This window comes from Tasmannia lanceolata, unplaced genomic scaffold (genome assembly GCF_043159265.1).
Source record: "Tasmannia lanceolata isolate RefF3 unplaced genomic scaffold, GAP_Taslan_0.1 ptg000006l, whole genome shotgun sequence".
Lineage (NCBI taxonomy): Eukaryota > Viridiplantae > Streptophyta > Magnoliopsida > Canellales > Winteraceae > Tasmannia > Tasmannia lanceolata.
Window position 1 is genome coordinate 45,793,317 of NW_027518683.1, and position 72,089 is coordinate 45,865,405.

General features: G+C 39.3%; 1 protein-coding gene, 1 long non-coding RNA gene and 1 pseudogene across 3 annotated transcripts; 1 reads left to right on the top strand and 2 right to left on the bottom strand.

Moving 5' to 3' along the window:
• The first annotated feature begins 276 nt into the window (after positions 1–276).
• On the top strand, positions 277–18,858 carry LOC143879090 (protein trichome birefringence-like 3; annotated as a pseudogene).
• Positions 18,859–20,907: 2,049 nt separating this feature from the next.
• LOC143880369 (asparagine synthetase [glutamine-hydrolyzing]-like) lies at positions 20,908–26,801 on the bottom strand. 2 transcript variants are annotated; one of them, XM_077383299.1, is made up of 14 exons: positions 26,567–26,801; positions 24,929–25,067; positions 24,630–24,725; positions 24,224–24,365; positions 23,933–24,028; positions 23,753–23,847; positions 23,250–23,411; positions 23,078–23,158; positions 22,750–22,971; positions 22,150–22,284; positions 21,878–21,958; positions 21,617–21,703; positions 21,420–21,527; positions 20,908–21,333 (listed from the first exon to the last, which is right to left on the bottom strand). In XM_077383299.1, the coding sequence occupies exons 1-14, from the start codon at positions 26,644–26,646 to the stop codon at positions 21,088–21,090; spliced, it is 1,770 nt and encodes a 589-aa protein (XP_077239414.1). In that variant the 5' UTR covers positions 26,647–26,801; the 3' UTR covers positions 20,908–21,087. The 2 variants fall into 2 exon arrangements, with proteins under 2 accessions (XP_077239414.1, XP_077239415.1); XM_077383300.1 differs by lacking the exon at positions 26,567–26,801 and adding an exon at positions 25,159–25,266.
• Positions 26,802–37,094: 10,293 nt separating this feature from the next.
• On the bottom strand, positions 37,095–41,418 carry LOC143878641 (uncharacterized). Its single transcript, XR_013251058.1, has 2 exons — positions 41,026–41,418; positions 37,095–37,674 (listed from the first exon to the last, which is right to left on the bottom strand). It is a non-coding gene; the product is annotated as an uncharacterized LOC143878641 (long non-coding RNA).
• Positions 41,419–72,089: the final 30,671 nt, after the last annotated feature.

Sequence of the window (72,089 nt, forward strand, 5' to 3'; positions counted from 1 at the left end):
TCCTTATGTTGCTTCCCCTAATTTCTATATAATGTAGATGTCGTATGGCTATTGAGCAAGGAATAATCAAATTAAGTGCAGTTTGCATATTGGAGGTCGAGTTTCCTCGAATTAACTCATTGGAGGCCTGAGTTTTCTCGAATTAACTCAATCTTTATCTTTTCCCTATCATCTTCTTCCCTAGTTTCTTTTCTGATAGAACGGTGTTCTATCAAAGGCTAAGTTTCTTGAGTTCCTATGTGAAAATCAATGAGGGTTGGAACGTTTAGAGGACCTATGGCCTATGAGGAGGAATCCAGCGAGGATGGTGAATATGACGAACGAGTTTTTGCGAGACCGGACACCGTTAGAGGTTATCGTGCGGTGGAGATCGAGATTCTTGGGATTTTTGTATGAAGATTGACCTTCCCACTTCCAACGGTCATCTTCATATTGAATATTTCCTAGATTGGTTGGCAGAGGTCGAGCAATTGTTTTTACTATATGGGGATTCCCGATGAGAAGAGGGTTAAGCTTGCAGCATGGTGGAGCATCGGCATGGTGGGATCACTTACAACTTTCCCGAACACGACAAAGAAAGGCACCCGTGACAATGTGGACGAATGCAACAAAATAAGGCGGCCTAGTGTACGAGGCTCCCACCATTATGGGGTCTGGGGAGGGCTAGATGAACTTGACCACTAGGTCACATTGGATCAACCTTACCGTTGCGCCAATGGATGAACACGACAAAATTAATTTTAATTTTGTGTTCTCCCAAAGCTTGCCATAGGACTTCACATGGGTATGAAAACTTGTCTCTAAATAATGAGAAGGTAACAAGACCCAAAATTTACAGCCTTTTCTTCCAATACATTTCTCTTTCCCAGCATTGTGGGACTAGAAGTTTCGATGCTTTTCATACCAAATCTTTCTTTACTTAATATTGTTATCCTTTGAAAGTAAAATAACACTAATAACTGAGTCATTCGTCTTAGATGTTGAAAATCAAACCTAAGCAGTTCAAAAACCTAGACTTGAATTCATATAAATAGGTGTTTAGCTTTATTTTGGGACAATTTTGCATCTACATTTTTAACCAAGAACATTACACAAATTAATTATCTAAAAATGAAATGAGGGAATTTTTCACAAAATAGATATTTTTATCTTTTTTTTTACCCAACAGCTCCCATTGGTAGAAACAATGGGAACCAACTACTAACTACATAGGCCATTGACCACGGTTGTAAAATATCACTATTTTAATATCGGTATTTTAAACTATCTTGATATATCAGAGCTTTAAATATCACAATCTATAGTCCTAGATACTATATATGTATCATGAAATTTTAAATATCACTCGTATATGTAGGTAAATCTGACATTCGCCCCCTTTTATTCCTGGACCACCTCTTTTGGGATAAAAAGAGTAGTTATAAACATGGTTTTAAATTTCAGTTTTGGTACCGGTTTCGGCAACGAAATCGAAATTTTGCTCGAAATCCGACGGACTAATAAAAAGAATATTTTATTCGTTATTGAAATCCCTGAAATTTCGGGATAAAAAATCGGAAAAAATGGTCGAAATCCCTAAAATTTCGAATGAAATTTCGGAAATAACGAAATTTCGACCAAAATTTCGAAATCTCGTACAAAATAATGACACGTTTCGGTTATGTGCCATTTCGGATTTCGGTCGAAATTTAAAACCATGGTTATAAATACTTGAGGGTGGCTTGGAGAGGAAAGGGGGAGAATATGTATGGCTTCGTATTATTAGAGCCTCCATGAAATGATGTGGGGTTCAATTGTTGGACACGTGCGGGTCCCAATGCTTCCACCAATTATGGTTGCAAATTCTCCCCCTTGGGTTTGGTTAGGCACAACAAGCCCAATTTCTCAATGGGTCAAAAATGTGGCGCTGCAAGAATCAGGCCTACACTTAAAGCCCACACTCGACCTAGACAGTCGGCCTCTCTTTCAGACCTACCACCAACATCTTTTCATCCCCTCTCGATATAAAATGTAAGACACTCATGGTTCTCGAGTTTTTATAGAAGTAGAAGAGTTCAAATTTTCATGAAAAGGAAAGGTTCATCAGGCCCAGTCAATTAATTAAAGAGGTCATTATACCTAGATCGTTAATTAATATCATCACTGTTGTCTCCAAATCATTCTCATAAACAGAATTATGCAACAATGTGTTTCCTAAAACAAATAGCTATTAAGGACGATGATGTTTATGCTATACAAATGGCAAAGATAATCCCATAGCTGGCCACATGTGTGTGTGTGTGTGTGTGTGTGTGTGTGTGTGAGAGAGAGAGAGAGAGAGAGAGAGAGAGAGAGAGAGAGAGAGAGAGCACCCTTCTCTGTTTTTCTGTTGCACCCCCACATGTTTTTTTTCTCTCAAAAATACCACCCTCATGTTATTAATCACTCAATCTGTTTATATTTCAAAATAGAAGCTCTCCCCTCACACCTTGCCTGAATTTTCTACTCACAGTGATATGCATTTCACACAAGCTATTAATGAAACCATCGAAAGTGAAACTTCCCCTCTCTATCATGGCTGTCATAGTTTGCGCCTTCGCCATTGCCGGTCTTCTCTATGCAGAAGATATTTGCGCACTCACTCGCACCTCCATTCTCAAGCTTACACCTTGTTCTAAACAAGATCTGATAACTGAGGCTACAACAGGTAATTATACTTGGCCACTTTGCTACTCGACTAATATTTTGCGATTTTGACATGAGCTATTTGAATGCTGTGTAGAGGAGAAAGTGGATTCCTCTGTAGAAGAGGACTTTGTTATAGAAAAGATGGAGTTCGATGCAGATAAGTGCAATGTTGTAAAGGGGAAGTGGGTGTTCAACAGTTCAACAAGCCTTTGTATTCAGAGCAGACTTGTCTGTATTTGGATCGACAAGTATCAAGTGTAAAGAATGGAAGGCTGGACAATGATTATCAGCTTTGGGAATGGCATCCGAACGAATGCAACTTTCCGAGGTTAGCTAACTCTTGTATAAAATTCTTTCATTCTATCAGTAGTAATATCTGTTTAAGTTTAAATGATTAAATAACACCAACTCTAACACCTTAAGCTTTTGGAGTGATTGGTTGTTTCACTTGGTAGTAGAGCTATTGCCTCGCTCCAGGTCCTGGATTCAAAACTCAACAACTCCGTGATGTTAAAATCCACCGAACCCAAAAAAAGAGGGGTCACACGTGAGGGGGAGTGTTAAAGTATAAATGATCAAACAACACCAGCTCTAATAGCTTTAACCTACTGGAGTAATTGGTAGCTTCACGGTTCCCAAGTTTGGAATTAGTACAAAACTATAGATTAATGTCAATTTATATAAGAACTCGACATTTTAAATTGCATGATAGTTCAACATTCATATATACATCATGTACATATCACTTAGTGCCAGACAAAGCATATACCAACTTGTAAACAAATCTCATTCCCCATTAAAGCGTGGGTTTTATGTTCTAATTGAAAACCCATAAGTATTGACTTCATCTTCCAGGTTTGATGCGAAAGTCGCCCTATAAAGACTGAGAGGAAAGAGGCTAATGTTTGTAAGTGATTCACTACAAAGAGGGCAATGGCAATCATTTGTCTGTATGGTACAAGCTCATATACCAGTAGACCAAAATCCTTCAAAGAGGGCAATGACAATCATTTGTCTGTATGGTACAACCTCATATACCAGCAGACCAGAATTCCATGAGACGCGGTCGATCTTTATCTGTATTCAAAGCCAAGGTACTAACACGCCAATCCTCCACAGATTAACGGCCTCTTTGGATAAAATTTATTTGCATATAATCTTACATGCAAATGGGTTTGAAGTTAAATATGATTATTTGCAAATAATGGTTATCATAGTTTTAGAAATGATATGGTTAATGGCTGCAAAAGAGGCCTTACTATGCAAATTCTATTAAATTCAAAGTTTTTTTCACAAAGAATCAATCTTAGTTGAATCCAAAGAGGCCCAAAATCTCGGATTTCTCTGAATATTAAGCTAATAATGGTTTTATCCAATGCATCCACAGGAGTACAATGCTTCAATTAAATTATACCAGGCACCTTGTCGAATCCAATTATGATCTTTATATAATAGGAGACCCAAACATGAGAATACTGAAAGTAGATTCTATCTCCAAGCATGCAAAGAACTGGATAGGGATGGATATCGTTGTGTTTAATACTTATGTATGGTAGATGAGTGGCCTAAAGATAAAGTCGTTGTAAGTTCTTCTAACTCCTACAATTGAGTATAGTTTTTTAAATTTTTTGATGATGCAGCCAAATAGTGTAAGCTATTTAGATGATGCTAATCAATTGTAGCACAACATGACTTTTTCCATAACTGATTACTTCTTCAGACTTCTAAGATCATAATGCTTAAACCTTCTGAGCTAAGTGATCTGTTTTATGTTATAATTATCATTTTAGGTTTTTCGAATGGAGAAGAAGGGTTTGAGGAGCTTGAAGCACCGACTGCTTATAGGATGGGTTTGAAGACATGGGCCAATTGGGTTGATTCTACAGTGACTCCTAATGAGACCAGAGTGTTCTTCTCTAGGACCAAGGTATTTGGAATTGGATATTAAACTTTGATGGAAGTGGTATATTAAATCTGGATATTTCTCATCCTTGAACAAGAACTTTCCTAAAGTAAACCTGATTTTTTATTGACTCCAGTGAGCTGAGGGAGTTTATGATTAACGCAGTTGGGCCAAAAACCGAATCAACCTGGGCAAGTCAATGATTGATTCAAAGTTTTTAAGTAGTGGTTCCAGTGTTTTGAACCCTCGTGAAGTTCTTTGTTGTTCGTGATGGGGAAACCGTTGCCACTGTAACTTAGTCATTATGTATTTTCACATCTTGGCTTTACTTTCCATTTTGGACTGACGGGTATGTCTGACTCCCAAAATGCTATCAAGTGTTACATGCATGCTTCCCTAATCCTCGATGTCTATCAAATGGCTATATGGGTCTTATCTTTTTTATGTCCATTTAAGCTGAAGGGTATTTCTACTTTCTACATTGATTGTATGGTGTTCTCATTGTTGATATTTTTGGCTATCACTATTGAAAAAAATGTAGGAAATCAACTATGTAAAATATCCACAGTGAACAAGGTCTGATGTTTCTTTTTTATCTAAATCCCCTAGTCTGACTTGTCATATTGCTCATTATACAATTTGAGATTGTTTCATGTATATTTTGACATTGGAATATCATTTGTTCTTACCAGTTACCAGCATCACAACTTGAAAATGCATTGAACCAACCAAACATCCGATCATCATTACTGAGGTTCTTGCGGACCCTGTTTTTCTTTCTTGTCCAATTTAACTCCCCCCTCAATACTGATATATTGGAGTTTGGAAATGTGAATATTATATTAGGTCAACATTGGTGGTGTTGGGGCTTACCCAATGGGATGCAAAACCTCACATCCCTCAATCATTTAACTATTGGTTGCTGTCCTGAAATATCATCCTTGCCAGAAGGTGGCCTCCCCACCACACTTGGATATTTGTATATTTTTGGATGTCCTAAATTGAAAGAACGATGTCAAAAGAACAACGGCCAAGATTGGCCCAAGATACAACACATCCCCGGAATTAACTGCTGGTAATCGTCATCTAGACAAAGGTGCGACCACTTTCCCTGTTTAAACATTTTCTACCAAGATTAAAGGATGGGGTTTCGATTTTTGGAATAAAGGACCGTATGAAGATTAAAGGATGGATTGTTGGATTACTCTCAGTTCCTCTACCTCACCATCCACAACCAGGACAGGTAAACAAGAATAATAATTTGTTTATTTTCATTAACACAAAATTGGAGCATGTTTTTTTTTTTTTTTTTGTAATTTTCTGAAGATTTTCTATTTAACTCTGGAATCATTAAAAATGATTTCTCTATTTTTAAGTAAGTTTCAGAAAAATAAGAACCGGGATTCTAACGAGTACCGTGTTGGATTGTATATGCTCTCTGTTTTAGAACTAATGTTTTCCAAAAAAGAGGACTGCTAAAATGATTTTCCTTATTTTCTTAGTTACTATGTCAGTAGAATTTTTTTTCCTATTTTGATGGTTTCTTGCTTTATTAGTTTCTTAAAGTCTATAGGATGATTTTCCTTATTTGTTTAGTTACATTTAACAGAAATTAGTTATAAATGTTAACACTTTCCATATTGGTTATAGTGGTATATTAAATTACATATTATAGGCTCCGAATGCCGCTACCCCTTCGACACAGCCTGAAACTAATTGTGCTCCAAGTCGGGCAGCTCCAGCCAATGAGGTATGTACATTTATTTATTTTTCTTTTTTTTTGAACAAAACTATGTTTATTACATTGCCATCCACATGGGTTATTACTTTACTAGTATATTTGATTCGATTGCATGTACTAATTAATTTCATTTGTAGGTTGTGGTTGAGGTCTATTTGATGAGTGGCCTACAGCCTGATACAAAAGTGGCATGAGGAATTCTTCAAAGTGATGATTTGTCTAAAATAGTGGGAGGATTACAACTAGATCGTGGATTTTCCAAAGTTTCTATCAAGGTCTCGCTAATGCACGATGATCCTTTGTTTAAAAAGTTTGTACCTTTTTAATACTTGAAATTTTTAATCGATATAGTTACTAATTATTTATAAATTATCCTTTTGCAGGTACAACGCATATAGAACGAAAGGGGGAAATGATTTGACTAAAAGTTGATATAATAGTTTATGAGCAAGAATTGTAATATGGACAAGTTTGTTTTACGAATGAATTGTTTCCTAATGAATTGAATGGTTTTGATATTAATGAATGAAATGATTCTCTCTCTCTCTCTCTCTCTCTCTCTATATATATATATATATATATATAATGGTTGTATGGAAATATTTTCATGAATGAAAGTATTTCTGTCAATTGTGCTAGAATCGAAGAAGCGATTGGAAGGTAATTTTTCTTTTCTTCTATTCATTTTTTTCCTAATTATATTCCAATCCTAACCCTGTCCATTGTCGTCTGTCACATCTTTGATTTTAGATTTCATCTCTCGAAGATATCAAGGAGGATATAGTGCCTCCCTTTAGGTAAAGTCTATCTAGGCACCATTGTTTAGATCTTTGAATTGAGTAGGTGCATATCTTGTGGATGTCATTTTAACTTGGAGCATTGCATTTTCTAGTTTCCCTTTATTCATTTTGTAAACTCATATGGTTGTCTCTCTCTCTCTCTCTTACATTTTCTTTTTTTTTCTTTATTATATTGCAGTCATTTTCCTTTTCTTCTTGCTTATATTCTAAGTTTTGTGATTGGTCGGTGTTTTGTAGGTGAAGATTTAGTATCATGATGGTATCCATTCTTCCAAGTTTTATAAGATACGGTATTGTCAAAATAATTTTTTGTTTTCTATCCTTTACACATTGTGTGTATTGATAGCATGCTCTAATATTTATGATTTTTTGGTGTTTTGCAAGTGAAGATTGTCGCTCCGCTTGGATTTCATAAGGGATAGTGAAGTTAATTAAGGTTTCCTTTTTGCAAATCTTTTAAAAAAAGTGACGTTTAGGTTCCTTTAAAGTTATGTAATATCAAATTTTCATGTATTTTTTCTTATTTCCTTTTTTCTGTTCACAGGAGCAGGAGCAGTTGGCCAGCATAATTCAGTTCCTCACAAGTACGTAGTACTCCAGCTTTTTACTACTCTCTTTATTCATAATTATTTAGAACTCAGTCAGACAATCCTTATCTTAATATAATCTATAATATATACTGAGCGTGAAGAGCTGGTAGAACTCATTCAGTTTGGAGGTTTGATACATGTCTTCATCATGTCGATGTGTCTATGTTCTTTGTGTTACAGTTGCAGTGCCAGATAAATCTCTTTCTGGTCCATGGCCTTCTATGCTTTCCTGGTGAGTAGGCTCTGAATTATTTTATGAAAAAGTTTAAGTTGATCTTATTCGTTTTAGAACCAATGCTTGTCTAAGTTGGATGGTTTCCATTCCGAGAACGAATTGCATAGAAAAACCCATTTCATGTTCTAGTTTGATGCCCAGTTCTGAACTTGTGTGAGTCCCACAATCTCTGTTTTTGAATGTTTTATGGTCTACATTTTTTTGTTAATGGTCTGAGTTTGTGGAAGGCATCTGTTGTTCTGTACTATCAATGAAGACAATAGTATTAGAAATGCTAACTATGATGTTTTGTTTCACATAAAAAATAACAACATAATTGCAATAGTTATTGTAATACCCGGTGCCCACTTGGACACTCACGTGACCACCACAAATTCCATGAAGTTTCATGAAGTGTGTGGGCGTGTTAAGTCGGTGGAGTTAATAGGTTTTTTTTATAAATAAAAGAACAAAACTGCCCCTCTATCTCTTATGCTCATATAAGCATCCGAGAGTTTATTTCTCTCTTTCACAGACAACTTAGACACTTAGGTTTAGAAAGGAAAAAAGAAAGAAAGAGAGCTACAACCCTTTTGCGACAAACCCTTTTCCCCCAAGTTCGCCATCTTTTATGGTATCAAAGCTGTAGACTCAGTCATTTTTATTTTTTCCTATTCTCTTCTCATGGCCTTGTCAACCGACAACAACAATTCCTCCTCCTCCTCCTCTTCCTCTTCCTCTTCTCCATCCTTCATCATTTCCAGTATATCCAACCTTGTTTCTATTAAGCTTGATCGCGGTAATTTCCTACGGTGGCGCTCCCAATTTGAACCACTTCTTCTCAGCCATGATCTCATGGGTTTCGTTGATGGCTCTAAACCATGTCCGGAAAAGTTTCTCCGTGACAAAGATGGGACCGTTACATCGGTCATTAATCATGCCTACATTGAATGGTATAGACAAGACCAAAATCTCTTATTGGCTGTGTGCAACTCTCTCTGAACATGTTTTCTCTCAAGTCGTTGGCCTCCACACCTCTCGCGCTGTGTGGACTGCCATTGAAGAGCGCTTTGCCTTGCTCTCTCGCGCACGCATGATTGAATTAAAAAGATAGCTACAGAACCTTCGCAAAGGTAATCTATCAATCACAGATTATCTCCTTAAACATAAGAGTCTTGTTGATGAGTTATCGGCCGTGGGTCACTTTGTTGATGAATCTGATCAAGTGAATAGCATTTTGGATGGTCTGCCCGAAAAATATGATTCCGTTGTTGTGCATGTTTCTGCCACAAATAAAAAAGAGCTTGTTTCTATTGCTTCTGTTCATGGTCTTCTCTTGAACATGAAGATGCGACTTGCGCGTCATCATCCACAGCCCCTATTATCATATCAAACAACAACTGCACTTTTTACACCCCATAATTCATATACGTCATCGCACAACCGGGGTGGTAATCGACCACCTTTCCATCGTGGTCGCAGTCGCGGTCGTGGACGTACATCTCATGGAGGACGTGGTTCTGGTACTTCCAACTCCATCCGCTACCACCAATCGTCCTACTTGCCAGTTATGCGGCCGACTTGGTCACACGGCTCTGGACTGTTACAGCCTCCCTTCTGTGCTTCAAGGACGCCAACCACCCCCAAGGCTTGCTGCTATGGCTACTTCTCCCACCGCTCTTGATCAAACTTGGTATACCGACACTGGTGCTACCGATCATCTCACTTCGGACCTTGGGAACCTCTCCTTGTATTCTGAATATCAAGGCACTGACAAGGTTTCTGTTGGCAATGGTGCAGGTTTGCATATCTCTCACATTGGTCATAATATCCTTCATACTCCCCATGCAAAATTTAATCTAACCAACATGTTACATGGTCCTAATATTTCTACCAATCTTCTCTTTGTTTATCGTCTCACCAATGATAATAATTGTGTTATTTGTTTTGACTCATCTGGTTTTTGTATTAAGGACAAAGCCACGGGGAGGATGCTTTTCCGCGGACGGATTGAGAATGGCCTCTACCCCCTTCATTTGCAACGCACCCACATCACTAAACCCCGCTCCATTGCTTACATTGGTGAACGAGTCTCCGCACCCATATGACACTCTCGGCTGGGCCATCCATCTTCTAATGTTTTGCAGCGCATTGTTTCCTTTTTTAAATTACCTGTCCTTGGCGCTGCTCAGCTTTCTTCCATTTGCCCTTCATGCCAAATGGGTAAAAGCACGAAGCTGCCATTTTCCTTGTCTTCTTCTATCTCTTATCGTCCTTTAGACTTGATCCATTGTGACATTTGGGGCCCTTCCCCTATTTTATCAATAAGTGGGTTTCGTTATTATATTTCTTTTATTGATGATTGCACAAAGTATGTTTGGCTTTATCCCTTAAAAATTCGCTCCCATGCTTATGATGTGTTTGTTCAATTCAAAAAATATGTAGAAAATATGCCATCCGTTAATATAAAACAATTTCAATCTGACGGCGGGGGTGAGTTCATGAGTCATCGTTTTCAAAAACTACTTTTTGATAATGGCATATCTCACCGTATTTCATGTCCTCACACGCCGGAACATAATGGAGCCGCTGAGAGAAAACACCACCATATTGTTGACATGGACCTCACCCTACTCGCCCATGCCCACATGCCCACCCACTTTTGGGTTGAGGCCTTCAACACAGCCATTTTTCTCATCAACCGGCTCCCTTCTCGGATTCTTAAAAATCACACTCCATGGGAATGTCTCTTTGGCAGGCCGCCTAACTATACTTTTCTTCGCACTTTTGGGTGTTTGTGCTTTCCGTGTCTACGTCCTTATACTAAGACTAAGTTAGATTTTTGCTCCTCTATATGTGTCTTTCTTGGATATAGCTTACATCACCATGGGTATCGGTGTCTTGACATTGCCACAGGTTATGTCTTTCTTTCTCGCCATGTGGTCTTCGATGAGCACACATTCCCCTTCAAGGACATCTCGGCCATGCCTCCACTCACTCCTGTCGCGGACAACACTTACCCAGCTTTTCTCCTTAGCGCTACTCCACCAGTGTCATCCACTTTACCTATCTTAACGACACCCACTACTCGTCCTCTCACCCATGAACCTTGTCTCATTACTCAACCCCAACCCACTACCTCTCCAAATGACAGTACCTCTAATGCCATTCCCCAACCTGCAACCTCCCCTGATGTCCTTCCTCAACACCTATTACCTCTACCAATAACCATTATCCCTCATCTACCTCAACTTCTCCACAATCTCGTGAACCTCTTTGGCATCCTTCCACTCACCCAATGGTGACGCGATCCCAGAATGGTACTCGCAAACCCAAACACTCTTTTCGAACCTCTCGTTACCCACTTCCTACAGCACTTCACTCTTTGAAATCCGCCTCTGAACCTTCCTGTTTCACCATTGCCAACAAAAGCTCTAAATGGCGGCATGCTATGGCCCAAGAGTTTGATGCCCTACAGAGAAATGGCACTTGGTCTCTTGTTCCTGTTCGCCCTCACATGAATATCATGGGTTGCCGGTGGGTTTATAAATTAAAACATTGGGCTGATGGCACTATTGAAAGGTACATAGCATGACTCGTTGCCAAAGGATTCCACCAACATGCAGGTGTTGACTATACTGACACATTCAGCCCCGTTGCCAAGCCTACCACAATACGGATTGTCTTAGCTATGGCAGTTCACTTCAATTGGCCCATCCGACAACTTGACGTTCAGAAATGCTTTTTGACATGGAGAACTCAAAGAGGAGGTCTACATGATCCAACCCCCTGGGTTTGTTGATCCACAGCATCCACATCATGTTTGTCGCCTCCACAAGTCCTTATATGGCCTCAAACAAGCTCCACGGGCTTGGTATGATCAGTTCACCACTCATCTTCAAAAGCTTGGTTTTCGAGGCTCTTCCACCGATCTTTCTCTCTTTGTGCGCAGACAACAGGGACATCTCATCATTCTACTGATTTATGTGGATGACATCATTATTACAGGCAGTCACTCTGCTTCCATTAATGCTGCAATAACTCAGCTAGCCGATGTTTTTCCCATGAAAGATCTTGGACCTTTACATTATTTTCTTGGCCTCGAAGTGCACCAATCGCGTCATGGGTTATTCCTTTCCCAAACAAAGTATGTTGTTGATCTGTTAACAAAGTACAAAATGGATGGAGCAAAGCCATACTCGTCTCCGGTGGTTTCAGGCGGCCAAATGTCAACTTCCTCTGGCGACCCTCTCCCAAATCCTTCTGAATACCGTAGCATTGTAGGCGCTCTTCAGTATCTCACTTGGACCCGTCCTGATATTGCCTTCGCCGTTAACCAAGTATGCCAGTTTATGCACTCTCCTGCGACGGTTCATTTAACTGCAGTCAAACGTATTTTGCGCTATCTCAAAGGGACAGTCACTCATGGACTTCTAATAGTCCCATCCAATTTTTCCTTGTCTGCCCTCTGTGATGCTAATTGGGTTGGTAATCCAGATAATCGTCGATCCACATCTGGTCAATGTGTCTACCTTGGTGACAACTTAGTCTCGTGGAGTGCAAAGAAGCAGCCCACAGTTTCTCGTTCCAGTACAGAATCTGAATATCGCTCTTTAGCCCAATCTGCAGCCTAATTAACTTGGATACAGTTTCTCTTTCGGGACCTTAGTATTCACACCCGTACCCCTGTTGTATGGTGCGACAACATCAGTGCCATCTCTCTTGCCTCTAATCCAGTTTTCCATGCACGTACTAAACACATTGAGGTCGACTATCATTTTATCAGAGAGAAAGTTGTTCGGAAAGAGTTTGATGTCCGGTATATCTCCACCAAAGACCAAGTGGTTGACATTTTCACTAAGGGGCTCACTTCTATGCGCTTCACCTTCCTACGTGACAAGCTTCAGGTCCGTCCCCTCCCTATCAGCTTGAGGTGGCCTATTAAGGAGAATCCTATCTTAGAAGGAAATCTCACCAAACAGGGCAACTTCCCTCGTAACAGTCCTTGTAAATAAGGACACTAAATATTCAATTAATTGTTTCTTCTATAGTTGCTTTTATTTTCCTTGTATATTATTAGCATCCCTGCAATCAAGGAATTTTCCAACTCATTGTAACGTGTATAGTGTTTTTAAATATATCAAGAACACAGACCAACACAAGTTTTGAGTTGGTCAAACTTCATCTTCTTCTTCTGTGCAAAGCATTTCTTCCTCTTCCTCTGCAATCTTTTACCAACTACTTACTAAATAGGCCATTGACCACGGTTGTAAAATATCACTATTTTAATTTCGGTATTTCAAACTATCTTGATATATCAGAGATTTAAATATCACAATCTATTGTCCTAGATACTATATTGTCCTATGTATCATGATATTTTAAATATCACCCGTATATGTAGGTAAATCTGACATTCGCCCCCTTTTATTCCTGTACCACCTCTTTTGGCATAAAAAGAGTAGTTATAAATACTTGAGGGTGGCTTAGAGAGGAAAGGGGGAGAATATGTAGGGCCTCATATTATTAGAGCCTCCATGAAATGATGTGGGGTTCAATAGTTGGACACGTGCAGGTCCCAATGCTTCCACCAATTATGGTTGCAAATTCTCCCCCTTGGGTTTGGTCAGGCACAACAGGCCCAATTTCTCAATGGGTCAAAAATGTGGCGCAACGAGAATCAAGCCTACACTTAAAGCCCACACTCGAACTAGACAGTCGGCCTCTCTTTCAGACCTACCACCAACATCTTTTCATCCCCTCTCGATATAAAATGTAAGACACTCATGATTCTCGAGTTTTTATAGAAGCAAAAGAGTTCAAATTTTAATGAAAAGGAAAGGTTCATCTGGCCCAGTCAATTAATTAAAGAGGTCATTATACCTAGATCGTTAATTAATATCATCACTGTTGTCTCCAAATCATTCTCATAAACAGAATTATGCAACAATGTGTTTCCTAAAACAAATAGCTATTACGGATGAGGATGTTTATGCTATACAAATGGCAAAGATAATTCCATAGCTGCTCACATGTGTGTGTGTGTGTGTGTGTGTGTGTGTGTGTGTGTGTGAGAGAGAGAGAGAGAGAGAGAGAGAGAGAGAGAGAGAGAGAGAGAGAGAGAGATGTTGGCATGGAGTTAGAAAGTAGTGAAGATGTTGGCATGCCACCTTTTCTAACCCCCCAATATAATAGAGACCACCACCCTCTATACATGATTGTTACTTTACTCCTACTCAATGGTAAAAATTACCCCACAGAACTTCTTTAATTTCTCATTATTCTGTTGCACCCCCACATGTTTTTTTGTTTTTTTTTCAAAAATACCACCCACATGTTATTAATCACTCAATCTCTTTATATTTCAAAATAGAAGCTCTCCCCTCACACCTTGCCTAAATTTTCTACTCATAGTGATATGCTTTTCACACAAGCTATTAATGAAACCATTGAGAGTGAAACTTCCCCTCTCTATCATGGCTGTCATAGTTTGCGCCTTCGCCGGTCTTCTCTTTTTTTTTTCTTTTTTTTTTGACGAGAAAGCTGGGGTTAGACAAGACCCCCACCAGAAATAAATAAAAACAAAGGAGAATACAGTATACAGGCCCCAAGAGCCACAAAAAGGAAAACAAACTATAAATCAATAATAAAGAATAATATGGAAACAGAACCCCAACCACCAGGGGCAAGGGCAGGCAAATCCACCCAAAACAGATTCAAAACGAATCAAGATAGCAGGATTCTTCGGAGGCCAACGAGATCAGCCCAATCTAGGATAGACTTGACCCTTTTCATCTGCTGCGATCAAGTCCAGCAACTCGGGCGACGCAAGGAATGGAACAATGTCAAAGCCTTTAATAGGGCAATGGGTGTTGGATAGGTAATCAGCTGCTGCATTTCCTTCCCTCCAGATATGGGAAATTTTCCATCTAGAGAGCTTGGCCAGCAAGGATTTGATATTACTTACAGTGGTAATACTTTTCCAAGAGAAGATTGATTTGCCTTGTAATACTTCCACAGTGAAGAGAGAGTCTGATTCAATCCAAATATTCGAAATGCCAATTTCAAGAGCCAGACAAATACCCGCTTCGATGACCTATAATTCAAGCCCGAAAATCTCTGCTTTGGAAACCTCAGTAGAGAACATGGATAGAAGCCAGCCATCATCGCTTCTGATTAGTCCCCCAATTGTGGCACCATTTTCTTCCAATGAAGCATCTGAATTAATCTTAAACTGGCCTGCGTGAGGTTTAGACCAGGAGCAGGATTTGTCATTGATAACACCGGTCTTCTCTACGTAGAAGATATTTGCGCACTCACTCGCACCTCCATTCTCAAGCTTACACCTTGTTCTAAACAAGATCTAATAAGTGAGGCTACAACAGGTAATTATACTTGGCCACTTTTGCTACTCGACTAATATTTTGCGAGTTTGACATGAACTATTTGAATACTGTGTAGAGGAGAAAGTGGATTCCTCTGTAGAAGAGGTCTTTGTTGCAGAAAAGATGGAGTTCAATGCATTTAATAAGTGCAATGTTGTAAAGGGGAAGTGGGTGTTCAACAGTTCAACAAGCCTTTGTATTCAGAGCAGACTTGTCCGTATTTGGACTGACAAGTATCAAGTGTAAAGAATGGAAGGGTGGACAATGATTATCAGCTTTGGGAATGGCAGCCGAACGAATGCAACTTTCCGAGGTTAGCTAACTCTTGTATAAAATTCTTTCATTCTATCAGTAGTAATATATGTTTAAGTTTAAATGATTAAATAACACCAACTCTAACACCTTAAGCTTTTGGAGTGATTGGTTGTTTAACTTGGTAGCAGATCTATTGCCTCGTGCCAGGTCCTGAATTCAAAACCCAACAACTCCTTGATGTTAAAATCCACCGAACCCAAAAAAAGAGGGGTCACACGAGAGGGGGAGTGCTAAAGTATAAATGATCAAACAACATCAGCTCTAATAGCTTTAACCTACTGGAGTAATTGGTAGCTTCACGGTTCCCAAGTTTGGAATTAGTACAAAACTATAGATTAATGTCAATTTATCTAAGAACCCGACATTTTAAATTGCATGATAGTTCAACATTCATATATACATCATGTACATATCACTTAGTGCCCGGAAAAGCATATACCAACTTGTAAACAAATCTCACTCCCCATTAAAGCGTGGTTTTTATGTTATAATTGAAAACCCATAAGTATTGACTTCATCTTCCAGGTTTGATGCGAAAGTCTCCCTAGAAAGACTGAGAGGAAAGAGGCTAATGTTTGTAAGTGATTCACTACAAAGAGGGAAATGGCAATTATTTGTCTGTATGGTACAAGCTCATATACCAGTAGACCAAAATCCTTCAAAGAGCACAATGACAATCATTTGTCTGTATGGTACAAGCTCATATACCAGGAGACCAGAATTCCATGAGACACGATCAATCTTTATCTGTATTCAAAGCCACCAACACCCCAATCCTCCACAGATTAACGGCCTATTTGGATAAAATTTATTTGCATATAATCTTATATGCAAATGGTTTTGAAGTTAAATATGATTATTTGCAAATAATGGTTATCATAGTTTTAGAAATGATATGGTTAATGGCTGCAAAAGAGGCCTTACTATGCAAATTCTATTAAATTCAAAGTCTTATTCACAAAGAATCAATCTTAGTTGAATCCAAAGAGGCCCAAAATCTCGAATTTCTTTGAATATTAAGCTTATAATGGTTTTATCCAATGCACCCACAGGAGTACAATGCTTCAATTAAATTATATTGGGCACCTTGTCGAATCCAATTATGATCTTTATATAATAGGAGACCCAAACATGAGAATACTGAAAGTCGATTCTATCTCCAAGCATGCAAAGCACTGGATAGGGATGGATATCGTTGTGTTTAATACTTATGTATGGTGGATGAGTGGCCTAAAGATAAAGTCGCTGTAAGTTCTTCTAACTCCTACAATTGAGTATAATTTTTAAAATTTTTTGATGATGCAACCAAATAGTGTAAGCAATTTTGATGATGCTAATCAATTGCAGCACAACATGACTTTCTTCCATAACTGATTAGTTCTTCAGACTTCTGAGATCATAATGCTTAAACGTTCTGAACTAAGTGATCTGTTTTATGTTATAATTATCATTTTTTTAATTAAAATTGATCTCATTATACCCATTGGAAGATCGATTGAGTGCAGGTTTTTCAAATGGAGAAGAAGGGTTTGAGGAGCTTGAAGCACCGACTGCTTATAGGATGGGTTTGAAGACATGGGCCAATTGGGTTGATTCTACAGTGACTCCTAATGAGACCAGAGTGTTCTTCTTTAGGACCAAGGTATTTGGAATTGGATATTAAACTTTGATGGAAGTGGTAGATTAAATATGGATATTTCTCATCCTTGAACAAGAACTTTCCTAAAGTAAACCCAATTTTTTATTGACTCCAACCGAGGGAGTTTATGATTAACGCAGTTGGGCCAAAAACCGAATCAACCTGGGCAAGTCAATGATTGATTCAAAGCTTCTAAATAGTGGTTCCTGTGTTTTGAACCCTCGTGAAGTTCTTTGTTGTTCGTGATGGGGAAATCGTTGCCACTGTAACTTAGTCATTATGTATTTGCACATCTTGGCTTTACTTTCCATTTTGGACCGAGGGGTATATCTGACTCCCAAAATGCTGTCAAGTGTTACATGCATGCTTCCCTAATCCTCGATGTCTATCAAATGGCTATATGGGTCTTATCTTTTTTATGTCCATTTAAGTTGAAGGGTGTTTCTACTTTCTACATTGATTGTATGGTGTTCTCATTGTTGATATTTTTGGCTATCACTTTTGAAAAAAATGTAGGAAATCAACTATGTAAAATATCCGCAGTGAGCAAGGTCTGATGTTTCTTTTTTATCTAAATCCCCTAGTCTGACTTGTCATATTACTCATTATACAATTTGAGATTGCTTCATGTATATTTTGACATTGGAATATCATTTGTTCCTACCAGTTACCAGCATCACAGCTTGAAAATGCATTGAACCAACCAAACATCTGATCATCATTAACGAGGTTCTTGCAGACCCTGTTTTTCTTTCTTGTCCAATTTAACTCTCCCCTCAATACTGATATATTGGAGTTTGGAAATGTGAATATTATATTAGGTCAACATTGGTGGTATTGGGGCTAGCCCAAGAGTCTCATACTGGAAGTCATGCACAGACATCTCAAACTCAGACTGTGGAGACAATTAACTCTGGTGAAATATCATTTTGGGCTGGGTAGTAAGATGGCAGCCAACACTATATTCATGTTGATCGTATTAACAAATTACCTTCAAGACAAAATCCTACCTACATTTGATGGAATTAGATCCCATACCTGGACCCACTTAGCATGGTCAAGGTGGTGAGTTTAACCCCAAAAAAAAATGCCACTCTTTCAATGGCAAGACATTGAAGGGAAGAAATTGGCTTCATGAAGCCATCAGTTATTGATTTATGCTCTCTACATTGCTGGGGCTATAGAAGTATTCTCACAGGATCCAGTGTATTTTCCAATTTGAACACACTTCCTAAAGGTTGTGAACAATGTAACAAATTTGGTTCCCAAGTCAAATACAAGTTTTGATGAACTTTACATTTGTTTTAGTGAACCAGAAAGCATCACAACATACTCAAGTTTCTATGTAAAAATACAGTAGTATATTATAGAGGGTTAAGAGTATGAAGGTTCAATGAGAGATCTTTATGCCTCCTAATTTATTATGTAATAGTTAACGATTTTGTGAGGTTTAAAAAAGGCAAAGTATAGGCTCATGAAAGTGGATTTGAACTTTATTTTGTTTCTAAGAAGATGAAATTTCTATCCTTTAGCTTCAACATTCAAAACGTAGGTTTTGTGGTGGAGTTTTTTGTTGGACTGTTTACTTCCCTCCAAGTGGTATTTTGTACGCTCTCTTTATCTTTTCTGTAATTTATGATTACCTCATGTTTTGTATTGGGTTATTTTTTATTTACATGTCCTATCCTATTATATAAAATGTGTGATTGTTTGGATTAGCTCCATCACTCAACCTGGATTGATTGATTTACTGTGGGAACCTTTTCCAAGGCTCCACTTTGTATGAGGGCCCAAGTTAGGCTCAGATTCTGTTGAAGTTAATCCCATATGCTGGAAGAAGGGTTCAATGTAGAGGGGGATGTGAAATGAAGAAATTGAAATACTTTCTATAGGTAATTTTGGGCAAGTTTCCTTTGCAGTTGATGAACTAGGCAATTTTTGATGAGTTTCCTTAGCATCCCTTTTCGAGCAGTTGATGAATTACGCGGAAACAACCCACCAAGAAAACTATAACTACTACCACAGTTGGTACTAAAATAACGCAGCGAATCAAACGTGGAATCGCATCCGAAGCATACGATCCGATAATTGCCGTAGAATCCACTAGAGGAAGAAGAAGAACCCTAGAATCCACTAGGAAAGGGAAGAAGAAGAAGAAGAAGAAGAGAGAGAGAGAGAGAGAGAGAGAGAGAGAGAGAGAGAGAGAGAGAGAGAGAGAGAGACAAACATCTTTGATATTATTCCATGATTCATTTAAAACTATAGCTTACAATGTCTTATATAAAAGAAATGCAATTTCCAGCTTAGTAAACTTTTCTTAAAAGAAAGCCCTAAAATTAGAACACCTATAATTAGAAATGAATCCTACTATACTTAGGAAACAAATCCTAATAAATAAAGAAACTCATTACTAGCTTTCCAAAAAGGAAAAAACCAAATAAATAGTAATCTCTTGTCCTAGTCCTAAAAAGACTAAACATTCCTCATGGTAGAGTAGAAGAGATACAAGGATGAGCTCCACCTCATTTTTCCTTCACCAAGGAGAAGAATAAAAAACCATGCATGCCATATTTTTCATGAAAAATGACTAGGTAGAAGTCATTTTCGCGGTGAATGGTAACAAGCAATTTTTGGGTCTCACGCATGGACATGTATGTGAAATCAAAGATCATTGATCATGCACAGAATCATGAGGTGACCCACATGGTCGTGGTCCCATCCCAAATGACATCCCATGCCCAAGATAAAGAACTACAAAAAAAAAATGGATTATCATTTCTTGGTCGTAACATAAATGAGGCTTATGGATCAAGGGTGTTGGATTATTCAATCAAGGTGTTCTCAATGACATTTGGCGGAACATGGTCTGTAGCATTTTCCATTCAGAAGCAGGTCCAAATTGTTTATCTACTAACTTTAATTTTGTGTTCTGCCAAAGCTTGTCATAGGACTTCACATAATATGAAAACTTGTCTCTGAATAATGAGAAGGAAGCAAGACCCATAATTTATAGTCTCTTCTTCCTGTACATTTTTCTTTCCCAAGCATTGTGGTACTAGAAGTTTCCTTATTATTGTTATCCTTTGGAAGTAAAATAACGCTAATAACTAAGCCATTCGTCTTAGATGTTGAAAATCAAACCTACGAAAATAATGTCTTGTAGAACAGATTTGAAAATCGAATTTTTTTCCTTGCTGTAGCTGATTTGGAAATCTAAGGATCTGATCAAGTTCCAAATCTCAACTGCAAAAGTGAGATATCCAAATCTAAATCTTGTGGGTATTCAAACGTGGCCACGTGGGATTTGATAGGGACCATCGCATAAGGCATTTCGTGCAACGGCTGTTGCATGAGAGAGCAGCCACATAGGCTCAGATTTTGTCTTATTCATTTAAATCATCTGAGGTGGCTGAACTCTAGTGTGATGGGCTTATGCGATGGGCTTCGATCAACGGATGACTGTGGTGATGAGTATAGTTGATAAAATGAAGGTTCTTGTCTCCTCCATCAACATAACACAACTCTCAGAGCACCGGATAGACAGACATACAAGTTTACACAGAATCACAAAGGAAGTAATTGACAGACGAACCAAAATCAGACCCACAACACTACACCGACTGCATACATTGGTGTTTGCCTGGAGTTCTCGATACATGGAATCAACTATTTTATTCATATTTGTAAGCAATATGAAAATAGGAAACCATTCATGCATTAGATAATTAATTTCAAATATACATAAAGAGTACATACTGGTCTACAAACAACTATACTTTCTTCGTACATGACAAGTTTTATTAACAACATAAAACATAATTTTATAGAAGATACTAGGTTGTAATTGTGAGGGATGGGGGATTTAGTTCAACCATCCTTGGCTTCTTGTTAACAATATTAGAAGAGACCTTCCCAAGTGGAATTGACGAAGATATCGGATCATATGCGGAGACATGGACTCCCAAGGCAGCTCTACCTGAAGGGTCAGGGTTGTTGGACCACTCTGCATCCCATTCAAGAGCCTTGGCTGTGCTGCAAGCAACACTTGCACCCCCTGGGACTGTTAAGCTCGCCGAGTTCTGTATTGAAAGAAAAGTGAATTCAATTTTTTATATTTCCACCATAACATATTTCTATATAATCAAACCTAGTTTCAGCTAATTACCTGTGGGAAGAACCTTTCAAAGATCATTCTGTAGTAGTATGCTTCCTTGGTGATAGGTGTATTATGTGGGAAGATGTGTTTTGCATTGAGCATCATTTTATCTGTCACCTGGAAAAGATAAAAGAGAGTTAAAAGAAGAGTGAACAGAGTATTAAGAGAGAGAGAGAGAGAGAGAGAGAGAGAGTGAGAGAGTTTACATGTTGAGCTGCATGGGCTTTGAGTCCATCAATCCAACTGTAGCCTACACCATCACTAAACTGCTCTTTCTGCCTATAGAGAATATGCTGCAGTACAGAAAAAAAGGTATCCTTGTTAGTTATGTTCATAAAGTCACACATGCATCAATAAATAATGCAGGGATCGCCTCTTAAGTGTCAATGCTTGTGGAATAGACCTTTTTTCTACAGATTATCATACATAATTAGCATTTACATGTATATGTGCAACATGATTTTGACCTTTGGCAGATAAGGATTTTCTTCATCATCGAAAGCCTTTCTCAACACCCACTTCTCAATCCGTCCAAGATCTGGTTTTATCTGACACAAATCACAGACACAAATATGCATTTAAGAAGCTTTTAGAAGGTATGATTACATATATAAAAATAGTAAATTTGTATTTAAGAAGCTTTTAGGTGTAATGACTATAGATATAAAAAGGAACAGAACTTTTTGCTAGTTTTATAGGAAATTTGATAGTTATATAATAATGCATGTTCCATACGTACCATCTTCCATTCAGGATCAATATCCATTGCAACATTTATGAATTGTTTATCCAAAAATGGTACGCGAGCTTCCAAACCCCATGCAAAAGTTGCTTTGTTAGCTCTCAAGCAGTCATATTGGTGAAGGGCCTTTATCTATGAGACAACAATATTAACAATCTATTAACCACAATTATAAAATTATATGATTGCAATCTCTGACTTAATTGCAAAATCCATGTAACATCAAAGACTGCATCAAAGGACCTTTCTCGTGTAAGGAATTCCACAACAAATTTCTAGAGAATGCTGGAACAAACAATTGGATAAAAATGTAAAGGTTTCAATAAAAAATCAACGAGGAGGCCAAAATAAGAGTAATCTCAATAAAAAATCAACAAGGAGGCCAAAGTCAGAGATTACTTTGCAAAATTTGGGACTTAATTTGACTGTGAGACTGCTAACCAATATTTACACTACTATTAGCTAAGATATAGAATTGTAAACACAAGCCCAAGCTCAGGATGGAAACGGGGATTCTAAGTTGAGCCATTTATAACAAAAATCTATTACTAATGTAACATAGTAACGTGAAAGCAAAGAGTTGAACCAGATACGCACCTTGCGACACGTCTCATGATGGAACTCTTCCTTGTTAGGAGCCTTGTGAAAATACAAGTACCCTCCAAATATTTCATCAGAACCTTCACCAGAGAGAACCATCTTTACTCCTAAGGCCTTGATCTTGCGAGACATAAGAAACATGGGTGTGCTTGCCCTGATTGTGGTTACATCATATGTTTCGATATGGTAGATAACATCTTCAATGGCATCAATACCATCCTGCCATTTTACCAAAACCAAAAAACCTTATTTCTTAACTACAAGGAAAAATAAATGTACATGAAATCCATTATATACAACTTGAAGACAAATCTAGTTCAGGTACCTGAACAGTAAAGTGAAATTCATGGTGAACGGTCCCAAGATAATCTGCAACCTCCTTCCCGGCCTTCAAATCGGGTGAACCCTGAGTAATAAACAGAGAAAATTGGATTTGTAGTAAATCCCTAGTTGAAATTCTACTTAGGGGAAAGGTATAATAGGCATGTTATACTAACCTCAAGTCCAACACAAAAGGAATGAAGTTGTGCTCCCCATTGCTCGGCAGCCCTGGTCCCAGCCAAATGACGTGCTGTAACAGCGGCAACTAATGATGAATCAAGCCCCCCAGAGAGCAACACACCAAAGGGTACATCAGTCATCAGCCTCTTAATCACAGCCTGTGAAATGTACAAGAAAAATTGATTTCTTTAGTGACATGAGTCATGAAAACAGACGAATGCACTAAGCAAACACCATCGCACATAGATGGAAGAAAAAAGAAAGGAAACATATAAGATATATATGTACGAAGGACACCATGAATTTCCATTATGCAGGCTTCTATAATTAGGCTTCTATTATCATAACAAGATTAATATACGCAATGTTTTTACTATGGCACTCTAGGAATCTCTATATATGTGAAGCTAACTACTTTTTTTTATGCAATATTGGAATTTGATTTCGAGGTTTCTCAGTGGAAAATCTTTCAAAACATATTGCAATTCGAGTTGCTCACATCTTCAAAAGCCTTTCTCAAAACCATTGGATCGTATGGAGTTGAAGGAATGGCCTCTGAATACCAAGGGTGGTTATACCATCTCCGAAAGCCACCTGCGTTCATTTCAAAGAAACTGTTAAAAAAACAGAGCTCAATAATCAAAAAGCTCAAAAAGCTCCTCAGGGATAACTCTGTCACCTTCTTTACTGGAATATATGTGACCAGGAGGAAAGCTCTCAAAATGTTCGCAATCATCATTCAGTCCCTTCATTTCAGATGAAATCCAAACAGAACCTGTAAAGAAATGAAGAATAGAAAGAAGAAACAAAATTATGTTCCTAGCTCTTTTGTTAACAGTCACAAGTCACAACTCATAGCAGGTTAGGAGAGAAACAACTTTGTCAAAATTGGAATTTTGATTCGGAAACAGAAAACACTCCACATAGATCAGAGACAGAGCAATGAAATAACACAAAGATGCTTAATTACCATCAAGTCCCCAGCCAATGTAGAGGGATGTGATCCCTATCGCATCTCGGGCGATGATGAAACTGTTGTCACGTGTGTCCAACAGCACGAATGAGAACATTCCATCCAACATGTCCACAAAATCTTCTCCATGTTCTTCATACTATTAGAGTAAGAACATAATTACAAGTTACTTACAATAAAAGACCTAGAAATCAAAGAAGAAAGTGAAAATTCCCAAAGCCCAAATGAAAACAAAAAAGTCTACTGTTGTGTTTGAAACATTGAATTAATTCATCTAATCATTCATCAACTGGGCTTGTACATTTGAATTCAAAAAAATCAAACTTTGAAGTAGTGAGGTGGGGATAAGTCAAGATAATTAAAGTCCTAAAAATTCACCAACTTTGGAATCAGAAACACTCACCAGATGGGCAATAACATCGCAGTCGCTACCGGTTCGGAATTCATGATTAGATAAGCATTTCCTAAGCTCTTCATGGTTGTAAATCTCTCCATTCACCTATTTCAAACATCATCGTCCTTTAGTCAATTATCGAGCAATCGAAAATACAAAAAAGAAGAAGAAAATTGTGATTATATTGAGAGAAGAACTCTAAAAAGCAAAAACAAAAAAGAACAAATTGAAGCATTTTTTCCATGAGGAAACAATAACATGTCCCAATTGTCAACATTAACAAGCAAAAAGAATTAATTTCCAAATACCGTCACAACGATGACTTTGTCCTCATTAAAGAGCGGTTGATCTCCGGAAGCAGGATCGATGATCGCTAGCCGTTGATGGGCTAAAAAGAAGCCCCCATGTTGGTAGATCCCACTCCAATCTGGCCCTCTGTGCTTCAATCTGCCACAACAAACCATCTACATCAACTCATGTGATTTCCATACAAAAACATAAGATCAAATTCATAGTCTCATGTTATTATATTATTTACTCCATCCCCACATCATAGATTACAGTTTCTTTAGCATAAACCCAATTCACTTGCCAAATAATTTGTTAGAGATTTTCGAAATAAAGTGTATTCTATTTCCCACCGTCAGTTTTTTCATCAACAAATTATTATTAAAACAGAAAGAAAGAAAAAGTAGATAAAAATTAAATAAATAATATAGTTAGGCATGTGGCTGTTGATTATAGAAGAATTTTGTATCACATCATCAGAAAGTCAGGCTTATTTTTTTCGGAGATAACCATCCTAGGTAGGTCTTTCGCGATGGGACAGTGCAGGGATATGTAACATGACAAGCATAGAAGGGCATGGTGAAGAAAATGAAAGGCGCCATCTAGACTAGAAATAGCAAATTATATGTAGAAAATGATATTTCCAACCCCTTTAGTCAGGATTTTCACCCCATTTCTGGTTTATCTTTTCTTGAAATAAGATTATTTTCAAGAAAATATTTGGAAAGCACAAACAAAAGGGAAGAAAAGACAGCCATTTTTTGTGGGAATAAACAAGTGGGTGTGAAAATGCTGGAAAAGGGGGTGGACATATCATTTCAATATATACAAGCCATGCCCCAAAATCTTACTCATCAAACTATCGTGAAGTTAATATTTGTAGAGGCTGAATCCATAGCATTATAGGAAGGCCTAACAGATAAATTTTTTGGCATGAATCATATAACAATATATCCAATTACTCAACACTTTGCATTTCTGGAATTGTAACAATCTTCAACAAATTAGAGAAGTGTAGAAGAAAGGGAAATGATATCAGCGTAAAAATGTTTTGATATTCTCACTAACTCATCTTGTCTTTTTGCATCAAAGGTAATAGCAGTTCCCAAAAAGCTATCACAAGCCAATTAAAATAGAAAAGCCAAGCTGGCTTTCTGCCATTATTAAAACATGTTGTGCTGATAACAATTCCCTAAGGAGAAATAGTGTCATTATACAAATGGGGAAATGATCTCAACACGACCATGTTTTGATATTTGCACTAACCTAGCCAATTGTCTCTTAGTATTTAAAGAGCTATTAAAAGCTTATTACAGTTCCCAAAAAAACTCTCACACGCCCGTTAAAAAAGAAAAGACAAGCTAGAACCGCGCATATAGCAAAAGGTGGTCATGCTCATATCATTTCCCTAAAAAAATTCCAACTAATCAACACAAAAGAAGAACACCCAACATAGGAAATGAAGTCACAGGTTCAACCCTGACCCACCCCAGGGAACAGAAGTAGGGTGAAAAGACGTGGAAAACACAATCAAACAAAAGTGAAAGCTCAAGATTTTACAAAAGAACATTCATTACTAAAGAAGAAAAACAAGCATTTCTCCAGCTTCTAGAGAGGATAATCCATTAAAAAAACAAGTAGAAGAAGAGAGAGATTGCCTGCGAGAAAGCTCGAGAACTCGGACGCGTTTCGACCGAGAATCGTCCGAGCAACCTAGAACTGCTAGTATTCCACACATGACTACTCTAAATCTCTCTAAAAAAACACAGAATAACAAAAGAACGAGTATAAGGTGATAATGAAGGAAATGGTAGAAAAAATATCAAGATTTTTGTAGTAAAAAGAGCAAAAACACTTGGGTTGGTGAAACACTAGACACATATCAGAGGCTCTACCACAAGTCCACTATTTATAGAGAGAATTGTAGAGAGAGAAAATTGTAGAGCGATAAGAGAATTGTCGAGAGAAAGAGAGAGATTAGAAGCGGCCCCGTTGCATCTCGTGCAGAGACGGGTGCGAGGAATCGACACCGAACGAGCTATTTCCAAGAAATGGGACCCACAGCTAACCTTATTGTGCCACGTGTCTACACGTTCTTCTCATTTTCCTAATATTGTGGCGACGTTTATCCATTTCTGTACCAGTAGCTGACTCAGCAACGACCATCTTAGCCAATGAAGAAAGAGGAGTGCTCGTTTTTCAACCGTACACGTGTCGGTGATAAGGCACGGTCAGGATATTCGTTCTGTGAGTCAATTCTTTAGACTGGGAAAAATCTCTGCCACCCAAATTTACGGTGCATGGTGAGTTCTTCAATCTGAACCGTCCATGTTTGTTTACTCATCGTGGATGGGTTTCTATTGAAAAATATCAGTGTGGTCATATCTGACGACTAAGCCAAAGGAAAACTAGAGCTAATAGTAAAAGTGACATTCTTTATAAATTTTACATACCATTTCTCAACTCAAATGGTTAGAAAATTCTCCATAATTGGGGGCTTGGGGCCCACAGGCTCCATGGCCAATAATCAATATTATCCATTAATTTGATCCTGATTGTTAAGCAAAAAAACCTTGTTGACACTAGGGGTCCAAGTTTGGCCCTGTCAGGGTTGGATTTTCTAACCCCGAGGGCGGGTCAGGATTCATTTTTTTAGACCCTGACTCAGGACGGGCGGGTTTTGGGTTAATGCCTCGGGTACCCTCACCCGGCCCGACCATGAGTTTTCTATTATAAAATTGAACCATCTGTGCATGTTTCTTTTGCTAATGTTTTCTATTATCTTGGATTGATGTTTCTTTAGATTATTATTATTAATTGTCTCTGTTGCCCATCATGCTGTTGAATTCATAGTCTTATTTTGTTCTCTTCCTCTGTTTATTGATCATTTTGTTCCATATGATAAGTGGTTGCTTTTTTTTTGGCACTCTTAACAGGTATTTGCACTAGGGTCAATTAGGGCCGGCCCGGCCCCACCCTGCCCAATCAGGGCCAATCAGAGCCGGCCAGGGCCAGCACAATACCCTGTAGGGCGGTTAATGGGTTGAGGTTTTCTGGCCCTGACTCAGGGTCAGGGCGGGTCAAGGCCGAGATAATGGGATCTAGGGTTGGGCTAGGGTTTTGAAAAACCTGACCCAACCCGACCCTGTTGCAGCCCTAGTTCACACCATATTATGGCACATCATTTTGGTCATAGTCCATTGTTGGAAATTCATATTCCATTGTTGGAAAGGATAATTATCCTTTTTAATTGATTTTTTCCGTACTATGTCAAATTTACAGGGATAAACAAACTCTCTAAGGGTATTTTGGACACTTTCCATCAGGTAGGGGCATTTTAGTCAATTTTCTATGAGAAAAGGCATTTTGGTCATTTTCTAAGAGATAAGAAACTTTTGACTATTTTTATGAAATAGGGGTGTTTTGGTTATTTTAATGTTTTGGTCATTTCTAATGAGGACGTAGTATTTTGGTATAAGATTGTATTTTGGCCATTATTTATAAAATATGGTACATTTGTTTTTATTTGTGTAGGGTTTTTTTATTTATTTTTCCTAGGTATGTGTGTGTGAGAGAGAGAGAGAGGAGTAATCAGGGTTTTTTTTTTTTTTTTGAAATGGTGATAGATATATTAAAAGAAAATCCAAACCCCTAGACCAAGCCAGTCAAGAAATGAGTACAACAAAAAAGACATAATACCTGGAAAAGAAAAGAGCAAATCAAGGGGAAAGAAAATATAAAATCTCCAACGACGTTCGGTTAACCCCATCCCTTGTTAACGATCCGCCTCACTATTAGCGGAATGGCGGACGTGCTCGAAACGAACAGGCTGGCCATCCACATGATCACGAATCTCATCAATAAAGTCCGCAAATCTCCATAGACTTAATTGATGAGATGGTTGGATCATACGTTGTGATTAAGTCCCCAGTGCTACTAAACGATCCGCCTCATTATTTCATGGTTGGATTACACGTGATTTTTGTTCTATTGTGAAAACGACTCTTTTTGTTTCTTTTTTGGTGCTTACAGATATAACAAATCAACAAAAATCAATTTTTGAACTACCATGTTTTTCCTTATTTATAATTTTAAAATCAAGAAAAATAGGAGAAATGCGAGAAATTATACGGTGCCCAACCATGAAGTCAAGTGTAGGTTGTACGATAAAAGTACCACCCTTGATATTTGATCCAACAGCAAATCCTTAAAAAGTGGTCTGCTGTTGGATCAAATATCAAAGGTGGTTCCGCCCACACTTGACTTTACAGCCGGGCACCATATAAATCATCAAGAAACGTATATGAAAAAATAGCCAAGCAGCGAATATATCTCAGCCCACATCACATCCATGGTTTTAAATTTCAACTGAAATCCGAAATTTAAGGAATTTCACCAAAAAATGGATTTTATTCATTATATAATATTCTCCTGAAATTTCGGCCGAAATTACCTAAATTTCTGCCGAAATTACCTAAATTTCGGCCCAAATTTTTTATGAGATAATATATTGGTTTTTTTTAATTTTAATTTGATCCAACGATTCAGGGTGCAGCTCAATGTACAAAATAAAAATACCCTCTTTTTTGCTTTTTCTTCTTTTCCTCTTAAGTATGAGGGGATTGAACATGATGCCTAATGGTGTCAAACCAACTAAGCTAGAGGCTCAATCCCTTATATACCCCTTCTCTAGAAGAGAGAAAAGGGCGGCCCTGTGCATGAGGCTCCCATCATTGCGGGGTCTGGGGAGGGCAACATGTACACAGTCTTACCCCTGCTTTGCAGAGAGGCTGTTTTTTTGTCTCGAACCCGTGACTACCAGGTCAAAATGGAGCAACCTTGCCGTTGCGCCAAGGCTCGCCCTCTTCTCTGGACATTGAAGGCTAATAATGTTTGTAACAGTGGAAATAGATATTCCAAAGATAGTTGTCACATGCCCGCTAGTTTTGAACTTCTCTTATTGGATGATGATAGCTTGCTAACGAGAAAAGAGTGTCAATATAAAAAAACAGGGTACAACGATGATCCTCAAATTATTATATGCAAACCATTTGTGCAACCAAACATCACACAGAAATAGGTACCAGTAAATATGTTGACAGTACATTTTTTTTTTTCGTTTTGTACAGTTGTTCTCCCTATTTAATATTTGAACCACCGAAATACTTGACATTTAACGTCTAGATGATACAAAATGCAAATTAATATATAGATGTACGTTGGTCAAGTAGTGGATCTACTCATGGTTTAATTTTCAGAAGTAATTGATATTTCCACACCCCTTGCTATTAGACTATTAGCAAGGGGTCTGGGGCTTCTGAAAATAAAAAGTGAGCATGTAATTGATATTTCCACACCCTCACACTCTTCCTATTAGCAAGTAGGGGTGGACATGGTTCCGGTTCGAACCGAGGAACCGAACCGAACCGGCACATTTGGTTCGGTTAGGTTCGGTTCCATTTCTATATGGTTCGGTTCCGGTTCAGAAATCCAGGAACCGGTGCAAATTCGGTTTGGTTCTGGGTTTGGGATCCCGGAACCGAGAACCGAATTGGTTTAATGTGATTTTTGTTATGGATATTAGGGCATGTTTTCTTTGGATATTAGGGCTTGTTTATTTCCCAAATTTATAGTTCATGGCTTCATGCATTGCCGAAATTTGTGCATGATTATCCCACCTGTTTGTACTTCTTCATACTTCAAATAAGTTTTGCATTGCCCAAATTTGTGCCTAGTACTATTTCTGTTAGTGCTTGTAATTCATATATAAACATGGCCATTGGTGAAGGTTGGGTAAACCCAGAACCGAACCGAACCGAACCGATTATATGGTTCTAGTTTGGTTCGGTTCCACACATATATGGTTCGGCTCTGGCTCCAATTTCAGGGAACCGATTATATATGGTTCGGTTCTGGGTTTAGCCCAAAACCGAACCGAACCAAACCATGTCCACCCCTATTAGCACGGGGTCTGAGGAATTAACCGAAGGGGAGAGATTTTATTTCCCTTCTTTCAAATAAATTCCACCAGCTAATAATTTTGTAATAATTGAAATAACTATTCCACCTCGTGAATTATGTTCCATTATGAAAATGACTTTTTGTTTCTTTTTTTGGTGCTTCCAGAGATGGAAAAACAACAAAATCAATTTCTGAACGAACATGTTTTTCCTTATTTATAATTTTAAAAATCAAGAAAAATAGGAGAAACGTTTGTAAAAAAAATTAGCCAAACACACCCTTAAACAACAGCGACTATAACTCAAGGCACGTCACATCATATGTTAATACGATCAAATAAATTACCAATTTTTTATCCAACAATGCATGGTGCAAGCTCAATAATCCACAAAATAACACTGCCCTCCCTTTTTCATTTTCTCTTCTTTTCTAGTAAGAACACGAGTAATGAACAAGCAGCCTCAATGTCAAACCATAGTTAGCAAATGTCCTTTTAAACTCTGGAAAAGAGGGCGTATTTCTCTGGAGAGGGGGCGTATTTATCATCTCCCAAAAAAATTGTAAAGATTACGAGTGGAAGAAAGAATTCAAGAATTATTACGAATGTAAAGCGTCACACGAGGGGGGGATATCATTTCCCTTCTCTCGAAGAAATTAAGAGATGTCATGTCATGTTCTTAGGATGGATAATGATTGCATTGAAGACAAATGACAATAAATTCTCTCCAAACCCTTCTCATGAAGAAAAATGACGCACAAAGATAGGAAAAGGTTAGAAATGAAAAAAAGTAAAGATTATCCACGGAAGAAAGATTTCTTCCGAGCAATTAAAGAGATGTCCACTGTGTAAGAACGTGAAGGACATTGAAGGCTAATAATGTTTGTAATAGTGGAAATAGATATTCCAAAGATAGTTGTCACTAGGGCTGCAACTCGAGCCGGGTAAAACCCGACCCGCATCGACCCGACCCGAAAATAGCCTGGGTCGGGTTCAGGTTTCATGGGTTTCGGGTCGAGCCGGGTTCAGCATTCAAAAGCCCGCATGAATCTCGGGTCGAGCCGGGTTTGAAGGGGCCCGACCCGAGTTACATAAGTTATAGTATGTATATTTTTTTCTATTGTTAGTTAAAAGTTAAAGGGATAATTACATTTACACCCCCTCTAGTTTCTGACACATCCACTTCCACCCCTATAGTTTAAAACGTGACAAATACACCCTTGTAGTTTCAATTTGTTTAAGGTAGGCCCCCTTAGCTGAAGGTTCGTCCATAGATTGAAGGGTTAGGATGATCTGATGGAGCTGATTTTTTGGGCACACCCTAACTATGTCAGGACCCATCAAATGAACGCTTTGGATCATCCAAACAATGTGGGCCCACATTATTTGGATGATTTTTTGGTAGTGTTTGGATTCGGGTAGGGGCCCACATTATTTGGATGATCCAAAGCGTTCATTTGATGGGTCCTGACATAGATATGGTGTGCCCAAAATCAGCTCCATCGGATCATCCTAACCCTTCAATCTATGGACGAACCTTCAGCGGAGGGGGCAAACCTTAAACAAATTGAAACTACAGGAGTGTATTTGTCACGTTTTAAACTATAGGGGTGGAAGTGGATGTGTCAGAAACTAGAGGAGGTGTAAATGTAATTATCCCAAAGTTAAAAGTGAAAACCCACGCACCCACTGTTACTGTATGTGAGTGTAATTTCTGCTTCTATGAGTTGAGTTGATTCAAGTGTTTGATTCAGCACTGTTTGATTGTAATTACAACATTGTTTGATTACAGCATTGTTTGATTCAAGTGTGATGAGAGTGTAATTACATCATTGTTTGATTCAAGTGTAATGTGAGTGTAATTTCTGCTTCTATGAGTTGAGTTGCCTTGCCAAATAAGAATTTTCCTTAAAAATTTGCGTCAACGTGAAAAAACCCGACCCGACCCGAACCGACCCGAGATTTATCATGGGTAGGGCCGGGTTTGGGAATCGTGGGTTTTCCGAAAAAAAACCCGACCCGACCCGAGATATTTCTCGGGTAGGGTTGGGTTCTCCAAAACCCGACCCGCCCGACCCGAGTTGCAGCCCTAGTTGTCACATGCCCGCTAGTTTTTAACTTCCCTTATTGGATGATGATAGCTTGCTGAGAATTTGCATTAGATAATGACAAAAGGAGTGTCAATATAAAAAAAACAGGGTAGAACGATGATCCTCAAATTATTATATGCAAACCATTTGTGCAACCAAACATCACACAGAAATAGGTATCAGTAAATATGTTGACAGCACATTTTTTTTTTTCGTTTTGTACAGTTGTACGTTCTCCTTATTTAATATTTGAACCACCGACATACTTGACATTTAACGTCTAGATGATACAAAATGCAAATTAATAGATGTAGGTTGGTCAAGTAGTGGATCTACTCAAAGTAACTTATATTTCCACACCCCTTGCGAATAGACTATTAGCAAGGGGTCTGGAGCTTCTGAAAATAAAAAGTAAGCATGTAATTGATATTTCCACACCCTCACACTCTTCCTATTAGCAAGTAGGGGTGGACATGGTTCCGGTTCGAACCGAGGAACCGAACCGAACCGGCACATCTGGTTCGCTTAGGTTTGGTTCCATTTCTATATGGTTCGGTTCCGGTTTAGAAATCCAGGAACCGGTGCAAATTCGGTTCGGTTCTGGCTTTGGGATCCCGGAATCGAAAACCGAATCGAGAACCGAATTGGTTTAATGGGATTTTTGCTTTGGATATTAGGGCATGTTTTCTTTGGATATCAGGGCTTGTTTATTTCCCAAATTTGTAGTTCATGGCTTCATGCATTGCAGAAATTTGTGCATGATTATCCCACCTGTTTGTACTTCTTCATACTTCAAATAAGTTTTGCATTGCCCAAATTTGTGCCTATTACTGTTACTGTTAGTGCTTGTAATTCATATATAAACATGACCAATGGTGAAGGTTGGGTAAACCCATAACCGAACCGAACCGAACGGATTATATATGGTTCTAGTTTGGTTCGGTTCCACACATATATGGTTCGGCTCTGATTCCAATTTCAGGGAACCGATTATATATGGTTCGGTTCTGGGTTTAGCCCAAAACCGAACCGAACCATGTCCACCCCTATTAGCACGGGGTCTGAGGAAGTTCCTCAGACCCGGACCTGAGCCAAGTTTTGTTCATTTATCAAGTTGAAATACGGGTAACACCGATATGGGAGGTGATATATTGAGAATCTTTTGGAATATTCCTCATGTGGGATTTTCTAGGCAATTTCCCGGAAAGTCATTTTGACCCTGACTCTTTCACAATTTTGAACGACACGGGCCCACCGGAAATCACAATTGCAAGTTTATCCCATTTCATCTACCCCACCCTCTTCGAATGAATTTTACCCTTCGATCACTAGTGATGAAAAAGTTCTACTTTTAATATGATTCCAAGCCATTGATTATTTGCACATGCATCTATCAATGGGATCGCTACATGGGTGTGTCATCTTGTGATGGCCCATCCGATCAACGGTTCCAATCGATCAAAACATATGCCCAGGCAAGAGGTTCGTTTGAAAAGATTCTTCGCTCATCTGATCAACCAGAAAGAGAAAGATAGTAGTCATTATACATGGGCCCCACATTGATCGATCTGGACCATTTGCTTAGAGGACTCATCTCTGAGAATGACTTATACTATGGCTCCTTTCTCCGTTGCCAAAACTTGTACGCCATGACCATTGAAAATATGTGAACGCCAGAGACATCTCTTTCTAATGCCCGAATGCTGTCTCAGTCATGGCTTTCTTGAAAGCCTTGTTTTGATTGGACTTTGGTTGGAGTTACTTTATGGTTTATTCTGAAAAGGGGTTTCTGCAAAAGAAGTCTCCTACTTTGCCTTATTTGCAAAAACAGTCTTCTAGTCTACAAATGGAGCCATCACATTTGAGTGAATTTTGCAACTCTAACCTTGCCATCAATTTGTAACCAAACTAGCCATGCTAAAAAAATTTAATGGGATTTGCTAGGGACCATTGCCGCAGACGTGCTGTTGCATGATAGAGCAGCTGCCTTAGATGAATTAATTGAATAAGACAAAATCTGAGCCTATGTGGCTGCTCTCACATGCAACAGCCGGTCCGTGAAATGATTTCTGAGATGGTACCTAACAAATCCCTTTTTTAATTATAAAATGAGGAAAATATCCTTATATTTGATAAGACAAAAAGCTCCTCAAATAATAACCTTTTGGGCCCGTTTGGATACCTCCCATTTTTTATTTGGATTTGGAATTGAGTTTTGAATACAAACTGAATAGATCCAGCAGCTCATGTAGAGGGAGACAGAGAGGGAAGGGGGTACTTTGTAGTGGAGGGGAGAGGTTGAGGAGCAAAGAGGGTGAAGGAAAATGGTGAGACCCATCCGGCCATCCTACCCATGAATTTGGGTGAAGATGGTGGGCCTACTCATAGGCGCAAAATGGTGGGTCCCACTACTTGCAAAAAGATGGGAACTATAAAAGCAAGTGGAAAAGGTGGAGGAATACTTATTAACCACTATCCACTGATTTAACTTTGGGTTTGCTAGGGTCCATACCAAAAGGCATTTCGCGGAACATCTGTTGCATGAGAGAGCAGCCACCTCATGAATATAGACAAAATCTATTGGAAAGTGACCCTATGTGGCTGCTCTCTCAAGCAACAGATGTTCCTGCCAAACACCTTTTGCGATGGACAATAGCAAATGCCACTAAATTTTGGATTTCGGTTTTGTTCTCGGCACCCCAAATTTTGGATTTCGGTCGAAATTTAAAACCATGCTCCCCATAATATCACAAGTGATGTAATCCAGACCCTACTTTAGGAAAATCAACAAAAAGTAGATTATTTTTGGCCTACATAGCACATGCAATCTCATTGTTGGGCTCTCATCGGTCTTATTCTCGGTCACAATATCATTTTCGATATTTTTATTTTGAAAATCTCCAACAATAACAACTACTAAAAATCGCCGACGATAACAAGAGATATTGAGAAGCAATTGGCTTTTGTAAAGTTTGTAGACCAAAAAAATCTCTAGCATTAAACAATTTCAATCTTGAAATTTAGGAGATTTTTGTACTTAAAAAAAAAAAAGAGTGTTGCTACCATCCAACTGAGAATATTTTTTGGGCACGGCCAATCTATCGTGGGAACCAAACAAATGGCGAACATTGAAAAATAGTCTCCACCGAAGAAGAAGAAGAAAAAGATAATGGTGGTGGCTCCTCTCCTCTCCCTCTCTGTTTTTCTCTCCCTCCCTCTCTGTTTTTTCAGAAAATGGGTTTCAAGGTGGAGGTAGGTTGCAGATGGTTTAAGGAATGGGTTAATGGTGGAGGTGGCTGGCCAGAGTTGGGAGAGGTTGAAGAAATGAGATGGGTTTTGATCGGATTTAATGGGGGGTACCGGATTCCGGCGAGATGGGTTGGTGGAGAAGAAGGGTTTTGATGTGAAAATGAGGTTGCTGCTATGGGGAGGAGAATGGGGTTAAATCTGGGTGGGGTTGAAGATGGTAGATCCGGTCGGATTTGGGGATTTTTCACCGGAGAAGATGGTGGTGGGTGTGGGTTTGGTCGGTTGATGGTGGTAAGAAGGGGGTTGGGCAAAATGGGTTTTGGGGATGGAAAAAGCAAATGAGGAAGAAGAAGAAGGAGGTGGTGGAGTATGGGGTTCGCCGGAGAAGAGGGAGTTGCCGGAGAAGATGGGAAGAAGGAAAAACACAAAAAAACGGCCAAGGTTCTTCTCTGCCAAAAATTTTTTTTTTTTGTTACGAACATGGGTTTTGCTTTTAAATACAAGGGAAAAGATATATTCGAACCCCCATTTTCCTCCGAGACAGCCCCTCAAATGTATTTTTCATACCCTTCAACCAGCAGGGGGGCCCAAGAAGAAAAACAGAAATGATATATTTGCTACCCCCAAACCTTCCCGGACACCCCCCTTGGCAAATTTAGGACAACTACTATTCTATAAGAGGCGGCCCAAGCAGAAAACAGGGGGAAAAAATTTGCAAAAATATCTTCTTTTAAAAAATGATCTCAACCGTTAAAATCACCTTTTCATTCAATGGTGAGGATCTAAGGGTTTGTAACCACCTAGGATTAGGGTCTAAGATGCTCTCATAACAAATCCTAACCATTAAAAACCTTAAGCTAGATTAGGGTCTAATGATTACTTGAAAAAGAAGAAAAGAATCTTTCTTATTTACAGAAATGCCTAGCTTCTGGATAATGCAACCCTCAATTAAGTTGTACACTAATCTGCGCACCCACATATCCTCATGGACAACCCGCAAAGGCTAATTTGAACTACTTTTTCAGATTCCAGCACAACTCTGCTCTGGCTAAATCACCACCCTTCTGAACTTGCCCCACGATACTGTCTTAGGTCGTTTGCTAGGCAAACGGGCTCGGATCGCGACGAAATTTTACAGGGACTTTGGTGGGACCCTAAGCTAACCTAGGGCACAATTTGGGACCTTAGAACACTTGTTTATTAGGACAATTATTTAAAACAAAACATGAAAGGGTTCGGTCAAAATGGGATGTCTACAGAAACATGCATATGTTTAGTTATTTACTAATGTATTAAGGAGGGTATGCATGTATATTCATTTCAAGAAAAAAAAAAGGTATGCCTGTATATGTCAACTGGGAAGAAAATTGAGAAAGTCTCCGTACATACCGTCAAAGCAAGCAGTTGAACCTTTGGATTTTTATTCTGTAAACATTTCTTTACAGCTTTCACTACATCTTTTGCCAACCTGATCCAAATCAACCAATAGAGTTCAACAAAAAACCCTAAAATCTTTTGAGTGGAAAACAAAAATAATTATAGTCAAATCCAATTAACAAGAAATCAAAATGGAATTGGAACTGTGTGCACAATTTAATCAATAAGCTGCCACAACAAAAGCACATGCGAATAAAAAATATAGCCTAATCTTACATGTAACTATTCTAGCATCAGCACGACAAACGAAAATTTTAACTTTCTTATATTTAAAAGGACAGAAGAAAGGAAGCAGTTTTTTTTTTTAAATGATAAAGAATTTCATTAAGAAAGAAAGGAGAATCTAGAGGCAACAACAGCTTGACCGAAGAGAACAAGCAAAAGAGCCACAACGAAAAGTAAAAAAAAATACAGAAACATATCACAGAAATCAAAGGGAGAGAAAGTCAAAGAAATGAATGGAGTCGTGATGAACTCCCTGTCTAGATAGCCGATCTGCCTCCGAATTAGCCAACCTTCTAACATGAGTGTCAGAAATAGATGAGCCCTCCACTCATTCTTTGATCTGGTCAGCCATGGCACAAAACGACACGGAGGAAGAAGACTCCCCTTCAACCACCTCATCACATTTAAGGAATCCCCTTCCACAATCACTCTATCCAATAATCGTGCCTCTAGATGCCTTATCCCTTGTAAGACAGCTCTAACTTCCACCTCATTAGAATTACAAATGCTAATGGGGGCCGAAACGACTAAGAAGTCACTCCTCTCTCATCCCTTAACAACCCCCCTATTCCTGCAAGGCCTAGATTCCCCACGCTTGAACCATCAATGTTTAGTTTGAGCTTCCCAGGTTAGGGAGGGCCCAACATGGAGTGATAGTCCGACGATGCTCCTCGCTATAGCATATCTCATGCCATTCCTGCCATAAATCATATGCTGACACAAATCAAAACTCAGGGAGGATCCTAACGCAGAATATAGTCAAAGCTATAACCTTGGTAACAAGGAAATAAGGACTTTTCACCTCACATCTAAACACTCGGGCGTTTCTCTCCTTCCAGAGCACCCAAATAATAGCAAGCAATGACACTTTACATAGTATTTTTCCTTTTTTCTCCATGGGGTCATAGACCAAGACTCCAACAAATCTGGCAATGAGCATGGAACACCCAAGAAATCCCAAACCTCGAAATGATCCGACTCTACACAAACCTGGCAAGCTTACAGTGGATAAATATATGAGGGACGGTCTCACCCGCCTCCAAACATAGAGCGCAGTGATCTACAATTACCATCTGGCGATTCCGTCAATGATCCACAGTGAGAATTACATCAAGCAGAGCCGACCGTCCAAATGCGCACACCCTGGGAGGAGTTGGGATGCTCCATACTCTGGCGAGGCGGGAGGAATCGGAGTTATAAACAATTCTGAAGTGGAATGATTTCACACTGAAAGACCCGGAAGAGCCAACACATCCCTACAAATAGTTTTTCCTCTGAACCCAAACTTGTCATCTGATATCCAATGGCCCGAAGATGCCCCATATTTTCCTTCTATGACTTTCACCCAAAGGTTCTGCATTCCTTCAGCAAATCTCCACAACCACTTCCCTAAGAGAGCTTCATTAACTACTTTCATCTTTCTGATTCCAAGCCCCATCTTTAATCGGCTTTGTCACTTTCTCCCAACTTACTAGATGGATTTTTTTCTTGTCATCCGACCGCGCCCCTCAAAAGGAAGTTCCTCTGAATTTGCTCAATCCGACTGATGACACTCACATGGCATATGAAGACCGACAGTTGGTAAATTGGAATATTGGCTAGGACTTTCATCAAAAGTTTTTCACAAGGAAGCAGACTTTCACAAGGGCATCTAAAGACCCTAGGGACCAGTTTTCACAAGGAATATCTATTGAGTCTTGCCTTCTACGAAGAAATGTAGAATTCATCAAGAATTTTGTAGAGTATCTAAACAAGGAAACAACACTTAGAAAACCAAGATCACCGTTATCTATTCGAAAAATTTATTTAGACACCTGTAAAGCCAACTATCGTTTACGCCAGTACTATACTATCCTTAGAAGCAGGAATCTTCCCTCATGGGTGTCGCTCCCTCCCCGGAACCACGATTCAGTGCTCCTTAGGAAGGAGCTTCTAGGGAGCGCGACCCCGAAGAGACGGAAACCGCTCCCATGTCACTCCTAACCGGCCCCTATTACTCCGCCAGTCCTACCATCACCAACTACCTCGCATCAAATTCCTCTAGCTCTTTTAAGTACTTCATTGGAGCAAGCACAAAGGCATATTCAGAAGGCATGAGGGAAGAGGGTGCGAAAATGAAGATGGTTAGAAACTTACTACTTTTCAATGTACTTAAATTTTGAAAGATATATATATATATATATATATATATATATATATATATAGAGAGAGAGAGAGAGAGAGAGAGAGAGAGAAAAACGGTTCCTACACATATGTGTAGAGAGTTCTCTACACACTAGCTTAATATACAGTGGGGGCCCGCATTGTTTGGGTGATCGAAGCCATCCATTTTAAAGGCCCTCACATAGATAGGGTGTCTACAAAAAATCAGATCCATAGGATCATCCCAACCCTACGATTTGTGGAGGTAAAATGGATGTCTTTAAACCTTCACAAATTAGTTCATTTTTTGCCTCCACAGTTCGAATGGTTAGGATGATCCTATGGATCTGATTTTTTGTGGACACCCTATCTATGAGAGGGCCTTAAAAATGAATGGTTTGGATCACCCAAATAATGTGGCCCCCACTGTATTTTAAGCTAGTGTGTAGATAACTTATCTACACATGTGTATAGGAACCGTTCTCATATATATATATGAAGATGGTTAGAAATTACTCAAAGACGTATATAGAAAATATTACATAAACACTCCCATGACGCTCCCAACCGTACTCTTCTAGACCCCACGCTTCCCCGCTCCCACATCCGCACCCGCACCCGCCCCCGCACTGGCTTCGTGCTTCTATGATACTGTCTATTTCCAACAAACATAATATAAAATTTACAAAATAAGGTTCTATTTGCTAAAAAAAAAGAGGAATTAAATTCCAACCCCATAATATCAATAAACTTCATGCCATTCAATAAAAAATCCATAAACTTCATAATCCAATATCAAATTCAAACAAAGAAAATTTAAAAAAGAAGCATGAATATCCAATAATCACACGGATTCGTTTCAGGATAGAGTTTAAGCAATCAAATCATTACGCATCCAATTTCTACTACGTTTAAAAAATTAAAAAAAAAAAACCTAGAGAGAACAGGAACAAAAATCGCGTAAATTTGAACCTATGACGAGAATCCCCAAGGAATAAAAGGCATATATATTTACCAGTGATCCGTATTGATTGAATCACAGATGTCGATATTCATCGTCCAATCGGGCCCGATCAGAAGATCGCTCGTCGCCTTCTCGACTCGAACCGTAGCCGAAGACATATTTCTCTTTAGGTCTTCCAATTCGAGAAAGAAAAGAAAGATGGAAAGATAATGAAAAGAAAAGAAAAGAAAAGAAAAGCTAGGGCATGAAAAAAAAGGTGGAGATTTTTTATGCAGAGAAAAGGGAGAGAAGACCTTCCAAGTACTGAAAACTAAATATAATAAAAACGAATAGGTGAATAAATTAAAACCCTAGAAAAGGTCTATTTGAAGAGCTCTCTGTATCTCTCTTCTTTCACATGTTCCATTTTTTTCTCTTTTCTGTTTTATTTTGTGTCCGACTACGACTAGGCGGACACTCCACATCGGAGTCAATCCTCCTATTTATCAATTTACGAGTCCCAAGACCTTAGATTTATTTGCAATCAAGACCGTTGATCTGGTAGAGATTTATTGGTGCTTCCATGTCCGCGTGGCAAACATGCCCAAAAAGACGGGCAGCCTCTTTTATTGAGTTTTATATTCTGCATGCAGCTACAGACCAAAAAGGCATTGGGTCCTGTGGGGCAGCTACAGACGGGCAGCCTCTTTTAACGTATTCCCACCATTTGACCGGTCTCTCTCTCTCTCCCTTCCTCTCCACACACACACAACAGGAACAGTTGGTGGGCCCAACAGAAACCATTGGTGGAATGCTGGGCCCAACTTTGAACAACATAGGCCCCGCCCATACCACACCATAGGGTAATCCAAACCGTCCATTTGATGGGCCATAAACGTAAATAGGTTGCGTCCCAAAATATTTTTCCATAGGCGGATCCTAGCCCTCCGAACTAAATAGAAACTACATCTTATGCAACCTCTATAGATTGTAGGGTTGTGATCATCCTACGGAAATGATTTTTTGGGCACAACCTATTTACATTGTGGCCCATCAAATGGCCGGCTCGGATCATCCTATGGTCTGGACGGTACACTTCATTTTCAAAAATATGGGTGGGGCCTAAATTGGTACGAATCACACCATAGGATGATCCAAACCATGGACGGCTTGGATCATCCTATGTTGTGGACGGTACGCTTCAATTTCAAAAAAAATCAGTGGGGCATATGATTGGGCCTTAATGTTACTGTACGACCAACTCCATAGGATTATCCAAACCATGGACGGCTTGGATCGTCCTATCTTGTGGACGGGCCTTAATGTTACTTTACGACCACAGGATGATCCAAACCATTCATTTGATGGGCCAACCCTTTTGGGGGCACAACCCATTTACCTTATGGCCCATCAAATGGACGGCTCGGATCATCCTATGGTCTGGACGGTACACTTCATTTTCAAAAATATGGGTGGGGCCTAAATTGGGCCTTAATGTTACTGTACGAACCACACCATAGGAGGATCCAAACCATGGACGGCTTGGATCATCCTATGTTGTGGACGGTACGCTTCAATTTGAAAAAAAATCAGTGAGGCCTATGATTGGGCCTTAATGTTACTGTACGACCAACTCCCTAGGATTATCCAAACCATGGACGGCTTGGATCGCCCTATGTTGTGGACGGGCCTTAATGTTACTTTACGACCAACTCCATAGAATGATCCAAACCATTCATTTGATGGGCCACAATGTAAATAGGTTGTGCCCCAAAAATCATTCCCATGGGATGATCACAACCCTACAATCTACAGAGGTTGCATAAGATGTAGTTTCTATTTAGATCGGAGGGCTAGGATCAGCCTATGGAAATGATATTTTGGGACGCAACCTATTTACGTTTATGGCCCATCAAATGGATGGTTTAGATTATCCTACGGTGGTATGGGCGGGGCCTACGTTGTTTAAAGATGGGCACACCATTCCACACAACGGTTTCTGTTGGGCCCACGAACTGTTCCTGTTGTGTGTGTGGAGAGAGAGAGAGAGAGAGAGAGAGAGAGAGACCGGTCAAATGGTGGGAAAGTGACATATCCTAACGTTTAACGTTAGCTAGCCGTCAAAAGGGGGGGGGGTATCAGCGCCCTTATTTTTTCGAGCCGTGCTGTTGAATTATTATGAATCATTCGATTTGAGGAGTTTTTCATTATCGTGCTTTCGAAAAGGCTCTGTTCACTTCTTTCATGGGAAAGGAAAAGAGAATGTTTCCCGGGAATCTGACGTCGCATTAGGAAAAGAAATCCAGGGAATCTGTTGAGGAAAAGGTTTCCCTAGACTGTTTCTGGACTGTTCATTTGCACAGGAAAAGGTTTCCAGGGAAACTACTTGCCCTTCTTTTTGCACTAGTTTTCCAGGGAAACGAAATCCGTGTGTTTTTTGTCAGAAATGAAATACCTAAAAGGAGGGAAAATGGGCTTTTCCATGTCATTTTTTTGACTTATTGCAGAAATTCCACATGTGTAATTCTATTTTCCCTGGAAAACAAGTGAACACCAGAATTATGCCTTGTGAAGGTCTTGTCAAGAAAAAAAGAGGCTGTTTTCCAGAGATTTGCTTTCTAGGGAACGCAAGTGAACAGAGCCAAAGGGTTTTGCTAACCAGTGCCCTTAGGCTCTGTTCACTTGTTTTCCCGGGAAAGGAAAATAAAAGGTTTCCCGGGAATTTGACGTGGCATTAGGAAAAGAAATCCATGGAAACTATGTAGGAAAAGGCTTCCCGCGCCTGTTCACGTGCGCAGGAACTGTGCAGGAAAAGGTTTCCCGAGAAACTGCTTGCCCAACTTTTTTCACTAGTTTTCCCGAGAAAGCAAATCCGACCAAAATAGTGAGATTTGGTTTCCCACACTTGTGAGAAAAAAGACATTTCCACATCATTTTTGGTAATTTCCATGTCATTATTTGACATTTTCCACCTAGGCTTGTTACTTTCTCAAGAAAGCAAATGAACACCAGAATTCTGTCTTGTCAAGGAAAAAAGAGGCTGTTTTCTAGGGATTTGCTTTCCCGGGAACGCAAGTGAACAGAGCCTTAAGGTGCTATAAAAAGGTAATTACGTGCATTTCTAAAAACATGTGTAAAATTACCTTTTATTGCATCTTAACGGGTTACAAATGGAGGGTCATCCTATGGCTCCTATCTTTGAGGCACAGCCTATCTACGATAAGCCCAAAAATGAATGGCTTAGATCATCCATCTATGTGGCCATGTGGGCTATTCTTTTTTCCAGCATGCTAGTAGTGCACTATAAAAATAAATTAAGACATGTTTGGAAATGGTGAAAAAATATTTCATGCAGTATTTATTGGGCCAATTGTATGAGAGAGGCACGTGGAGTAAGGCTGAGTGAGAATTGATAGGAGGAGAAGGCCTGGTTGGTTTGCTGGAAAGTGGTTGAAAGAGATAGAAAGGAAAGGGTTTTCTACCCTTTTAAAAAATAGGTCTTTATTTCTCATATTTTTAGCCTCTTGCTAAGGTCTCCTTGGACCCTCTTGAGTCTCTCTCCCTTCCCTTGCCTCTCCTCATGAGCTCTGTTTGGTTGCCAGTAAAATTATTATTCTAGGTAGTTTTTAATCCAAACAGTGAAGTCAACGGGATTTGTGAAGTTTTTTTTTCCCTCACAATTCCTAAAATTCCTGCCCAAATATAGGGGTGTCATTACCAAATATGGGAAGGGATGAGAAAGAAGGAAGAGAGAGAAAGAGAGAGGACATCATTCCCTAGGAAAGAAAAAAAGGGGACAAGGAGTCCATGTCACCACAGAAGCAATCATTACAAGAGTGTGATTAAAAAAATTCTAGTGCTAAAAGGCAACCAAACATGGGATGGGACAAAAATCATTTCCATAGGTTGATCCTAACCATCTGATCTATAGAGAAATCGCGCATTAGAGGGTTGATCATAGATCGGATGGTTAGGATCAACCTATGGAAATGATTTTTTGGGCACAACCTATTTAGGTTGTTTCTCATCCTATGGACGGTTTGGATCATCCTATAGTGTGGCTGTACGGTACTTTTTGAAAATAATGGACTCTAAGGCCTTTCTTCATTTAAAAACTCATGTTATGTTACTTTTTTGGGCTATAGAAGATTTATAGCAAGGCCTATAAAGTGAACGGTTCAGTTTGATGATGGGTGGGATCCAGTACACAGTAATTGGATCAACACATTGTAATCAATGAGGTTGGGCCCCACTGAGGCATTTTTCACGGTGGAGATCAAATAAGTGTCTGCTTAGCGTCTCAAACCAGTGCATCGAACAATATATAAGGACAAAAAAGCAAAAGGAAATTTCTCTCATTTAAAAGCCTGACTTCTTTTTATGAGTTTTTATATGGTGTCAGGAGCCTAGGCCCTATAGGGTTTATATCCAGGACTTACGGAAATACACCGGTATATTGGTTAAATTACGATAATACCTTTTATAATGAAGCTGATCCAAGAAAATGCCTTCCGAACAAGAACAATGATTTACTAATTTATAAATTAAATTAGTAAATTATACTCGTTAAAGGCACGTGATAGAAAAGGATATAAATTAGGCAAGGAATGCTAGACTCAAACGCGAGCAAGGTTTTGTTGGTCCCTCGTGTGAGAATGAGATGCGGGGAGACTTTCATATGGCGGGCGTCAACCAAAGGCAGCGAGAAGTCGTTTACTTCATCAAGCCTCGCAAAATTATGGGATTATGTAGGCAGTTTCGCAAAAAGTCTTTCAGCAGCTTACGTTTTCATGAGAGACTAGGGGTGCAACTTGAGTCGGGCTCAATCCGAACCCGACCGGTTCAACCTGATTTTGGCTCGGGTTAGGTTGGCATTTTCTTGGATTGGGTTTGGTTTGGTTGGAGTTGGGAAAAGCCAACCCGATTTAATTTCGGGTTGGGTTAGAGTTGAGGCCTTGGCAACCCAATCCGATCCTACTTGACCCGAACCCGACCTCCGTCCTCTGATTTTAGAGGTGGGTTGGATTAGGGTTGACCATCCTCAACCCGCGGCTCGTGTTGGGTTAGGGTCGAGGTAATGCTATCTCGGGTTGAGTTAGGGTTGGCCTCAACCCGATCCAACCCCTGTGAGAGGCACCTAGTAAATTTTGTCATATTCTTTTAACCGGTCTGAGGAAGTTGTTCTCTATTACAAAAGTGACTGTGAAATGGGTTTTTTTGCGAAATTGCACAATCCTCAAACTTATTGACAGTCAAATTTCGATCAAATATAGTTTAAAAGTCCCTTTTGATAGTGGGGCCAAGGTTCTTCCGTTTCAACATTGGCTACTGCATTGTTACATCCATGCCACATGGGCGGCTCTATGTAGCTAGCATGGGAGAAAATATTGATCCAAACATTAATTGAATGGAAAATAATTTGTAGATTAAAAGAGGAGATGGTATTGTTTGTTGAAGTATAGATAATTAAATAACACCTACACTAATAGCCTAAGCTTTTGGAATAACTGATGGTTTCATATGGTATCAGGGTTGTTGCCTCGCGGCAAGTCAGGGGCGGTAACATTTTGATTGAATTACTTGTTTGAGGACCACACAAGAGAATGATCCAAACCGTCCATGTGATCGACCACAACGTGAATAGGTTGTGCCCCAAAATTCATTTCCATAGGATGACTCCTAGCCCTCCCAACTCAAGGACATTGGCTTGTGTTGCTACCCTGCAACCTTACCAATACCCAAGTGGGCCTAGGGAGATAGGCCAAGGGGCAAGCAAGGTGGGAGAAAGACCATGACAATGAGGCCATGGAAAGGTATAGTCCATGTGTGGAAGGGCATGGCAAAGGCCTTGAGAACGTAGCACAAGTGTACATGGCAGCAAACGTGGAGGAGCACGGACTAATTTACAGTTGCATGAATTGGTCATTGGGGGGCCATGGCAACTAAGCATGCATGTAAAGCCACTGAACTAGCTAAGCATGCATGTAAGGCCATAAACCATAAAAAGGATTTTGCATATCATTGGGCCGGGGTGTGGTGTGTGGGTGGGTGCGTGGGTGTGTGTGTGGTGGTGCGTGGGGGTTGGAGTGGCATGGTCTCTGCCCCAGGCAAGTCATATGTTCAAAATGTGGGTCATACTAAAACGACAGTCTGGCACACATGTGGGGCATAAAGGAAATGAAACTCCTAGAGACTCCAACTCCCATACATCCTGCTAGCACTCTATGATGGTCATTAATTAGATGAATTAGGAGCGTACATCCAATCTGTCCATACAGTACTAAGGAACTTACTTACAGCTATTACTTATGGGAAAGGGGTGACGATTAGGGGGTGTTAATGGATCCACTTCAGATTGGATCCAGCTATGTCCCAGTGAAGATCCATTCAAATTCCTCATCGGTCGAATCAGATTAGGATTGTTCTTTAGATCTTACTTCCATGTCATGGTCACGATCCATTTCAAATCGGACCGTCCATAGAGTGCCCTAATAGGCCCTACTAAGCGGTGTACATAATTATAATTTTAAAAAGAATGTCTCTATGGATATTTTCAAATGAGTTTTTATATGGTGGCCGACCGTCCAACGTAAAGGGCAGAGAGAGAAAAAACTCTCCCCCTTGATTTTTGATCCAGGTCAAACTCCTCTTTTTGACTTTTACCTTGATTAAAAATCAACTTGGTTGATTTTTTCTCTCCTCGCCCTTTACATGTAAAAGGCGTCCACCATATAATTTCTCTTTTCAAATAACTAAATCATTTATATATAACTAATATAAACTTTTTTCAATTAACTAAATCATTTATATATAACTAATATAAACTTTTAAACAAGTAAAATAATGCTGGTAAACAATAAACTAATCTAAATTACTTATAAGAATGTAGTGTAATTAACAACAATAAAGTGCATTTTGAAATACATATGCACATTTTTTCGCCCCATGTAGGATAATGCGCCCCCCTTATAACGTGAATTATGGGCATACTTTAACGTTTTTTTACCGTCAAATCATGTTAAATGGGGGGAGGCAATGGTGAATTGCAAATCATGCTCCTCACCATATTCATAAGAGTACGGTTTCGTCTCTCAGCAACACCATTTTGCTCAGGTGTACCTGGCATCGTGTACTGAGCGACAATACCGTTCTCCTGCAGGTAAAGTGCGAACGCACCTGGACTGCGGCCCGTATCGGAATATCTGCCATAGTACTCCCCACCTCTATCGGACCTCACAACCTTAATCTTCCGGTCAAGTTGTAACTCAATTTCAGCCTTATAGATCTTAAAGGTATCCAGTGCTTCCGACTTTTCTTTGATGAGATAGATGTAGCTAAAACGTGAAAAGTCATCGATAAAGGTAATGAAATATCTCTTGCCACTTAGAGCAGGAGTAGGAAATGGCCCACAAATATCAGTGTGAATAACTTCTAACAGGCCGGTACTCCTAGTGGCGCCCTTCTTACTAGTTTTGGTTTGTTTACCCTTAAGACACTGCCTACAAATCCCGAAATCAGAAAAGTCAAGAGGAGGAAGAATCCTTCACCAGTCTTTCCATACGACTAATGGAAATGTGGCCTAAACGCTTATGCCACAAACTGGAAGAGTTTTCATCAACTCGACTCCGTTTATTGCCACGGTAACTGATTTCCTCATTAACATGCATGGATAACAGAGAATGTGCAAACGAGCTATCTAAATTAATCATATATAGATTGCCCACAAGAGGACCAGAACCAACAACATTGGAATCATGGAGTAATATAAAACCTTTATTTCCAAACTTAAATTCAAATCCAAAGGAATCAAGTTTGGATACAGATATAAGGTTTCTGCTCATGGCAGGTACATAAAATGTGTCTTCAAAATACATAATGAAGCCACTATATAATACATGACGAAAAGTGCCAATAGCCTTGACGTCTGCTTCTACTCCATTTCCCATCTTAATAGTTCGCTCCCCCTTCCTGAGTCTCCGTCTCTCTTGAAATCCCTGCAAGGAATTCGAGATGTGAATAGTTGAACTTGTATCTATCCACCAAGTATTTCTAGGAGCATCTACAAGGAAAGATTCATGACAAACAAAAACTGAATTATTACCTTTCTTATGCAGCCACTTTTCATACTTGGAGCACTCTTTCTTTATGTGACCAAGTTTCTTACAGAAATGACACCTAATGCGACTTTTTATCCCACCGGTCAAGCCCTGCTGAGCCGAACCACCTGCTACCTTCTTCTTGCTTTCCCAAAGCCCTTTCATTTGGTCCAAGACGGATGACGAAAAATCACCGGTCGCATAACTTGAACTACAAAACCACTTTAAGTTGCGTCTATTTGTCCAAGAGCAACACTCAGCCCAACGGATGACTGTTGCTTTGCACAAATATGCGGTGTGAGAGGGCTACGCCTGGATAACGTGGTTTGGGGTTGTGCTTCTGCCCAACGGTGATGTGTACCTTAAATATATAGTTATTTGGCCCTAGTTAGTCTCATTGATGAGAACCAATTGTGTGTCGTGGCACGGCCCAACGGACGACCCATGATGATACACTGGTGTCTCCCTACAATCACATTTATGTGTTTCTGTGATTCCAGGCAATCCAACTGACTTCCCTAAAGATAAATTGACTTAAAAATGGAACCAATTGTGTATCCTGGCATGGCCCAACGGACATCCCACGGTGACACACCGGGTGTTACATCAAGAACACACTTATGTATTTTGTGTTTTTGTTTACTTTAGTCATTTATTTTAAAGTTGGATTACATCAAATCAAGGATTTTACTGAATAAACTCCTTTTGTGGATTTAAATGGTGTATTAGATAGTGAGCAAAATTGTAACTGTCTGTCTTTTTCGTCTACAACATTGAACCCTAGTTCTATCTCTAGTTATTTGTCCGGGATCAAGGTTTTGAGTGGGACTAATTTCGAAAAATGGAAGGATCATATTCACATAGTCGTAGGGTGTTTGGACCTAAATTATACACTTAGGAATGACAAACCTGAAGTGCCTACTAATGAGAGTACTGCTGCTGATTTGGCTATCTATGAAAAATGGGAACGGTCAAACCGCATGAGCCTTATGATTATGAAAAGCATGATCTCTACCTCTATCCGAGGAGGCATTCCAGACTCAGAGGAAAATGAGGAATTTACTGCTAGAGAGTACCTATAGGCAGTAGAGGATCAGTTTAAGGGATCGTCTAAGGCTCTTGCCAGTACACTGATGATGAAGATGATCACTATGAAGTACAATGGTAGTAGTGGTGTGAGAGAGCACATTATGCGGATGAATGACATGGCCTCCCAGCTAAAGAAAATGAACATGGAGATCTCTGAGGGTTTCCTTGTTCATTTCATCATGACATCTCTTCCTGCGCAATTTACTCCATTTAAAATTAATTACAATACGCAGAAAGAGAAGTGGGAAATGAGTGAACTCATATCCATGTGTGTTCAAGAAGAAGAGAGCTTGAAGACCGAGCAACCTGAAAGTGCTCATTACACCACAGAGGGAACGTCGCAGGGTCACTTCAAGAAGAAAACCAAAGGAAAGGGCTTTGGGAAAGGCAAGAAGAAGGTAGCAGGTGGTTCGGCTCAGCAGGGCTTGACCGGTAGGATGAAAAGTCGCATTCGGTGTCATTTCTGTAAGAAACTTGGTCACATAAAGAAAGAATGCTCAAAGTATGAAAAGTGGGTGCATAAGAAAGGTAATAATTCAGTTTTTGTTTGTCATGAATCTTTCCTTGTAGATGCTCCTAGAGAGATTTCAAGAGAGATCGGTGAAGGATTTCAAAAGGTAATAATTCAGTTTCAAGAGAGATTTCAAAAGGTAATAATTCAGTTTTTGTTTGTCATGAATCTTTCTTTGTTTGTCATGAACCTGGTGGATAGATACAGGTTCAACTATTCACATCTCGAATTCTTTGTAGGGATTTCAAGAGAGACGGAGACTCAGGAAGAGGGAGCGAACCATTAAGATGGGAAATGGAGTAGAAGCAGACGTCAAGGCTATTGGCACTTTCGTCATGTATTAGATAGTGGCTTCATTATGTATTTGGAAGACACATTTTATGTACCTGCCATGAGCAGAAACCTTATATCTGTATCCAAACTTGATTCCTTTGGATTTGAATTTAAGTTTGGGAATAAAGGTTTTACATTACTCCATGATTCCAATGTTGTTGGTTTTGGTCCTCTTGTGGGCAATCTATATATGATTAATTTAGATAGCTCGTTTGCACATTCTCTGTTATCCATGCATGTGAATGAGGAAATCAGTTACCGTGGCAATAAACGGGGCCGAGTTGATGAAAACTCTTCCAGTTTGTGGCATAAGCGTTTAGGCCACATTTTCATTAGTCGTATGGAAAGACTGGTGAAAGATTCTTCCTCATCTTGACTTTTCTCATTTCAGGATTTGTAGGCAGTGTCTTAAGGGTAAACAAACCAAAACTAGTAAGAAGGGCGCCACTAGGAGTACCGGTCTTTTAGAAGTTATTCACACTGATATCTGTGGGCCATTTCCTACTCCTGCCCTAAGTGGCAAGAGATATTTCATTACCTTTATCGATGACTTTTCACGTTTTAGCTATGTCTATCTCATCAAAGAAAAGTCGGAAGCACTGGATACCTTTAAGATCTATAAGGCTGAGATTGAGTTACAACTTGACCAGAAGATTAAGGTTGTGAGGTCCGATAGAGGTGGGGAGTACTATGACAGATATTCTGATACGGGCCGCAGTCCAGGTGCGTTCGCACTTTACCTGCAGGAGAACGGTATCGTCGCTCAGTACACGATGCCAGGTACTCCTGAGCAAAATTGTGTTGCTGAGAGATGAAACCATACTCTTATGAATATGGTGAGGAGCATGATTTACAATTCACCATTGCCTGAGTCCTTGTGGGGAGAAGCATTGAAAACAGCTGTTCATATCCTAAACCGTGTACTGAGTAAAGATGTGGCAAGACCCCTTTATGAGTTATGGGCCGGTAAAAAGCCTAAGCTAGGATATTTGCATGTTTGGGGCTGTATGGCTGAAGCCAAAATATATAACCCACAGTTGAGAAAGTTAGACGCTAGGACCATCTCTTGTTACTTCATAGGTTACCCTAACGGTCTAAGGGTTATAGGTTCTATAGTTCTACTCCTAGCACCCGGATTGTAGAGACTAGATACGTTGTATTCTTAGAGGATGGTGATCTCAGTGGGAGTTCTGTGCTTAGGTCACTTACTTTTGAGGAGAACCGGGTATTTGTTCCAATACCGGTAATCCAAGAAAGAGTAGTGTCGATTCCTCCACTTGAGGATATTGATGCACCAGATGGCACATTCGAGGTTTCGCCCCACATTCCTGATGCTCCAGCGACGATTGTCGCTGAGCAACCTGTGCGTAGATCACAGAGAAAGAGGAGGGCAGCTATCTCAGATGACTATGTTGTCTATCTAAACGAGTGTGACTACGACGGTGAAATGGATAATGATCCACTTTCATTTGGTCAGGCCATAAATAGTGATCGATCAGCTCAGTGGCTTGAAGCCATGAAGGATGAGTTGCTCTCGATGGAAAAGAACCGTGTCTGGGAACTCACCGAGTTACCTAAAGGGGTCAAGCCTGTAGGCTATAAATGGGTCTTCAATAGGGCTGGCAATTTCACCCGAAAAAGAGGGGATCCGCCCCGCCCCGCCCCGTTTGGGGAGGGGATTCCCCGATTTGAAAGGGGAAGGGGAAGGGGAAGGGGAATATAAAAATTCCCCGGTGCGGGGAGGGGAAGGGGAAGGGGAAGGAGTTGTCCCCGCCCCGCCCCGCCCCGCCCCGCTAATCAATGCCATTTTTTTGTAAATTTTTAAGTGTTTTTTTTAAGGAAAACGACTAGAAACTCTGTGGATCGGCTACAAGATTCCCCCAAACATAAACTTAGCTTGTCTTTTCCTTTTAATTAGCTTCTGAGAGCATTTTGGGAACTATAATAACCTTTTCACAGATGTTGAAATAATAAAGACAAGCTGAGAGCCTGAGACGCTGAGTGTATGCAATTATCAAAAAATCGTAGTGCCAACAGAATTTTAGGGTTGGATTGGAGGTTTTAATTTTCAACAAGAAAAATTTAGCTACTAGAAATTTGTTTCATGTCAGCACTAGACTGAATTGCAATTAAAGAAATAAGTCATTTGTTGATTTTGTTCTCTTCTCCATTCTCATTTCTCATGCTCATCTGGGGGTTAACATGCTATACAAAATGAACTAATGAACATTATTTTGCGTGTGTGAGCGCCCACTTATGGACTTTTAAAGTTCATTGTGACTACTGAAATAGTTACTTTTTGTACATTGGCTGCCTGTTAATGAAGGTAATCCTGGTGCTCATTTCCTATTTATCATTCCATAATTTATGCAGAAAATTGCTGAAAGATGAGGTCCTGTTGTTATTTATGTTTGTTGTCTCATCCATGCATTTCTGATTTTGTCCATCTGTTTGTTGATCACATGAATAGAATCATAGCATTCATCACAATATTGTCTGTAATGGACGTAGAAGAAAGAAGCTCTGTTTGCTGGTTTGGTTGGGTTCCAAAGAGGGGGCGGGGCGAGGATTTTGTCCCCGAAGGATGCGGGGAGGGGAAGGGGAGGGGGAAGGGGAAGGGGATTAGATATTCCCCGCGGGGAGGGGAGGGGGATTCCCCACCATCCCCGCAGAGGGGAAGGGGAAGGGGAGGGGGAAAATTCTCCGCAAAGGGGAAGGGTAAGGGGACCCCAACATCCGGCCCCGACCCGCCCCGTTGCCACCCCTAGTCTTCAAGACCAAAAGAGACTCTAAGGGCGGTATTGAAAGATATAAGGCCAGACTAGTCGCTAAGGGGTTCACTCAGAAAGAGGGAATAGACTACAAAGAGACTTTCTCTCTAGTATCAAGGAAAGACTCTTTCAGGATAGTTATGGCTTTTGTGACTCATTATGACTTAGGGTTACACCAGATGGATGTGAAGACTGCATTTTTAAATGGTGATCTTCATGAGGATGTCTATATGATTCAGCCTGAAGGTTTTAAGGCTGAGAGCGAAAAGGTTTTAAGGCTGAGAGCGAAGAGCACCTAGTCTGTAGGCTTAAAAAGTCTATTTACGGACTTAAGCAGGCTTCTAGGCAGTGGTATCTGAAATTTCATGAGGTAGTGTCTAGTTTTGGGTTCAAGGAAAATGCTGTAGATCAATGCATATACCTTAAGGTTAGTGGGAGTCGATTTATCATCCTAGTGTTATAAGTTGATGATATACTACTTGTCAGTAGTGACCTAGGCATGCTGAAAGAAACAAAACAATTCCTCTCAAGGAATTTTGATATGAAAGATCTTGATGAAGCTTCCTATGTCATAGGAATTGAGATTCATCGAGATAGAACTCGAGGATTGCTGAGATTATCTCAGAAGACCTATATAGAGAAAGTCCTTAAGAGATTCAGCATGGATAAATGCTCCCCTAGTCCTGCCCCTATAGTTAAGGGCGATGTATTCAGTCAGTTACAATGTCCCAGGAACGCACTGGAACGGGTTGAGATGAGACAAATTCCTTATGCTTCCGCTGTTGGTAGTCTCATGTATGCTCAAGTTTGTACCCGTCCAGATATTGCATTTACAGTTGGCATGCTTGGGAGGTAGCAGAGTGACCTAGGTTTGGATCACTGGAAGGCAGCCAAAAAGGTTATGCGTTACCTGCGAGGGACTTCATATTACATGCTCACATTTAGGAGATCAGATAGGTGATTGGCTATTCTGATTCCGACTTTGCTGGTTGTCGGGACACCCATCGGTCCACTTCTGGTTACATTTTTATGTTTTCAATAGGACCTATTTCTTGGAGAAGCGTCAAGCAGAGAATGACGGCTCCATCCACTATGGAGGCGGAGTTTATTTCATGTTCGGAGGCTTCGGCTCACGCCTTATGGCTGAGGAATTTTATTTCAGGGCTTCATTTGATTGATTCTATTGAAAGGCTGCTGAAACCTCTCTGTGATAATTCCGCTGCGATTTTCTTTTTCAAGAACAACAAGTCTGGAAATGGCTCGAAGCATATAGATCTAAAGTATCTTGTTATGAGGGAAAGAGTTTAGAATCAGCGTGTATCTGTGGAATACATAAGCACCACACTTTTGTTGGCGGATCCCTTGACTAAAGGCTTGTCACCAAAGCTCTTCAGAGAGCATGTAGCGCGCATGGGATTGGTTGACACTTTTGATAGCCTTATTAGCCTATGATAGTGGGAGTCTGCATTTGGTATTGAGATACATTGTTGTGATCACATTATATTTTATGATTCTGATATATATTATGATTATTTTTTACCGCTCCATTTTGTGTACATTATGTAAATGAAATGTTAATAAGAGGTAGAATGTGTCTGTATGACTGTTTTGGACCATGTTTACATCTTATGCATGTATGCTTTTACATTCATTTTGGTAAGAATTACTAATAATATAATCATGGGGTAGGCTATTGGGTAGAGTTGGTGACCCAATGGTTATATGGTTTATTGTTGGTAGTTTTTGCTAAACGGAATGTTGTGTTTATTATCTAACTAACTTAAAGTTATGATCCTTATGTTTGGCTCAAAGATCTTGCTAGACAAGTGGGAGAATGTTAGGAAATAATCCTAACGGTGGATGTGGCTTTTGCAAGATCGATGGTCGAGATCATTTGGTTAGTTAATTACTTTTGTGAAAAGTCATTAATGAAAAGACTTTATGTGAAAATGTATATACGTTTAAAAGAGACGTTTGGGGAGAGGGATCGGCACGATGAGGAGTCGCATCTCTTCCCACAAACGCTTATAAAAAGAACTCTTGGATCCTATTTGCACACAACGAATTTGTTTTCAAACTTTGAGAATCCAAACTTGAAGAGAAAGGAAACCAGTCCCCATCACCGACTATTGTGTAGCAAAGAGAAATCTTAAGAGAAAGAAAAACAAGATTCATGGCTTCCAGTATGTCTTTTTCTTATTTCAATTTAATCCATATTGTTATCTGTGATTTTCTCAATATTGAATCGCTAAGATCCATTGCCGATGTTCATATTGTATCGAACACTAACAATGGAAACCATTTATCTTCTACATTTTCTATTAATAGCTTTAATACATGACAATTGTTTTCTTGTGCTAAGAGAACCACCAAAATTAATGGCAGATCTAGACAGATATGGAAAAAAAAATAAAAAATTCAAGAAATTCCTTCCACAAAAATTATGGTGACCAGAGTCAGACTCTAAAACTTCATCCCAATGAAAAGCACGCATATCTTTAAAAAAAAAAATTAGTGACGGATAAAGTGGTTATAAGAAGCCTGTCCAACATTCTAAACATTCAATGTGGGACTATCTTTTTGCACTCACTTCTACTTGCTCTTGTAAAAAGCGACTTTTTTCAAAAGAAAAGTTTTTCTTTTCCAAACGCTTTAAGAAAATATTTTCCAAATGATAATTTTGACTCAAAAAACAAGATTTTAAAAAATCAGAATTCAAACCTTGATGGAAGGGATCTAGGCACATAAAGGGGATCCATGGACATATTTCCAATCTCCACCGTAAGATCCGAAATATTTTTGGATCGAATCAACACGAGCAAGAAAAAACCGTCGAGGAGTCACGATCCAAATTTGTTTTCCACAGATTCAAAAAATACCCTCAGAATATTTATAATAATAGCCATTATCTAAAGGTGTTTCTATAAACGTTAATCGTATGGCCCTGCCCTCACCACAACCTGGACCTTGTTTGTCGCAGCAGCCTTGCACTAGCCACACTACTGGTTTTACATCCCGAGCACGCGGCGTGGGCAGTGGGGTGTACTTTGCACTGTACATGTACGCATCACGATTTGCTGGTGATCCCAAGCGGGTGCGATCCAGGCTGTAGGATCGTGCTCGAATGAGTCTAACAGCTAGTGCTGGATCGGGCTACAAGTAGTGCCTTGGATCGTGCCAAACGGCTAGTGTCCGATCGGGTATGATGTCATTGGACTGTTTATTGGGTTGTATCCATTCTTGCTCGATGTTCCAAAGCCAATCGGCTGCGATCTGGGCCGTGGGTTGATGATCTGTTGCGAATGAATGGAAAATAATTAGGAGATGAAAAGAGAGGGTGGTGTTGTTTGTTTACGTACAGATGATTGATTAAATAACACCATCTCAAGTAGCATACGCTTTTGGATTAACACCGTTTCATATTGTATAGGAGTTAGTGCCTCGCGGCATGTCCTGTGTTCACAACCCAGCAACTCTTTGATATTAAAAAAACCACACGTACCAACTCTTTAATATTAAAAAACCACACATATGCGGGCTAAGTCTAGATGAAAGCTGCTTTGAAGGCAGGAGATGGCGTCCATAAGAGTTCCACTCCTTGGATGCCCTAAATGTGGGCCATACTATACAGACAGTCTGGCACACATGTAGGGCATGTAGGAAATGGCATTCCAAGGAACTCACTTGCTGCTGCTACTCTTTTTTTTTTTGCCAGGGGGTGTGGTGTGAATTTCAAAAGTTACATGGTTTGGTGTCACTTTTTAGGCATTCAAAATTGTAATACCTTTGACTCGAAGATAACTCCAAAAAAAAGAAAAAGAAAAAGAGACTAGAATCCTGAAATAAAGAATTGCACCGAGAAACTTGTTTGATCCTGTTAATCAACGGGATACGCTTTTACGATATAGTTAGCTTAGAACCAATCCATAATCACCAAATCAACAATCCCCATAGGATTCCAATCATTCTTTGATTTGTTCGTCCCAAGCTTCACTAATTGGAATGTAGATTAACTGCCTCTTAAAGAACAGATGCATTTTAAGAAATAATAGGCAAATGATATTCACATCCCTTACTGTTTGTCTTTTCTCACAAGTAACTTCATTTTTAATAGAAGACTAACAAAAGTGGATGGGCATGTAGTCTTTTTTAGGGAAGAACAACAAAAGTGGGGTAAATATATTGGAAAAACTAGGGTGCATCCGCATCGACCCGACCCAAAAATAACATGGGTGGGATTTAGAAATTATGGGTCTTGGGTAGGGTCGGGTTCTAAATTGGAAAATCCGACTCAATCTTGGGTAGGGCCAGGTTTAAAGATAAAAAGCCTGAAACCTGACCCGACTCATATGGGTACACTGTGAAATCATGGCCATTGACCTTGCATAACATCATAAGGTCAGCCACATGGTCTTGGCCTTAGGCTGAACGAACCATGCAGAGATAAAGGACTACACAAACCAATGATTTAGCTTTTCTTGGTGACACTTTAAAGCGAGGCTTGATGGATGAAAGGCCTAAGATCTTCCCGACAAGGTTTCTCAGAAACACCTGGTAGACTAATGATTGTAATTTAAATCAATGAACGAGATTGAATCAAATGTTTCGTTTCATTAAAAAAAGGTGTTTCATTAGATAGGAACAGAGTCGACGAGTAATGATAACTCTAGAATGTAGCATTAGAAGGAAAAGATGGATTAGATTTGAGCAAGAAGGTGACATGCATCCAATGGGGGCGCCTTCTATCCAATGTGAGCTCAAATTAGTGAGATATGACCTTCAAGTGCGTTGTTTCACTCACCCGGCAATGAGCCTTTTGCCTTTCCGTGAGGGTCGAGATTAAAAAAATTGGTGTTTTTTAGTGATATCCATATTAGCCGTTCACAAAAACAACAAGTTGCAAAGTTGATTTTCGACGACACACTACAGTCGCACCGGAGTTGAAACAAAACCTTCTTCTCACCCTTGTACATCTCATTTAAAAATATGTTTGTTTTCTCAATGTTAAAACCCTAATCTCGGATTCTAAAACACTGTTTATATCCATGGATCTTTAATATATTCTAACTTATTTTTCCTTCTGAAAACACAAAAATTCAAAAATTATATATATTTTTTTTGTGTAAGCATGAATATAGTTGATTACTATATGAAATATAAAATCACAAATAAAAGAAATAAAGAGAAATAAGTTTTAGATGGACTTTAAACAAATGTTAACCATGAGTTATCGAATGAAATAACTAATTATTAGCAAGCAAGAGATAATGATAACATAAATGGATAAAAGACATTTAATACTTCGCGATCCGAGTGTTAATCATTGACACGATGAAAGCGGATGAGATGTGAGGGCGGGCCGCGGGAGCCCTGTGTGAAGATTGATATGGATGTGCGCGTGTTGCCCCGGAGAAGATGGAAAATTGTAAAAAGTGAATGAAATGAACAATTGGAGATGAAATAGAAATGAGGAGCTTTTGTCTCTTTTATCTCTTCTTTTGAGAAAATGAGATGAAGTCTTGGAGAGAGAGATAGAGAGTGGGTCTCTTGGGAGAAGAGATTTTTTTTGTCTCTCGTGAAAGAGAGGAAGAGTAGCCTTGTAGAAGGTGAAATCTTTTAGTCTCTTGATCTCTTTTTTTAAGAGAAAAATAATTGCAAAGTATGTGTGTAAGTGAGAGATTTTTTTGTGTTTTAATAAAGAGAAAGGGAAGAAAGAGACGTTGGAGAGGGAGTTCCCTTTTTGGTTTGCGTTTGAAAAGAGAAATTTTGGAGAAGATTTCTCGTCTTTGGAGTTTGTTTGGTGTTTTTTTGGAAAGAGAGGGACGGAAAGGCTTGAGTTGGTAAAAAAAGAGAGACGTTTTGAATAAAATAGAGAAAGACATGGTTGGCTAATAAAGAATTAAGGAATTTTTTTAACTTTGACTTAAATAGGTATTTTACTAAATGGAAGAAAATAACTTATTTTAGTAATATTATAATAATTTTAATTTTTCAAAAATTTTCTAAGTTTTGATTTAAAGTAACTTTTGTTTTTAAAATTTTAGGTGTTTACATTTGCCCCTCTTTGTCGCTTGTTGTATGCAACAAGTGGCAAAGAAGTAAACACAGAGATAATTATAATCTTTGTTTTGAATAAAATAAGGTTAGAGCAAAGTGACGCCCTTAAGATGCCCCTCTTGGATGCCTCATGTGCAAACATGGGGTAACAAAGAAAAGAGGGCGTGGAAATAATAAAAAGTAAAATGAATAATTGGTAGGTAATGTGAATTAATCGAGTGAAAAGGAAATGGGAAGAAAATGGGGCAACAACACATGGACATCCAGTAAATGTAATCTTCAATTGACGTGACAAGCGTTAAAGGTGAGAACAACTATTAGAATTGTCTCGATCTTTTATGCCTGCCTTGTAAATGCCATTAGTATAATGAGAAACTGAATAAGAAAAGTCGACATAAATGGAGCTAAAAAAATTTTAATCAATGCAAAGCAAAATTATGAAACCGTATGATGAAAGTTTACAGATGTATAAGAAAAATAAGATATCAGATTAAGTAGAATATAAGTAAATAGTGAGAAAAGTGAAGGAAAAAGTGTAAAATGAAATAAATTGGACAAAAGATTGTAATAAGATTGCCCCTAATTATATGAGAGGTGACTTGAAATTCCAAGGGTGGTCCCGAGTACGGCAACTTATGAGGAGGGAAAATTTAGGTTGCTAACAAGTTTTAAGCTTTTGAAAACTTTAACCCAAATTTGGAATATTAAGAGATCAAGAATGACAATGAAGCACACAAGTTAAATCCTAAGTGCAAATGCAAATTAAGAGCATGAGTAAGAGAGAATGCACCCGAGATTTAAAGTGGTTCGGTCCTCCAACGCGAGGCCTACTCCACTCCACCAACCAAACCCGTTGATGGCTGCACTATTCGATCTTCTTAACTTCGGTGAAGATCAATGCCGATTACAATTCCGAATGCCTTTAACCTTGGTGGCAATCTTCACCACGGAGAGAGGGCTCCGCTTCTCCGAACACTCGCCCGAATACAATCTTGATAAAGAAAGAAAGAACTAAAAACAATCCCTCACAAGGGTTTACAAATTGTAGAAGATGTACAAATTTGAGCCTAATGATCCAAATCCTAATCTTAGAGGATGGGAGGCATAAACAAGCTTTAATCACTCTTTGGATGTTCAAATGAAGTTTTTGAGTGTTAGGATTGATGATTGAGATGTTTAGAATGCCCATATATATAGAAAAACCCAAATATGACCGTTCAAGGGCATAGTGGTAATTCTTGCGAAAATTCCCAACGGCTATATTTCTTACCGTTATAGTGTTCTCGGAGTTTCGAGAAATTCTCGGAGTTCCGAGAATTTCTCTCGGAGTTCCGGGAATACAAACAAAACTTGGAAAATTTCTATTGGACCAAATCTCGGAGCTCTAAGGATTTTCTCGGAGTTCCGAGCTCGGAGCTCCGAGAAGCCTATCAGCAGCAGATTTTCAATTCTGTTTCTTGGGCTTCCAACTTTACACCAAGTTGGGATTGTTATGAGGGTTCCAAAGTGTTGGAACACCACAAAGACAATCTCATAAACATTTAGGGTGTGTGAGATTACTTTATTTATGCCTCTTAAAATCTAAACTAAGATTGGATCTTATACATTCTAACAAGACTTCGATCTTCAATGCGATTCTTCAAGTCTTCATTCGACTTGGATCTTCGATGTCTTTGGCCTTCATAATGTGGTTCAATGAGTGCTTCTTGGCCTCAATCCAAGCAATCTTGTCTTAGCACCAATGTGATCTACAACTTAGACAATCAAACACATTAGTGATAATAAATCACTTGTGTATTGGAATCATCAAAATAAGATGGGAATGCCAAGGTGGGAACCCTTGGGCTTATAGTATTATGACTCGCGAAAAGAAAAAAAATTGAGGGTGTAATTTGTAGTATTTGAATGAAAGAGAAAGGTGTACGACACAAAGACAATGAATGAAATGCAAGAGCAAGAGAGTTCATGAGAAAAGAAACAAATAAGTAAGAATTGATAATTATAACAGGAACTGAGGCAAAATTAAGACTCATTCGTATGAGCGTACATGAAAATAAATAATATTATAGTGGTATATTGATGCAAGCCTCTCCTAGGCTTCTTGGACTAAGGATCGGGAGAGTGACAGACACACACTCAAATGTTCAACAACTCGGATACAAGAAAAACAGATTTATGCAAGCTCAGTAAAATGAGCGTATCTCCCTTGATATAGATCAGAATAACTTGATACAAAAGCCAAAATTTCAAGAACTGAAAGATCTACAACTTTACTGACAAATATTTTCTCAGATTATCATCATAGGGTGCTTGAAAAATTACTTGAAGTGGACAAAAGCGAATGGACAGAATTCTGGAAAACAGAGTGGGATATGACAGGAAAGATAACAACCTCAATGGCTACTCTTCAAGGTTGCCAAGAAAGGCGGGTAACATCAATTCTTCTAGACTGATGGTTGCAACTCTTCAAGGATGCAAATGATAGGGAAAGCTCTTACTCTTCAAGGAAGGAATGAAACTCTTCTAGGTTTCAAGGATGAACTCTTCAAGGTTCAAGGAAAAATGCACTAAGCAAATTTTCATTTAATATTCAACTAATACTCTATTACATATGTTTGATATTCTTCAAATAGAGAAATACATGTGAAAATTCGTTCAAAGTAGTCCACTAACTAGTTTAGGGACTCACATAGATCATTAATAGCTTAGGAACTCTAAACACATTAACTAGTCAAAGCTAGCAAACACAGCCTACCAAAATAGCCATAACTCTTCAACCATTGAGCCAAATTAAGATCATGAATATCCGTTGGAAAGATAATGCAAAGACTTACAACTTCCTAGTTAAGCATTGTCTCTGATTCGTCCATCTAGAGGTCAAAACATAGGCTCCAAAAAGTGGTCAGACTCATTAATGCGGGAATCCAGCTCGATCGGCGTGTCCATGGTGGTCTTTATGCTCAATGGATTCAAGTTGGACATGGGCCTTGTGTTGGGCTTGGATGCGGGCTGACCTTCTCACTTGCTTAGGATGGTTCATCTGGGCTTCAAACTTGTCAACCTCATGGGTGTGGGCTGCATCATTCTCCCCTTGTTTGAAAGAATTCATCTCTGAATTCGAGGTATCATCATCAGTGGAATCTCCCATGTAAGGTGTCAAATGGCGGACGTTAAACATATCATGTATCTTCATATGGGAAGAAAGCTTGAGACGATATGCATTGGGATTGATGCGTTCAAGTACTTCAAGTAGACCAAGCTTTCCATCACTAAGCTTGTTGTAGCTTCCAACGGGGTGACGTTCCAGTGACAAGTAAGCCCAAACAAAATCTCCGAGTCGAACATGACTTCACGACGCCTCTTATCAACAGCCTTCTTATAGGTCTCAGATTTACTTTCCAGCTTACGATGAACATCTTCATGTATAAGCTTCATTTGAGATAGAAAATCTTCAACTTGGGCAATGGGCTTTTCAGCAAATGGAATAGGTGCAAGATCTAGTGCTGACTTGGGTTGTCGCCCATAGATAACCAAGAAAGGACTGCAACCTGTAGAACGGTTTACCGAATTGTTGTAAGAAAATTCTCCAAGTGATAGGCGGTCTTCCCAAGAACGGGGATTGTCATCAATCAAGGTTATCAACAAATTTTCCAATGATAGGTTTACAACTTAGGTTTGCCCATCGGTTTGAGGGTGAAACACAGTACTATACTGCAGTGTGGTTCCAATACTCTTCCATAATTGACGCCAAAAGTGACTAAGGAACTTCGTGTCTCGGTCTGAAGTGATGGTATTTGGTACTCCATGCATTCTGAAGATTTCTTTGAAAAATAAGCTAGCAATGCACAAGGCATCCATAGTCTTTCGGCAAGGTATGAAATGTGCCATTTTGGAAACTCTATCAACGACCACAAATATGAAATCCATTCCTCGGTGTGTCAGCAAGCTTCTTATCTTGAGCAATCTGATATGAGTTTGGAAAAATATTCATCATCCATGTACAGTTGTTAGAAGGAGTCAAAGCCGAGCACGGTAGTGCGCATGGTATTGAGCAAGCTTTTCTTTCGGCTAAGAGCATATCTGCCCATTTTGCAAGCCGAGAATTGAGCTTTTGCTGACCTGAAATGTACTTCAATGCTTCATGGTCAGTGTACAAAATAAATTCTCTATGAATTAGATATTGTCTCCAATGTTCAAGTGTGCGACACAAGGCATAAAACTCCAAATCATAGGTACTATATTTGATCTTGCCACCATTCAATTTCTCACTGAAGAATGCAATGGGACGTCCTCCTTGACTTAGAACTCTTCCTATGCCGGTTCCGCATGCATCACAATGAACCTAAAAAATGAGATCGAAGTTGGGAAGCGCAAGGACCGGGGCTGTACATAACTTTTCCTTGAGTTGTTCAAAGCTTCTTTGGGCTTCAATGGTCCACTCAAAAACACCTTTCTTCATACAAGAAGTGAGTGGGACAGCAACATAACTGAAGTGTTCAATGAATCGTGGGTAGAAGGAAGCTAGGCCATGGAAACTTCGAACTTCATGCACGTTTGTTGGGGTTGGCCATTCTTGGATCACCTTGATCTTGGCATCATCAACTGAAATCCCTTCTCTTAAAATGTTAAATCCAAGGAATAAGATTTGTGGCACCATGAAGTAACACTTTTCAGGGGCTACATATACTGCAAGTGCTCATTAGTAGTCTTGCTATAAATCAAAATATCATCAACATAAACAACAACAAAACATCCAAGACACGGCTTTAGAACCTGTGTCATGAACCTCATGAAGGTGAAAGGTGCATTGGACAATCCAAATGGCATGACTAGCCACTCAAATAGTCCATCTTTAGTCTTGAATGCCGTCTTCCATTTATCTCCAGACTTGATTCGGATTTGATGATATCCACTCTTTAAATCTAACTTTGAGAAGATGGTGGCACCGGAAAGTTGGTCCAAGAGATCATCAAGGCGAGGGATCGAAAAGCGGTATTTGATGGTGATTTTGTTGATGGCTCTACTATCAACATACATTCTCCAAGTTTCATTTTTCTTAGGCACCAAAAGGGCTGGAACGACACATGGGTTGAGACTCTCCCTTATGAAACCTTTGTTCAGTAGTTCCATGATTTGCCGTTGTAGTGCTTCATGCTCCACCGGACTCATCTGATAGTGAGCTAGGTTGGGTAAAGATGCACCGGGCAGTAAGTCAATTTGGTGCTGAATGTCTCTCAAGGGGGAAGGCCAGAGGGAAGGTCTAATGAAAATACATCTTTAAATTCTTCCAAAAGAGGCTTGACTTGGTTCGGAATGATTGGTGCAACCACATCTTCCATAGCACTCTTTACATCTTTCATCACAAGAAAATTAGATGATGTGGAGTTTTCAACCAAAGGAGTTTGAATTGGCTCTTTACTAGGTGCTAAAGTAATCTTCTTTCCTCCATAGTCAAAAGAGTAAGTGCTGCGATACCCGTCATGGATTGGTTTCTTATCAAATTGCCATGGACGGCCAATGATGATATGACTACAATCCATAGGTATAACATCACACCATATCTTGTCAAAGTAGATGGAAGCAATAGAAAGATTGACAAGACAACGTTTGAAAACGGATACCTCCATACCTCGCTTTAACCAAGACATCTTGTAAGGGGTTTGATGTTCTTTCAACTCCAATTTCAACTTGTTTGCTGCCTCCTCAGAAATTATATTTTCACAACATCCGGAATCAATGATTAATCGACATACCTTTCCAGAAACGGTGCATGCCGAGTGAAAAATGTTGTTACGAAGCCAACGATTTCCAGCTTCTTGTTTTGGAGTTAGAAAAAATTTTCCATCATAAGGAGCTCACCGGTATCGGCATTAAGCACTTGCTCATCCTTTGAGTTACTTTCATCATCCTTTGGGTCAATATCAGCGTCTTCCTCACCCGGATCATCATATTCATTTTTCACAAGTAATGCTTTACCCGCTTGTCGTTTCCCACAATTGCTAGCACGATGTCCTAGCTCACCACATGAATAGCAATGTATACCGGTTGTAGAGCTTTGACCGGTAGGAGGGGGCTGATTAAAAACCTTAGGTTGAGTAGGGGCTTTGTTGATGCTAGTGGGGGTGTGCACTTGTGTTGCTGGCTTTGGCGGTGCCAACCGAACCTTGAATTTTTTTGTTTGTGAAAGATGTGGATTGTGGCTTCCGAGAGCGCGAACGCTCCACCTTGAGAGCTCTTTGGTGTGCATCTCCCAAATCCCAGATGTCAAGAACATAGGGTGTCTTGGATATGAACTTGAAGGCCTCCCAAATACTTGTCCACGAGCAGCTCCTCCGGGTCTTGAATATTGTTGCGAATTACCAACTCATTGAACTCATTGGTGTATTGGTCTACCGTTCGCGTTCCTTGTCTCAAATTTTAGTACCGTTGGTATAGATCTGTCTTATAACCTTTGGGAAGGAAGTACTTGCGGATCTTGTCCTCCATCTTTCTCCATCGAGTAATATGATCTTTGCCGGCGGAGTAGCGGGCTTACTTCTGACCTCTCCACCAAGCTATGGCCTTGCCTCGGAATCGCATGGCAATGATGCTAACACAACGCTTTTCTGGGACATTACTATGCTCAAAAACTTCATTCACAAGTGTTAACCAATTAATGATTTCATCAGGGGAATCAGTTCCTAGAAATCCTGGAATGTCTCTCTTGATTTCATTTTCCCAATCCGGTTCTAGAACACCTTGTGTGTGGAGTGGGGGGCGGCTTCCTTGTCGCAAAGATTGAACACTTTCTGAAGAAGAAGAATCACCATTGGTTCTTCCGGATTTGGAATGGGGTGGATGATTGTTTGCTTCAGCACGAAGACATTCAACTTCTCGAGTCAAATCATTGATTTGTTGTTGCATATGCTGCTGCAAGTTTTCAGCAAGTGTGTGTACTTCATCCAAGGGGATTGTTCTACCACCTCGACGTCGGGCTTGTCTTGGAGGCATTGTCCTCTCCTCCAAAGCTCTGATACCAAAATGATGCAAGCCTCTCCTAGGCTTCTTGGACTAAGGATCGGGAGAGTGACAGACACACACTCAAATGTTCAACAACTCGGATACAAGAAAAATAGATTTATGCAAGCTCAGTAAAATGACCACATCTCCCTTGATATAGATCGGAATAACTTGATACAAAAGCCAAAATTTCAAGAACGGAAAGATCTACAACTTTGCTGACAAATATTTTCTCAGATTATCATCATAGGGTGCTCAAAAAATTACTTTAAGTGGACAAAATCGAATGGACAGAATTCTGGAAAACAGAGTGGGATATGGTAGGAAAGATAACAACTTCAATGGGTACTCTTCAAGGTTGCCAAGGAAGGTGGGTAACATCAATTCTTCTAGATTGATGGTTGCAACTCTTCAAGGATGCAAATGATAGGGAAAACTCCTACTCTTCAAGGAAGGAGTGAAACTCTTCTAGGTTTCAAGTATGAACTCTTCAAGGTTCAAGGGAAAATGCACTAAGCAAATTTTCATTCAATATTCAACTAATACTCTATTACATATTTTTGATACTCTTCAAATAGAGAAATATATGTGAAAATTCGTTCAAAGTAGTCCACTAAATAGTTTAGGGACTCACATACATCATTAATAGCTTAGGAACTCTAAACACATTAACTAGTCAAAGCTAGTAAACACAGTCTACCAAAATAGCCATAACTGTTCAACCACTGAGCCAAATTGAGACCATGAATATCCGTTGAAAAGATAATTCAATGAACTATAACTTCCTAGTTAAACATTTTCTCTGATGCGCCCATATAGAGGTCCAAAAATGGGCTCCAAAAAGTGGTCAGACTCATTAATGCGGGAATCTAGCGCGATCGGCGTGTCCATGGTGGTCTTTATCCTCAATGGATTCAAGTTGGACATGGGCCTTGTGTTGGGCTTGGATGTGGGCTGACCTTCTCACTTGCTTAGGATGGTTCATCTGGGCTTCAAACTTGTCAACCTCATGGGTGTGGGCTGCATCATTCCTCCCTTGTTTGAAAGAATTCGTCTATGAATTCGAGGTATCATTATCAGTGGAATCTCCCATATAAGGTGTCAAATGGAGGACGTTAAACACATCATGTATCTTCATATGGGAAGAAAATTCTGAAAAAATGCCAGGCGACAATATATCATAGTTTATTTGCCGAAAAGCGTAAGGGTAGAAAACACGATTCCCTTCCATGAATTCAACCTAAGCATGGAATTAATCAACCTTTAGAGCCTTAGATTTTTCCTGAATTTTAGGTGTTGGGAACCCTTAAAAAATAAAAAAATCATTAACTTAATAAATTTGGGTTGGGCAAACCCAAGTTCAAATTGATCTTGAAATCGTTGGATTGCGGTCCCACCTCGTAGGAACCCTTAGAGCCCCTTTAGGAACACTTACGTCACGTTGTGTTCTAGGTTTTAGGGTGTCATAGAGTTAGTAGTCCAGCCTCATCACGGTCGGTTGCTATTGTTAGCAATTGACCCTTAGATTAGTTTCACTAGTTAATCATATTTTTCCTATAGGACAACCCTAGTTAACCTAGGATGCAGGACTCACCTGCATTAGTCTAAGGAATGCTTTGCACTTAGATAGGACCATATAACATCTTAGATGGAGTCTTAGGATAATAAAATCTATCCAACTTGAATTAAATAATTTCTCCTAAACTCTTGAAACAGTCTGTCAAGTCTAGATCGATGTCATAAATGTCTTAGGCATGTAGCGTAGTTTAGGCCACCGAACTACGTCGACTCTGATCCCAGTGAGGCTTGGGTATGTCGGCAGCTTGGATGTTTGGATGGCATTCCTTGCACGAGTCGGCCCTACACACTTTAGTAGGGTTTTTAGGATTTTATTTTGTTTGTTTCTTTATCATTTTTCAAACCTTAAATTAACTTAATTAAATCACTTAGGATTTTTCATGAAATTAGATTCTAGGAGAACTTTCACATAGATTAAATCAAACCAATTTAAGAGAATCAAAAGATGCATCTAGGGACCACATTAAAATTAGATTTTTAAGGATGCATATCACATAGATCACATTAAGAGAGTTTAAATGAGCATTTTAAAAGAAATTTAAATGAGTTAATCTTTGGAATCGACGACCTGATTATCGGGCAAGAATGGTGCATGTAGTGGTAATTCGCCTTACCTTCCATTCTTGTAATCAGGTAACGAATCTTGACTTTTGGGATCACAAATCATTGCAGTGTCACTTATGGGTCCTAGGTCTCTTACCTAGGTGGCGACTCTGATCATCCTCTTTTGCGTGAAATTCAGATTTCTTTTGGGATCCCTAGTTCACGGAAATGATGATTTATATCGATAATAAAAAGCACACACCATTCGCGTGGGTACGAGAGACCAAGAGAGAGGCGGTTTGCGCCCCCCTCGTGGGATCAGGTCCCACAGTTGGATACTGTTCACCACCTAGCGTAAAATTTAGTGAATGTTTCATCATCTTTTTATTTAGTGTTTAAGAGATCGTCAAGCGTAATTTTAATATCTATGTTATATGCGAAGTGGTAGATAAAAAGACATGATAATTGGGCGAATGAAGTGATAGAATGATTAGGGAGGTTTATAAACCAGGTGAAAGCAAGGTCGATTAAACTTTGAGGAAAGAGTTGAAGTAGAAGTGCATCATTATGTTGAATAGGCATGCATTTGATTAAAAATGATTTTAAGTGGGGGTGTGGGTTGCTAGTTCCATTATATTGAGTGAATTGAGGTATGGTAAAATTATTGGGAAAGGAAATCAATGCTATAGAAGGAGGATATGGCAGTGACCAAAGTTCATGAATTAAAGATGATTGAGCATCTTGATTATGGCTAGCAAGTTGTTCTTTTATAATATCTCTAATAGTTTGTTTAAGATGCCCAACAGATAAATGTGTTGTGGGTAAGGGTATTTCAAGTATTCTTTTAGAGGCGATTTGTGAGGTGGTGGGAGTTTGAGGTGGAGATACTATGTTTGTCTCTATAGCAATGCTCGGAATAACGTTTTGTGGTTGTGTTAGAAGAGCATCATTCGAGGCTTCGTGTAGTTGTAGAAGAGTTCGCAATTTTTTATTTTCGGCTTCAAGTGCAATGAGTCAATCTTTAAGAGATGCAAAAGTATTATCATGAGATGTGGATGATATAAATTGAGTTGGAAGAGCTATTGTGGCCATATATAATTAATTGAGAGTTGTGCACTTGTGAGAGATCAAAATGTTTGTGTGAGAAAAATATGTTATAAGTGACTACCGATAACTATGCAATGCCTAGCATAATGAGAAAGCAAATAAATACACGCTTATTAGAATAAATAGTGTAATAATTAAACGAAAAAAATCAAGATTGTGGGGAGCTCGGGTGTGCCAAATTGAAAACACAAAAATTCAAAAATTGTATATATTTTTTTTGTGTAAGCATGAATATAGTTGATTAATATATGAAATATAAAATCACAAATAAAAGAAATAAAAGAGAAATAAGATTTAGATGGACTTTAAACAAATGTTAACTATGATTAATCGAATGAAATAACTAATTATTAGCAAGCAAGAGATAATGATAACATAAATGGATAAAAGACATTTAATACTTCCCGATCCGAGCGTTGATCATGGACTCGATGAAAGCGGATGAGATGTGAGGGTGGGCTGCGGGAGCCGTATGTGAAGATTGATATGGATGTGCGCGTGTTGCCCCGGAGAAGATGGAAAATTGTAAAAAGTGAATGAAATGAACAATTGGAGATGAGATAGAGAGGAGCTGTTGTCTCTTTTATCTTTTCTTTTGAGAAAATGAGATGAAGTCTTGGAGAGGGAGAGATAGAGAGTGGGTCTCTTGGAAGAAGAGATCTTTTTTTGTCTCTTGTGAAAGAGAGGAAGAGTAGCCTTGTAGAAGGTGAAAGAGAATGTGAAATCTTTTAGGGTGAGTTTGGATCACTGGAATCGGGGTATCGGTATTTGATAACGATCGAGGCAATTCAAGTGTTTAGCTGAATTTTCCAAATGAATTGGGTATTGAGTTTTGACTCCCGGCGGAATAAATGGTGGAATTTTAGGTGTCTTTTGATACCCACCCAAGGGGGTGGTATTCTGATTCCAGGAAACAGCGAAAAAAGTTGTGTCAAATCTCAAATCGATTTTAATCTATTATTACGTATTTCCTAATTATAAAAATACCTCTTTCTCTCACTGACTTACCTCTCTCATCTCCTCTGTCTTGTCTCCTCACCTCTTCTTCTCTATGCAAACTGACACAAATCTCTCTCTCTCTCTCTCTCTCTCTCTCTATCTCCTCCGCTCTCTCTCTCTCTCTCTATCTCCTCTATTTTTTAGTTGAAACCCAGAGATGTCTCGCTCTCGCTCTATTTTTTATTCGAATCATAGATATGTCTCTCTCTCATCCTCTGTACTTTGGTCAAATCACACATGAGTTTCTTTCTCTCTCTAATAAAAATTGGGCTTCTTTCTCTCTATCTCTCTATGGATTTTTCATTGTTCTTTCCGTCAAATCACAGACGAGTTTGACTGTATCCTTAGAAATTTGGTTTAGAATTTTTTTTGTTCTTGATTTGAATTCGTTTTTCTTAGAAATTTTGTTGATAGATAAAGTGGCTTTTGAAAATTTATTTCGTTTTATTGTATTCTTGATTGCATGTAAACATAATTTAGGGAAGAAATTCATGTTTTTCAATTAGTTGTCAAATGGGAAACTTATGTTTTTCAATTATATTCTTGAAATTTATGTTTTTTCATTCAGTTTTTGAAGTGTCTCTCTAATTCTTTGTTGAAACCCAGATATGGGTCTCTCCCTATCTGCTACACAGAGAGCAAGTGGATTCATAACATTGGTCAACATTTGCAGTATGAGCAACATGCACTTGTAGTTTGTTTTTCGGAATCGAGACAATCTTACTTTGAGTGCATATGCTAATAAGGGTTAGTGGGTTTGGTAGTCAGCTGGTTTCATGTTGAACTGCAATCTTACATATATAATTTGGCAACGTTTGTGGTTTGTAGGCCTGTGCAAGCCATTAAAAAAATTTGTTGAACTAATCCCCATTAGTGGCATGTTTTGGTTAATATTTATTATTTTTAACCGATTCTTTTTCCGGAGTTTTAATAGCGTGCCCAACTGCCAAGTACCTTCCAATCGGTATCACCATTGATATTTGATCCAAGAGCAGTTGTAGACACCCCATTTTGACCGACCCCTAATTAGGTGTGTTTGAATGAAACCTTTCC

Excerpts from the sequence above, each read along its gene's own strand:
- LOC143880369 (XM_077383299.1), bottom strand. The coding sequence starts at position 26,646 with ATGTGTGGAATACTAGCAGTTCTAGGTTGCTCGGACGATTCTCGGTCG. Across the intron at positions 24,726-24,928 it reads ACAAAGTCATCGTTGTGACG|GTGAATGGAGAGATTTACAA; the intron begins GTATTTGGAAAT and ends TGTTTGAAATAG. Across the intron at positions 21,959-22,149 it reads TTGATCCTGAATGGAAGATG|ATAAAACCAGATCTTGGACG; the intron begins GTACGTATGGAA and ends GATTTGTGTCAG.